The sequence below is a fragment of the Chenopodium quinoa genome, unplaced genomic scaffold, assembly GCF_001683475.1.
Source record: "Chenopodium quinoa cultivar QQ74 unplaced genomic scaffold, ASM168347v1, whole genome shotgun sequence".
NCBI classification, from domain to species: Eukaryota; Viridiplantae; Streptophyta; class Magnoliopsida; order Caryophyllales; family Amaranthaceae; genus Chenopodium; species Chenopodium quinoa.
The window spans coordinates 720421-792509 of record NW_018744572.1 but is presented as its reverse complement, the minus strand read 5'-3'; the positions used below and the strand labels follow the sequence as shown (position 1 = coordinate 792509).

At 39.3% G+C, this 72089-nt stretch overlaps 1 protein-coding gene and 1 long non-coding RNA gene across 2 annotated transcripts; one reads left to right on the top strand and one right to left on the bottom strand.

The window, feature by feature from the left end:
- The first annotated feature begins 23630 nt into the window (after nucleotides 1–23630).
- LOC110699131 lies at nucleotides 23631–25381 on the top strand. Its single transcript, XM_021876622.1, has 3 exons — nucleotides 23631–23765; nucleotides 23844–25194; nucleotides 25302–25381. The coding sequence occupies exons 1-3, from the start codon at nucleotides 23631–23633 to the stop codon at nucleotides 25379–25381; spliced, it is 1566 nt and encodes a 521-aa protein (XP_021732314.1).
- Nucleotides 25382–40306: 14925 nt separating this feature from the next.
- Nucleotides 40307–43261, bottom strand: LOC110699118. The gene is made up of 2 exons (XR_002506855.1): nucleotides 42750–43261; nucleotides 40307–40516 (listed from the first exon to the last, which is right to left on the bottom strand). It is a non-coding gene; the product is annotated as an uncharacterized LOC110699118 (long non-coding RNA).
- Between the last annotated feature and the right edge of the window lie 28828 nt (nucleotides 43262–72089).

Genomic DNA, 72089 nt, shown 5'->3' with positions numbered 1-72089 from the left:
TAACCTTCACGGGTCAATCGTTGTTGCCTTTGTTGTCCCTTTATTCGTGACCTGGAATTGCGCACCGTGTCACAGCATGTTCTCCCGCGCCACGGTGAACAGTGCTGTGACATGGGGCTCTCTACCGTCTGACGGTAGACTGCACCATGTCACGACAGTTTGCACCGTGACACGGTGACTAGGAAAAGTGTCATGTCAGTCCTTTTTTCGATTTTTGTGCGTACGTATATGGTTGTTGTGTCCAGTTTGGTGTCATGTTTAGCTGTACGGTCAAAACACGCGTCAATAACTTCACTTAATCACTCACATATCGTGTTCACACACTTTTTTTCTCTTTAAGTCATGCACTACTTTTAGACCGTATTTTAGGGAGGTCTTGTTTTTGTGTCGTTTTTTTTTCGGAGTAAGTCGTATGGTATCCTCCCATATTTTTTTTAAAAAAAAAATAAACAAGTTGAATTTCAAAATTATAGATTTTTAATAAAAAAAAAATTCTTTTTTTTTCTTTTTAATCCGGATGGGTTAAGGTTAAGTTTGGTCATTAAAGGTGTGTTTGTTTCGGTGTCACAGCACTTGGTCAAGAAGCAGGGGTAGATTGTTACGGTTCGAGTCAATACCTCAACAACCTCATATACCAAAGAAGCGTACAAGGAAACCACCTCAATCATCTCCACAAGATCCATCTCCAGTCTACTTTCAACCAATGGCCACTAAGGAAGACATCGAGAACCTCAACAAGACAATTAAAAAATTGTCTGACATGATGCAGACACTCACCACTAGAGTCAGCACAGTAGAACAAGACAATCAAAATAATTTCACTACCGCTGCAATGGACAAGATTAAGAAACAGATGAGCAAAATTTCTGAAGAATTCACTTATGTGGAACAGCCTGTCACCTCTTCGTCCATAAGAGACAAGCTTCCTGAGAAATTTTACACTGCTGACATTCCCAAATTCAAGCCTACTGATAATCCGCTTTTACATTTGAAGGCTTTTTCTGCAACCATGGCTCTTAAGGGAGTAGATGTCACACACTTCCCTACAGTGTTCCCTCTTTCCTTGGAGCATGCCTGTCAACAGTGGTTCTATTCTTTGGAATCCAAACATGTCGCGACCTAGGAGGATGTTGCTGAAAGCTTTATGAATCATTACAAATGTAACATTTAGGCCAAGACTTCTGAACGTGAACTCTCCATTCTTAAACAGAAAGAGAATGACGGCTTCACCACTTACTTAAGCAGGTGGAGGGAAACAGCTGCGCTCCTGGTGGATCCCCCCAAGGAGAAAGAAATGGTTCGCTTGTTCATTACCAATCTGACACATAAGTACAAGCAACACTTGAAGTTTCTGCCTCTGAGTACCTTTGAAGCTGTATACGATATTGGAATCAATATCGAGGACGAACTAATGAAGTCTGTTGGTAGCAACAATAATAACAGCACTTGGAAAAACAAGAAGAACGGCACTCCTTCTTCTTCGTCTTCTAAGCCCAATAATGCTACCAACAATATCAATATCAATGATGTGCTGGCCCTTAATGCTCCTCCTCAAAGATTCCAAAGGCAAAGGAGGGTTTACACGCCTTTGGGAATGACTTGTGATGCTGCTTATGACCGTTTTCATGGTCAAGGACTGATTATGCCAATTGGACCATTTCCAGAACCTCGACCAGAGAATAGGACCGCTAGCTATGACCCCAATGCTTATTGCAAGTTTCATCAAGGCAAGTATCATAACACTGAGAAGTGCTGGAGGTTGAAGGATGCAATCCAAGACCTAATTGATGCTAATCAACTTCCTGTCCCTCCAGGGGGCAAGAAGCCTAACATTCAAACAGGTCCTTTTTCTGATGCTTTGGCTATCACGGGAGATGAAGTCTCCTTTGATTCGTCGATACTCATTCAACCTGTGAATGAACCTCTGCCAGAAGTTGTATTTGTCTCGAGTTCTGAAGAAGTGAATGGAATTTGGGATAGTGACGATGAAGACGTCTATCTCAAGGATATAGCCTGCTCATCTCTTGGCACAAGTGAAGATGTTTGGGGGGACTTTGAGGTCAAGGTTCTCACCAGAAGTGGACGGTCCACCACAATCACCTCCACCACAATCATCCAATAGTTGATCCCATCGATCCTTTGAACAGCGATGTGGTCAAATAGTTGCAAAAGACCAAGGTGGAGATGAATGTATGGAATCTTTTGGCCAATTCCCACGAGCATCGAAAGGCTGTGATGAATGCTCTGGTGAAAATAGGAGTTGATGATGACATTACTCCTCAAGGACTGGTCAACTTTCTCACTACTGAGTTGCCAAGTACTAGCAATCTGATTTCGTTTTCTGACAACGATCTGCCCCTAGAAGGAGATCAACATACTAAGGCCTTACACCTCACTGTGGTGTGTAGGCAGATGAATGTTCCCATGAGCCTGGTTGATAATGGCTCTGCAATCAATGTGTGCCCACTCCGTACTGCAAAGAAGTTGGGCATAAAGAATCAAGAACTGACTCCCTCCACTCAAGGGATTCGCGCTTATGATAATACTCGTCATCAAGTCGTGGGTACTATCATACTGAACATAACTACTGGGGCCATTGAACGTCGCACTAAGTTTCAGGTGGTGGACATTAAGGCCTCTTTCAATATGTTGTTAGGACGCCTTTGGCTTCAGGAGCTAAAGGCAATTCCATCATCGCTGCACCAGAAAGTGAAAGCCATAGTTGGAGGGGTTCCAATTACTATTGATTCTTCTCCTATGCGCATTCAAGTTATCGACACTCCTATCGTCCATGTTGAACATGACGAAGAAGATAAAGATCTTTGGGGGTTTTCACTAGATGATGTTCTCGTGATTGAAGAGGAGCAAAAGTGTCATCTCGACTTTGATCCCTATTCAAACATCAATATCAATGCCATTCTGAAAAATCAAGGTCATTTCCCTGGAATGACCCTTGGACTCAAGAAGAAAATGGCTGAATCTTGGGGCCATCCTGGTGCACTCAAGAAGGATATTTTTGGCTTGGGATTCAAGCCAACAAAAGAAGATGTGAAACAAGCTTTATTGAAGATGAAGGCTCGCAATAATGCTCGAATCACGAAGACGGAAATGGCCATGGATCCATATCCATTCACCCTCAATGGCTAGTACATCAAAGAAGGGGAAGACTTCCCATGCTATGAATTCCCTAAGCCATTCGTCCACGATGGGATCCGTGAACCAGGATTCGAGATGTTCCTCGATTGTTAATTTGTTGATGAAGACGAAGAGCTCTTCACAACCGACAAGCCAGCTAGCCCGAGTTCTGATGATCTAGGAATCAACCTCCTTTTTGGAATGGAGAAGAATGAGTCTAAGCCAGTCTGCAATGATAACGCTGAGCTCGTCCAAGCTGACAATATTTCAAGGGGATGGCGCAAGACATTGAGGATCACTACGCCAAGGGGAGAGAAGTTGGAAATAACCGCTGGCGAAGGTCTTATGTTTGATGAGTCTGAGTCGTCTAGGTCCGAGTCCGAGTCTGAGTCTAAGTCTGTAGACGAGTCCGTAGAGTCTGAGGCCGACCCTCTTTCTGCTCTAGAGTTCAATCCTGAGTCTCTTGTTGAGTCCTCTCTTTCTAGTCCAAATAATTCCGGTGAGGTCGCAGCCGACCTTGCATCTCTTGATGTATTAGCCAATGAATTCAATAAAATGAGTACCTTTTCTTACGATGCGTGTCATTCCCTTAGCCCTGATCAATATTGCTTTGCTAATGATAAAAATGACAAAGAAATAATAAAAGCAATGGAAAAACACAAAAATAAAACAGCAGTTATCGAAGATAGAGAAATAGTTAACATTTCCAATGATACGACTGTTAAAGAAGTAAAAATTGGATTAACACTAAGTCAAGATGAACGCAAAGAGCTTATTAACTTGCTTAATGAATTTGTTGATGTATTTGCTTGGTCATACCAAGATATTCCAGGAATTGACAGGGATATAGCTCAGCATACTATACCACTCACCTGTCAAACAAAAGCTGCGCCATATGAAACCGGATGTGGCTCTCAAAATCAAGGAAGAAATCATGAAGCAGTTGGCCGCAGGTTTCATCAGAGTATCCAAATATCCAGAATGGATAGCAAATGTGGTTCCAGTTCCAAAGAAGGATGGAAGGGTCAGAATGTGTGTTAATTATAGGGATCTCAATAAAGCAAGCCCAAAAGATGGGTTCCCTCTAACTCACATTGACATTCTGGTCGATAACACAGCAAACCATGCACTCCTATCATTCATGCATGGTTACGCCGGATATAATCAGGTATTGATGGCCGAAGAAGACATGGAGTAAACCACATTCATCACGCAATGGGGTACATATTGCTATACGGTAATGTCATTCGGGTTGAAAAACGCGGGTGCCACCTACCAAAGAGCAGCTACAGCGTTGTTACATGACATGATGCACAAAGAGGTGGAGGTCTATGTCGATGATATGATTGTTAAGTCTATAGATCGCCCAGGCCATATTATTGCACTTCGCAAGTTCTTTGAAAGACTCCGCAAGTACAACATGAGATTAAATCCAGCAAAGTGTGCATTCGGAGTCACTTCAGGCAAATTACTTGGATACGTGATCAGTTCTCGAGGGATTGAAATAGATCCTACAAAATTAAAAGCGATCATGGCCATGCCACCGCCGAAAAATGAGAAGGAGATTCGATTTCATTGGAAGGTTGCAGTATATAAGTAGGTTCATATCAAAGCTCAAAGCAATATGTGAACCTATATTTAAGAAGCTCAAGAAAAATGTCCCAGTCACATGGGATGACGATTGCCAAAAAGCTTTCGACAAAATCAAAGAGTACTTAGCAAACCCACCCGTGCTAGCACCAGCAATACCTGACTTTCCTCTTCGACTCTACCTTACGGTCACAAGAGAAACGATGGGGGCAATGCTAGCACAAGAGATCGAAAGAAAGGAGAATGCAATCTACTACTTGAGTAAGAAGCTTCAAGGATATGAGACGTGATGCACACCACTTGAAAATTTGTGTCTCGCACTTGTGTAGGCCGCACAGAAACTAAGACATTACATGCTCACTCATACAGTGCATGTCGTCTCTAAGATGGATCCTCTCAAATACTTGTTCGAAAAAGAGACACTCAATGGCAGATTATCAAGGTGGATAGTCAATCTTGCTCAGTTTGACTTGAGATTTGTGCCACAAAAAGCCATCAAAGGTTCTGCGGTTTCTGACTTCTTAGCAGACTTTCCGCTAGAAGAAGTTGAAAAAGAAGACGATGAGTACGATTTACCTGACGAAGATTTACTCATGACCGAAGATGATAGCTGGACGCTCTATTTCGATGGAGCTTCAAACCAAAAAGGATGTGGTGTAGGAGTCTTGCTTGTATCACCCAATGAAGAGCACATCCCAATTTCCATGAAGCTCGACTTTGATGTCACCAACAATGCCGCAGCATATGAAGCATGCATTTTGGGGTTAGAAACAGCTGTCGCCTTGGGAATTAAGAAACCTAGAATCTACAGTGATTCTTCACTAATCATTAACCAAATCTCCAAAAGATGGAAAGTGAGAAGTGAATGTCTCGCTACGTATCAAGCTCATTTAGAAACTCTCACAGAGCAACTAGATGAAGTGGAATATACGTATTTGCCAAGAGAAGAAAAACAATTTGCTGACGCACTAGCTAAATTAGCATCAATGGTGCGAATTCCAACTGATAAAATCAGAATGCCACTGACCATAGAAAGAAGATATGAGCCGGCTTATGTTAACGCACTCGACGATGAATAAGAACCACAAGAAGAAGATGAAGAGCCATGGTATACAGATATCCTTAATTATGTGACAAGAGGAGAATACCCTCCTAATACTGATAAAAGGGCACGCCGTGCTTTGAGGCTCCTGGCCTCACAGTATGTGCTCATCAGGGGAGAACTCCACAAGAGAACTGCAATGGGAAGAAATATCTTATGCATAGCCAAGAAAGAAGCACATAAAACCATGGAAAACCTTCATGCCGGTATATGTGGAACACACATGAATGCAAAGATGTTAGTCCAAAAGATTCAACGACAGGGTTACTTTTGGACTATTATGGAGAGAGATTGTCACGAATACGTCAAGAAATGTATGAAGTGTCAAGTCTACGCAAATTTACAGCATGTTCCACCTTCGCTTCTCTACACATATACTTCTCCATGGCCTTTCTCCACTTGGGGCATCGACATCATTGGAAAAATAACACCAACAGGACAAGGGGGGCATGAATTCATTCTCGTAGCAATCGACTATTTCACCAAATGGGTTGAAGTTGCCTCATATGCTAAGCTGATGGCGAAACATGTAGCTCAATTCATTAAGAAAAATATCATATGCCGCTATGGGGTACCACATGAGATGATCATTGATAATGGAACACATTTCCAAGCCGAATGCGCGGAATTATTACAGAAATATCATATCAAGCATCACAGATCATCACCTTACAGACCACAAACAAATTGTGCAGTCGAATCAACCAACAAAAATGTGAAAACTATCATCGAAAAGATGACAGAAAATTACAAGGATTGGCCAAGTAAGCTACATTTCGCCCTTTGGGGATATCGAACCTCTGTTTGTACATCAACGGGGGCTACTCCTTTCTCTTTGGTCTATGGAGTTGAATCTGTACAACCAATAGAACTCGAAATCCCTTCTCTTCGAATCGCATTGTAAAGCCAATTAGATGAAGTCGACTGGATTAGAGCAAGATATGATGAACTAGTCTTACTTGATGAAAAACACTTGGTAGCTTTGCATCATGTCCAAATCTACCAACAGCGTATGGCGCGACATTTTAATAAAAAAGTCAAGACTAAGAACATCAAAGAGGGTGACCTGGTGCTTAAGGCACTTCGTAAAAATGTGTTAGATCCAAGAGGAAAATTCAGACCGAATTGGTTAGGCCCGTACATTGTTAAAGCCATCCTGTCTGGCGGAGCGGCACAATTGGTAGACATGGACGGTAACGGTTTCCACAATTTAACCAACTTGGATCAACTCAAGAAATTCTATGCCTAGTCGCATGGGTTCATGACCCAATAGAGCTACGTTTGGCCTGATTCCTTTTTAGGATACGTAGGCAACCCCTCAAGGGGGCCCGGCCACTTTAAAAAATAAAAATCCTCCCTCTATCGATCAAATATGCGCGTCGGTTCAGCATTGCGTCACGACAAAAAAAAATAAAAATTTAAAAAAAATTTAAAAAAAAAAATTTCCGCGACACGGGACATTCTACCGTGTCACGGTACAGTCCACCGTGGCGCGGTGGACCTGAGTGCAAAAAAAAAGAAAAAAGGAATTGCCGTGACGCGGGAATTTGTAACGTGTCACGGGATTTTTCACCGTGACACGGTGGAATTTCAGGTTTTCCGATTTTTTTTTTGTGACGCATTCGTTGCGAATTCATTGTTTATTCGAGGTTTTTTTTTATTTTCGTTCTTCCACTGCGTCCGACTTCTTGACTTGGATAAATAAATAATAAATAAAAGTCATTGTAATTTTTTTTATTTAAGGCTGAAATAAATATGCTATTATTATTGAAATAAATGTGACTACAATTATTTGCATCATATGCCTTATTTTAAATAAAAATTATAAATCATAAAAAGCAAAGCAATATCGATTTAATCTCTCTTCACTTTAGGAACATCCTTCTCTTGGTCAATTAGGTCGGCCTTCACCATTAATGTGTCTTTTGTAGCCCGAACCGTCACACCCCTAGTCGAACTTTCACCCCTTTCACCTTTCTTGAAATTCTTCGGTTGTTTTTCTCTATAGACCACCTTTTCCTTACCCTTCCCTTTCACATAATTCTTCTTTTTCGGCATTATAGGAGCCTTAATCTCAATCCCTTGTGTTCTCGGACCTAGACGATCTTTAGGAGGGGCTTTCTTATTTCCAAGACGACTCTTCACATCAGACTTGCGTGATCCGAATCGTTCCCTCCTACTTCTAGGGTTCAACCATGCCTTGTATGCACTACATAAAGGAGGAGGAGCTTGGTCACTTGCAGAAACGGTCCACAAAGGTCTTCCAATCCAGTAAATCTCGTACTTGTGAACGTTACTTTCATGCAACGATACTTCACGAGGACTATCGTTACAGCGTGGAACTACTTGTTCAAGTCCATACTGCCGCATCAGTCGAGAAGGACAATAAAAAGTCAGTTTTGAGATACTAGGAACACGGCAATATGGAGTATCATTCGTGCCAACCATCCTAGTAAGCCTCCACCAAGGCACCACCCAACGAATGGAAAATTCCCTCTTTGCAAAGAAATTTTTCCAATCTTCATACAACATGTTCGCAGAGTAATTCTTTTTCCGGCAGACTAGGTCGTTAGGACCATATTTTTCAACATCGTCGGGGGCTTCAAATAGTTCTAAACGCTCCATCAACCAAATCTGCAAAAAAAAAATTAAAAAAAAAAATCAGTCGTAAGAAAAATAATAAAAAATAAAAAAATAAAAATAAAAAAATAAAAAAAAAATTGCAGATTCCCGTGACACAACAGATTTCACCGTGTCACGCCAGACACCCACCGTGACACGGTGCCTGTTTTGTGTCACGAGGGCTACTCGGAGCGTATTCTTACCTGTAGCAGTACCAGAGAGCCCTTCCTAATGGCTTTCCGGTCAGCTTTTGCTTCGTCAAGACCACGAAATGTTTCTCCAAGGCACGTCGACATAGGAGATCTTCCAGATTCGACATGTTCAAGCACAGACGCTAGACAAGCATGTCCTACCCTACCGTTTGCAAATAAAAGCTTGCTAAACATGCAAAAAATATATGCCCTTCTACGATATACATGATAAGACTCAGAGATAGGGCGATTAAAATATAAATTTGCAAGTTTTTCTAAGTCTACCTCATTACCACATACAATTTTATTTAAATCTGGATCTGTTAGATTCAGATGGCGTTCAAAATCTTGGTAATAATATTCACGCAGGGTAGGCATGGCAATAAGATTTCTAGCAGGAAATCCAAAGATTGCACCGAATTCCTCCGGCAGAGGACAGATTTCATCATAATGAAATTTGAAACAGTGTGTTTCTTGTCTCCAATAATCTAATGTTGCCCTAAGAAAATCATGTTCAATAGCTACATGTCGCAGGGCTAGCAAACCCTTGACATGAAATAATTGTAACTCTCTTTTGTCAGCATTGGTCAAAGAATAAGACCAGTCGCGCAATGTATTATCAAAATTCTGAGACATGATTATTGAAATATAAAATTCTAAATTATTTTGTGTTTCGTAATTATGCATATCATGAATATACTGGTCCTATTTTATAGCAAAAGCACTCGAAACTGCTCAGAAATTATCTTTTCATACGCGTGAAACACAACGCTGCGGCGTACCGTGACACGGGAAATCCCACCGTGTCACGGGAACTTTTTCCGCGACACGGCAGTTTTTGCCGTGAACGGTGTACAATGCCGTGTCACGGCACCCCACACGTTTTCTTTTTTCATCTTTTCCCTTATCTATCCGGATTTTTTTTAGTATTTTATCTTTATCGTTTATTTTTCAGTTTTCTGAGAGTTTTATTTCTAATAAAATTCTTAACTTTTTTATTTTTATTATTTATTTTTTTATTATTATCTTTATTTTTTTTATTTATTTATTCATCACTTTGATATTTTATTTTTATTTTTTATTTTCTCTTTATCATTTTATTTACTTGTTTTATTTATTTTTAGTTGTCTTTTTATTTCTTTTTCTTTTGCGGAAGGTCGGTACCCTCCATTACTCCACTTACGTTTTTTGTCGCGTCATTAATAAATACACGATCACACACAATGAGTCTCAAGCACACACTAACACACAATAATAAACACATAAACTGTGAATAATGTACAAAAGAGTCATAATAAATAAACAGTGTCAAGTGTCATCATAGTATGTACAAATAAAATCCCTCGGTCAAAAGTCTCTACAACCAGAATCAGTATCATCTTCACCCTGTGAATATGGGTACGGTGAGCCAAAGAGTCCCTCCATCATCCGAGTACGGGGAGTAGTGTCCCTACTAGTCCATGTGACCCCAGTAGTAGTCAAACTCAAGGCAGGACCCATCAAACCGGTAAACGGTGTAAAATGATTCAAAGACGCGGGAATCGTCGGTGAAGGCATCGTCCCATACATTGGAACTGAGAACAAGCCCGACACTGGTGGAGGAATCCCAGACAATGGAGCTGAAAATAAACCAGAATCCACGGGAGTCAAAACAGACCCAAGCTTAGGTTGTGGAGGTTGTGAAAACGACTGCCGCTGCCCCTGACCCTGGCCCGGAAAGCGCTCGGAAGACTGAGGCTGCTGCCACTGAGCCTCCTGAAACGGCTGAGTAATTTGAGGCTCTCGCTGAGAATGAGAACGCCGGTGAATCTCAGGAGATCGTCTACCACGACCAAGCTCCTCCTCGTCCGAGCCTCTATGCCTCGAGCGCGAGCGAGACCTCCGTTGCTCCTGAAAGATACAAAATCAAAGGGTGTCAACAATGCAAAATAAAACAAATGGTAGAAGTGAAAAAAAAATTGATGAATGATACCTCAAGAACGTCGCTAGAACTGCTCCGACAACTCGCACCACGCCGAAGCTTGATGTTGCAGTACTTCAGGGCGTCAACCAACTTCATGAATCCCATCATCTCCGGGCGGTTAGGGTGAGGATAAAATGAAGAAAAGTCAGTAACAAGCGGTGTTAAAAGGATGAATAACGCATCAAAAAACTTACCGGCTCAAAGACCTCGGGCAGAGACTCCTGCGCCTGTCTGTAACCCTCTGGCGCGTCAGCAATATGGTCCTCAGTGATACCAATCAGCCCTGGATAGCGGACAGACTGAGGCGGAACCTCGATCCTCCCCACAGGGCGAATAGTCGTCTGAAAATATAATCGAATAATCAAGTTATTTGACTATTTAAAACAAAGACTAGTAACAAAGATCCTTAAAATAAATAATACCTCAGGAAGACGGGGTGGAGGAGCCAGAGAGGGAAGCAAATCCTGCGCATAATCACCCTCCATGTGCACAAGCTTCTGCCAAGGCAAAGTGTAGCACTCTCTCCTGTTTATCAACTCCCTAATCAAGCGCGAGTCCAGCATCGACTCTGGTGGAGATGAGGGCACCACAAAGCGACGCCTACAATTTGGCGACTCCACTGGGGATTATAGATTTTTCACTATAAGAATCGAGTAGAGGCCAATACGGGCGAATGTGACTCCATAACTCACTTCGTACCATCATCCCCGGTCCTCCTTTCGTGGTTCCGAACCATATGGAGTTAGTAATCTCATGGATTATGAATGGGGTGTAACCTTCACGGGTCAATCGTTGTTGCCTTCGTTGTCCCTTTATTCGTGGTTGCCTTTTATGATCCGTGAACGGTTTACAAGTTCCTTAAAAACTTGTTGGCGGCTCTCTACTTTCCTTGTCCCTAATCGTATTTTGTCAATTCCCACTTCCTATGAGGGCCTAGCATATTCACAACATGCTTTTTACGTAGGCGCACTTCGAGCGACGCCTACAGCTGGGAAGACTGAGGCTGCTGCCACTGAGCCTCCTGAAACGGCTGAGTAATCTAAGGCTCCCGTTGAGACTGAGAATGCCGATGAACCTCAGGAGATCGTCTACCACGACTAAGCTCCCCCTCGTCCGAGCCTCTATGCCTCGAGCGCGACCGGGACTCCGTTGCTCCTGAAAGATACAAAATCAAAAGGCGTCAACAATGCAAAATAAAAAAAATGGTAGAAGTGAAAAAAAAAATGAGCATACCTCAAGAACATCGCCAGAAATGCTCTGAAAACTCGCACCACGCCGAAGCTTAATGATGAAGTACTTCAGAGCGTCAACCAGCTTCATGAGTCCCATCATCTCCGGGCGGTTAAGCTGAGAACAAAATAAAGAAAAATCAGTAACAAGCGGTGTTAAAAGGATGAATAATGCATCAAAAACATACCGGCTCAAAAACCTCGGGCAGAGACTCCTGCGCCTGTCTGTAACCCTCTGGCGCGTCAGCAATATGGTCCTCGGTAATACCAATCGGCCCTGGGTAGCGGACAGATTGAGGCGGAATCTCAAGCCTTCCCACGGGGCAAACAGTCGTTTGAAAATACGATTAAATAATCAAGTTATTCGACTATTTAAACAAAGACTAGTGACAAAAATCCTTAAAAGAAATCATACCTCAGGAAGACGGGGTGGAGGAGCCAGGGAGGGAAGCAAGTCATGCGTGTAATCACCCTCCATGTGCACAAGCTCCTGCCAAGGAAAAGTGTAACGCTCTCCCCTGTTTATCAACTCCCTAAGCAAGCGCGAGTCCATCATCGACTCCGGTGGAGATAAGGGCACCACAAAGCGATCACCACTGTGCTGACGAACGACACGCTCCCCCAGATACCAGACAAAGCGTCCGGTACCAACCAAAACAGTGCGGTGCGCTGAAAGATGCAAGGCCTCGGGAAGATTAGTCATCCCAGCCCAAGGACGATACTGGACATCAATGGCAACCTGAAAACCATAAAACGTTGGCATGAAACACCGGAAATAACGTCAGAGAGAAATAACAGGCTACAAAACTAATTCTTACGCCAACAGAAGAGGTGCCTCGGCGTAGCAGCCCGCGCAGCGCAGAGACAGACTTCACCCGTGACTCTCCTCGATCACGCCAACTGGCCCCGACAGGGAAGTCATGAACCGCTCCACGACGCCGTCGAGGAGCCAATCCTGGGAAGTACTCGTAGAACCATAGCTGCAATGAAAAGTAATCTTTGAGCACATGAGTCGAACAAATTAAAATAAAACAAAAAGAGGAAAGGATCGTCACCTCTACGACTCTCTATAGACCGTAGACAGTGACGGGAGACTCGTCGTTCAGCTGCCTACAGCCATGACGAAACGACAAGAGAAGGTCGGCATATTTGAGGCTGGCCCAGCTAAAGGATCCTATCTCACTGATCCTGACTAAAGAAGGGAGGTAGCAAAGGAGTGTACGTGAACTCCTATCAGGAGAAAGAGTCATGGAAATAAGAATCAGAATGAAGATTCGCACTCGCTGCTCAGCTGATGTCTCCTCCATGTCAAAACCAGGAGCTAAAACCGAAGCTAGCTCCGATCGCCCGCTCCTAGGACCACCTCGAGACACCGGATGGGTCTTGATATGCTGAACGATCGGACCTAACAAATCGGCTGCCTCAGCCGCTCCCCAAGAAAGATCAGACATCTGTGCTACGGCCTGGTCAGTGAAGCGTAGGCCGCTAATCATGCTAAAGTCCAGAGGGGTCACTGTCATCTCCCCCCAAGCAAAGTGAAAGGTGTTGGTAGTATCCCAAAAATACTCCAATAATGCGCGAACGACTGTCGCACCGCAACCCCGGGGGCTGCGAAACCCTACGACCGCCGAATAAAAGTCCACTAAACCAGCTGATTCCCATAAGGCGTTCGTAGCAGGATCCCTCGTGATAATCTGGTGAAGTCGAGGAATCAAATCTCCGGCTCCTGAACCGTGGTGGCGAAGCATGCCGTCAACTATGCCGGCATGTGGACAATGAGAAACGTGGTTCTCACGACAGAAAACCAACTGGTCTGAAGTCCACAGAGGTGGAACCCACCTACCTCTACCCGTAGAGGCCCGAGGCTCAGACTCTAAGACATCGTCATCCATACCCTCGGGAATCGTGGGAGTGTCCTCCCGAAAAGCCTAACGCCGGCCATGGGTAGAAAGATCGCGATCCCGTCGCCTAGGCATGCTATTATAAAAATAAAAATCTAAATGCTTAGCATCATTTCCTAAGACATTTAGTTATTTATATCGAGTTGCATTTTAATAAAAAAATCTAAATGCTTAGCATCACTTCCTAAGTTATTTGGTTATTTATTGCATTATATGTTAAATTTTTACCTCAAGGCTAAAAATTGGCAAAATAATGGAATTATTTATAGTATTTAGTTTCTCCATGACGAACTAATACTATATTCTCCTAATTGCATGATACTATGTTCTCCATGACAATGTAGTACATACACAATACAAAACATGTCTCAAAATAGCACAAAAACAATAGATGGATGCATCATAGCATGTTTTGCAAGATCTACAACCAACATGTCATCATTTCAAGTGCAAAAAAAAACAACACGAACAACAAGGAACACCATTTACCCCAAGTAGTATCAAAAATGGTGATTTTGCTCAATTCTTCACCAAATCATGCAATTTTTGTCTCAAATTGCTCACAAACACACATATGCAAGTAAATTCATGGCAAGAATTTCAACATAAACCTCAAAATCAAAAAATCCCCAAATTGATTTTTAAGGGTTTTTCATGAAATTATTCACTTGAAGCAAGTTCGAGAAAAAAAATCAAAGGAAACTTACATAGATCCTTGTAGAGAATTGAAAATGAGGAAAGTAGCAAAAAATTAGAGCAGAATTGATGAAGATTTGAGCTCCAAAAGCTCGAAAAACCGTGAAGACCAGAGTAGCCGCTGCGACACGGTCACACTACGCCGCGACTTAGTGAACAAATGACGTGTCACGGGGTTAAAATCCCGTGTCACGGTGATTCCAAGGGTCGCCGGAGCTCCAATAAACAACAACAGCAGCACGGCAGTGAGCAGCGACGAATAGCAGCTAGCAGTAGCGAAAAATTAAAAAAAAAGAGGGGGAGGAAAGAACTGCAGAACTGCCGTGACACGGGATGTAACTCCGGCTGACGGAAGGAAAAACCGAACGCCGGTGAGCTGCCGTCGAGACACGGGAATCCGAGCAGTTAAAAAAAAATTGAGTGAAAACTGGAAAAGAAAGAGAAATGGTGAGTGAGCAAAATGGGAGAAATGGTTGATATTTAAAGCTAAAAGTAACCGTTGCATGACCCCGTTACCGTTCCACATTTTCTGTTATCAAGCAACGGTGTTCAGGCGCGTGGAACGAAGCGCGTGGAATTTTTTTGTGCCAAAAAATTCCCGGGACACGGGAATTTTTCCCGTCTGACGGCAAATCATCACCGTGTCGCGGGATGGGTCCACGTGGCACGGGGTTCAGGTTGTTGTCTTGCACATTTTTCGAAGCTGGCAGCGAATATTCCTGGTATTTTTTACCAAAGCTGCACGATTTTCCGCGCAAATTGGACAGTTAATTTTTTCGGTAAAATTACGCGGAAAATTCTAACTGACGGTTGGAGGTTACCAAAATTACTATTTTGCCCCTAGAAGCAATAAAGTCAATTTTTGTCGATATTATAAGCATCTAATATGGTCGGATAATCGACTTGAAGGTGTGGATCATTTGCGGCCCACGTTCGGGGATAATCGGACCATCATGCACTTGCAAATTTCAACGATCACAGTAGTCGTCGGCTTTCCTCAAGCATGGAAAGCGTTATCAGTGGATTTTTCTTCAAGTATAGAAAACCGCCAAGTCGGCTTTACTCAAGCATGGAAAGCGTTATCGGTGGATTTTTCTTCAAGTATAGAAAGCCGCCAAGTCGTCTTTCCTCAAGCATGGAAAGCGTTAACGGTGGATTTTTCTTCAAGCATAGAAAACCGCCAAATTCCTTTGTCGGCTTTCCTCAAGCATGGAAAGTATCATCGGTGGATTTCTTCAAGCATAGAATGACACCAAATTCATATTCGACTTTCCTCAGGCATGGAAAGTATCATCCGGTAGGTTTCTTAAGGCTTAGAAAACTACCAAACTCCTCAGTCGGCTTTCCTCAGGCATGCAAAGCGTTTCAACGAACGTTATTCGGTGGATTCCTTCAAGCATAAGAAGCTACCAAACTCATTTGTCACCGGTACACTGGTGCCAGATACGTATTCTATCCTTTTATTCTTTTATCTGTGGAATTAACATTTTTCTGCAGGTATCGGCGTATACAGAGTGATTTAGGATCGCAGAACGTCTCAAATCATTCTTCGTCCCTATCGACTACTTTGACTATCGTTTTCGAAACTAACGTTTCTACAAACTCAGTCAAAGTGGGGGCTTCTGTAGACACCTAAAAATGTCTCCCCAAAACCAAACCCGATGATGAACAACCTTTCACCGCCACTATTGGTCGGGTTCAGTATTTACTCCCGAGAGTGCTTACAAAATCGTATTTGATTATATTCGTATTTTTGAACAGTCCATGGATTAGTCTTGATGTTTAGTAAAAGCATAGTTTTAATTTCAGCCCAAATTTATTATTTAATTTCATCCCAAACCTTTTTTTTATTTTATTGTTTATTTTTGGCCCAAACCTTTTATTTATTTTATTTGCTTATTTTCTTATTTTAGCCCAAATAATAATAAATCAGAAAAAGGTCCGAAACTATCAATCGGAACTTAAAATGCTGAACGAAATTAGGGTTACAAACGTATTTAGACGGAAAAGCGGGCTGAAAATTCCCGCGCCACGGCAGGAATCCACCGTGTCACGGGAATCATTCCCGTCTGACGATGGGATTTCCCATGACACGGGAAACCTGCTGTGACACGGGAATTTCTATGTCCTTTCCGCGTAAACCCTTAACGCGTTTTCTTCCCCGTTTACTAAATATTTCCCGCGTCACACTAAAATTGCACCGTGTCACGAGAATGTTTCCTGACTGACGGTGGGACATCCCGTGTCACGGTACAGTTTGCTGTGTCGCGGGATACTTTTTTAGGGTTTTCGTCATTTTAGGGTTCCATGTGTTCCCTCAGCACATTTTCTCTATAAATACCCCCTCATTTCTGATGTACGGGGCATCAATTAATTCTCTAGTTTGTTCTCTCTTCTATGCTTTAGCCTAAACACTAGCCTACCCTTTATTCTTTCAAAATTCCTTCTTCAAGTACTCCAAGGAGTCCATACTTTACTCGTGGTTCTGTCCTTAAGCCAAAACGTGAAAGGTAGAAATGTTTGAGGGTTTGGCCCCAAATCAACTCTACTTTATTTAATTTAATTTAATTATTGTTTTATTATTATTTCCTTGAAGTTACTAACTCGTTTATTATTTTGTATTTGCAAACAAACATAATCAAAGTAAGAATTATGTTCCTTTTATTTCTATTATTTTTCTAACGATTTTATATTGTTGGAATTATTGTTAAATTGCTTCCAATATTAATGTTATTCTATTATTATTTATTGATCACAACATTGCATGTTTAAAGGGAATATATAATTGAAAATCACGCCTAATAAGATAATTTGGACGACCGGTTTAGGTTCCTTTTTAATCTTGTTATTAATCAAGTGATCACGATATTTTAGAATTATATGTTGCATTAATATTCAACCAATTTAGCGTAATAATAGTTTGGAGCGAATTAAATATTTTGTTTGCATGCCTTTGAGATCGCAGGAATTACTTTTCACTATAAGAATCGAGTAGAGGCCAATACGGGCAAATGTGACTCCTTGACTCACTTCGTACCATCATCCCCAATCCTCCTTTCGTGGTTTCGAGCTGCACGTGTCGCTAGACGCCAAGTCTGTCGCCAGTCGTGCCGTATGGTGCTGCAATCAGTTTTCCACGCGTTTTCATATTTTGATAAAATTTTAAGCGTGCGAGGGGGCAAAACTGTAATTTCCTTAAAACACTTCTTTTATTCTAACTAAAACTCTTAAAATTCAATTTATCAATGCTAATCAAATTAGGATTCAAAAGAACCTTCTAGAAGATTCTAGAAGACTATAATCAATCCTAATTGCATTATGAATGATAAATCAATAATAGGCCCTCCTCTAGGTCATTGGGTCGCATATAATGATCAAACCGGGCCCAGTTTAGTAATTTGGCCATAACTTCCTCATTATTCCTCGAAATTGGGCTTATAATATATCGTTGGAAAGCTCTTTTCAAACCCAACCCCACTACATCATTATTGGACCCTTGATATGGACCAAACTAAACTAGATTGGCTGTTTTCTTAAAATAGGTTTACAAAAACAGAGATAAAGAAAAGAAATAAAAACTAACTGCAACACTACACTTTCCACACTTTCACTTCATTCGATTATGATTCAACGTGAAAGGTACTCATCACTGGGTTTGGTTTTGGGGAGACACAAAGGGGTGTCTACAATCCCCAACCGACAATATTTCCAAATATGAATTGTCGCACATTCTTCTTAAACGACAATTTTTCCAAGATTGGATTGTCATCTCTGGCAAAGTTTCCAAGCGTGGATTGTCGTGCTCCTTCTCTATTTGGAAATTTTTCCAAGTTTGGATTGTCATCGCTGGCAAGTTTTTCGAGATTGGATTGTCATACACCCAATTCCCTATGGCAAAATTTCCCAAAGGATTGTCATAGGTCTCCACTCATCATAAATTTTTGCAAAGATTCCTCAACATGGATTGTCATTCATTTCAGTAAGTGGCAAATTTTCCCGAATTGGATTGTCGATCGACTCTTTTTTGGCAAATGTTCCAAGATGTGGATTGTCAATTGTGGCAATATTTTCCTAAAAGGATTGTCGCATAGCGTTGGCAAATTTCCAAGGTGGATTGCTTTCAAGAGTTATATTCCAAGATGTGGATAGTCGATCGTAGCAAAGTTCTTATGACAGATTGTTACGAAGCATTGGCAACTTTTCCCAAAATTGGATTTTGGCAAATTTTCTAAGATACGGATTGTCGCTTCATCGTGGCAACATTTCCAAGGATGGATTGTTACGAAGCATTGACAACTTTCCCTAAATCATATTGTCATACATCATACAAGAGTTGTGTTGGCAACTATTCTCAAAGAAGAGAGGATTGTCATCACCCAAAAATTGTCAGCAAAGTGCAAGCGAGCTTTAAGGATCGACAGGCGTTGATCTTCGGTAATTTTCTTCTGAATATTATCGCAACAATAGAAGATCTTTCAGGCGAAGCAATCTTCGATAGTTTTCTCTAGCTTGCAGAAGACTATCACAGCGGAAATTGGAGACAGTTACAGGCGTACCAGTTGTAATACCCCGTATTTTTATACGCATTTTATTTAAAGTATGTATTTTATAAAGTATTTAAATAGTTGTAATTATTTTAATTAAAGTATTTTAACTAATATTATTATTAAAGGAAAGTTTATTTAATTATTTTATTTAAAAGTTGGGGTTTTATTTTAGGAAAGTTTAATTTTCAACAAGTTTTATTAGGGAAGGAATTAGGAAAACCTGGAAGAGGGTTAGTAGAGAAGGGGTATAAATATCCCACTTATGAGGCAAATCAAACTTTGCCCAGAGTGGAGAAAACCCAAGGTAAACTTCTCACTCTCTCTTCCTTATTTTTTTTCCTTTTTCTTTTCCCCCTTTCCCCTTAAACTTTCGGTTTCCCTCCCTCACCACCGCTGCCAGCCACCGGCAGGCTGGTGGCCGCCGCTGCCAGCAGGCAGCCGCCGCCGCCAGCAGCCGGTAGCCGGTGGTGGCTGTCGCCCTTCTTCCCCTTTCCCCTTTTTTCGAACCTTATATAAAAAAAAAATTGAAGCTTTCTTGTTTATCTATTCTTGGATCTAAATATAAATTATGAGTTTGGGGGTTTAATTTTGATGTTTGATAATTGTAATTGTATGAATTAATTTTTAAATTTGGTTTTTAATTAAAAAGCCCCAATTTTTGAAACCCTAGGTCCTTGATTTATGAAAATTATGAAAGCATATGAGGAATTAATGTTTAGATCTTCAATTTAAGTGTTTTAAGACTAAATTACAGCAAGTTTTAATTAGAAATAAAGTGCTGGAATTTTATGTAGAGCACTTAATATTATGTTTTTGAAGGAAATTTAAATTACCCATTAAGTTGGACTTAATTAGAGTGTTTTAAATATAATTTCAGCTTATTCAAATTATTTTAAGAGGGGTTTTAGGATAGTATATATCGTTGGAAATTTGTTTAGAGTGGGTTTTAATGCTCTATTATAATTTTAATGTGTAGGAGACTTCGAAGTGAGCAATTTTTACTAGTCGTGACGATTTTAAGATCGTATTCATGGTACGTTCGCGTACTTAGCATATTTTGATGATGTAGAATCATGCTAGGTTTAATTTCAATCAATTACAAGTAGTATCATGCTAAGGTTTATGTATTGAATCGTGAATTATTGGTGTTGGTGATTGAATTGTGAAGCATGAATTACTTGTGATGGTTTATGGATTGGAAAATTATACTTTGGCATGATTATATAGACTACATATTTATTTATGGCATGATAGAGAGCATGTTTAATTAAACTAATTGTTTAATTATGTTTGGAATATTGAAAGGAAATTTTATTATGGTTCATATAATTTTTATTGACGCTTTAAGCATGAGAAAGGAGCTATATAAGTGTCTATGTACACAAGGAATAAATTGTATGTTGGTGCCTTTGTGCACTTAAGGTGTTTTAACACCGAGGTATAGGATTGTTGGCGCTTTATGCGTTTAAGGTGTCTTCGACACTGAGGTAGAATTAAAAAGGGTTCAACATTAAATATTATGTGGTCACTAATTATTCAAGAATTAAATTGGTATATTTGTTTGATTGAATAATTATTGTTGATTGACTTATTATGCCTTGAGAGTCATCACCAAGTCTAATAATATGTAAATAACGTAAAGTGAAAGAGATTACACACCAAAACTCTTGGAACGTATATACCTTGAGTATGAACATATGGGGGGAGTTATGTGACTTTACATTTGATCATAACTTCTAACGGAGTAGAGGACGTTGTATATTCCTTTTTTTTATGCGCTTGAATTCCGCCACCTATGTGTGGCACAGGTTTGTTGCTAGCACGGTTAGCTCCCGTGTCAGTTAACCCCAATTTATTGGGATATGATTAGTTGGAAACCCATTCTATGCGTAATCAACGCTAAATGAATTATTTAGTGTCTAGTTAAAGTGTCTTGTTGATTGTTATGTGTGCTTGTAAACAGGTGCAATGAGGTAAGTGTGTGTGATGATAGGAGAATGCATGTTAGTGTGTTTAATTACACTTATGTACTCAGCTTTGCTGATTGTGTGTGTTGTTGGTGTCTGGCCATGTCTTTATCTTGGCCCTACGATGATCCATTTTAATGGAGAGTAGTGGGGGCAAGTAGAGATACATTTTTCAGGTATTGAAGCATGTTCATGACGGGGCATGAGTGAAGAGAGAATCATGCTAGCTTCTATTAGAATATGATGTGTTTTATGCATTGAATATTTTATTATATTACTTTATGGACTAACACAAAAGATTGGTTGTTCGGTTTTGAATAAGGGCCTTAAATGGTTCCAAGTTGTAGTGGATTTTAATTGGCTTTGGTTTTGTTGATTTTCAACTTTATTTTCGTTGGGTTGGTATTTAAATCGTGTTATTTAAATAGTTTTGGTTTTCAAGTCTTCCGCTGTGTATCTTTGACAGTTGCCTTAGCCGTTTTCACGGTGGCGGTAATGTCTTAGATATTCCTAAAACGTATTTTAAAAGGAGTAAAGTGTACATTTAAAGGAAAGGAATTTCTAGGGTGTTACAAAGTGGTATCAGAGTCAGGTTGAGATTTTAAATTACCACTAACACGAAAACGTTTTTTTTTATTATGATTTAAACTTGGCCAAGTGCTAATTTAATTTTACAATGTCAATTTCATTCCGATTTTATTTTATTTTAAATTATTTCATTAAGAGGGCCGAATTTTTTTTTTTAAATTATTTCTTTTTTTTTTTAATTTAGTCCGAAATCTTTTTTTTAGGGACACTCGAAATTTTTTTTAGTGTCCGAAATTCATTTTTTTCTCAATTTTGTGAAGGCCGAAAGTTGGCCCTTCCTGATAATTTCAAAAAAAAAAAATTTAGCAAAATAAAATATTTTTAGTTTGTTAATTTTGCAGGGAGCAAAGGATTGAGGTAAGAATTATGTGTTAAAAGCTTTTATTAACATGTTGGTGAGCTTGGGTAGGAAAGGAAAGGGCATATAGGCTAGAATTTAATTTCTTCTCTGTGTGCATAGATTTATTTTAGGGTGTTCAAGAGTATAATATGACTAAATGTTTGTGATGAAAGCATGCAATATATGTATTATTTTATGTGATTCTTCAGATTGTATGATTGACCACTGAACTTTGTACCATTTATTTCATTTTATTTTATTTCTTTAGGGAAGGGAAATCTTTTCTAAACCTTTTCTCTACAGGATGCCAATCTTTCCTAGCAAGTTTACCCAAATGGGATCTCTCATAAAGAAAAATAATGAACACCGCTATGACTTTGTAGAAAAGATCAGATACTTTTGTTCCTACATGAGCAATGTCCTACGGGAGAAAGTTTATGACACCCCTGATCGTATTTCGGCAATGATTGTCCATTGTCTTCCAGAGGAGCCCCCTTACTTTGCTGTCAAACAAAGATTTTCTGATTTTTATCTCCCAGGAGACATCCCAAATTACCATAAGTACATAGACTATTATGGCCAGTGGTATCCAGACTATATTTTCTTAACCAAATATCTCGTAAGGGTGGAGAAAGTTTATTGTCAGCGCTTAAACCTTCCCTACCCTGACTACTACTTTGATAATCCAACAGAGAACAATCCTCCTCCAAATCAACAACCAGAAAATTCCGCTTCTTCTTCTTCTTCGTCGGGAGGGGGGGAATCCAGCAGAGAATGGAGACCAACAAGAGGGTAATAGTTCTCTTATGGACATTTCTGATCCAAACCCACCTCCAACTCCAATAATTATAGATATCTCATCGGACGAGGAAGAAGAAGGGGAGTTTATTCCTGTGGAACCTGAACCTGAATCACCTGAACCAATCGAAGAGTCAAATGATTCTAACTTCGATCCTTCAAGCTACAAGCAATCCACCGACAAAAGGGACAACGTTCGAAAGGATTAAATCTTATGACTTTCCTCACAAAGAGTTCATATTCTTTATTTTAAAATTTTTATTTGTTATTTCAGTTTTAGCAAATAAGTGGCATGACCACATCCGTTTTTGGAACACATTTTTTTTATTTTAATATCTTCAGTCTATTTTAATTAATAAACCATAATTATTTTTTGATAAATTTTTATTTATAAATTCTTTTGTTTTACAAATACTCCATTTCACACCGCTATTTGAACACGCAAATAATTAGATTTCCGTTCGTTAATATTAATCTCGTTTTAATCCCGATCAGGTTCTAAACTCCTCCGATTTTGATGAAAAGTAGTGTTTTTCAAGTAGAAATAACGTTTTAAGAAAGACTCACTACCATTGGTAGTGAGCACTACCCTCTCGTGGCCAAATTCAGCCTCTAAATACAATTTTTGAGCAGTTTTTTATTCCAGGCAATTATTGAAATGTTAATCACCATTCCAAGCAACTTATCTCAAAAAACCATTTATAAACCGCAAACGTCCATGGGGATTATTTTTATTTTATTTTATTGTGATGCCTTATTAATTGATGGTTGGTTAGCAATCAATATTAATTGATAGAACTACATTAAGGGAAATTTTAGCAATCGCTATCCCGAACTGTTAGCTTCACATTTTACTTTAGATGTTAAAAAGATTTGTTAATATATATGAGGGTGTTCATCTTGAGAGCTAAACCTAGCCATTTCTAATAGTCATCCTTGTCCTATATTCAGGAGAAACCAAATGGCAGGGGGACGAAGTTCAGGTAGTGGTGGAAATGATTTGAATGATGTAGTGAGACAATTGGCAGCGGTTTCCCAACAATTGGCAAGGAACTCAACTGGTAACGGGGATGCTCAAGGGGAGCTCTTCAAAAAGGTGGCGCAAAGCAAGCCACCAACCTATCAGGGCGAGCCTGATCCTGTGGTGTTCGAAAACTGGTTAAGGGAATTTTAGAAACTGTTTGGAGCTGTGGGGTGCCCTGAAAACTCCAAAGTAGGTTGTGCTACCTACTATCTGAGGGGTGAATCTGACCTTTGGTGGCAACAAAATGAGGCTACCATTAGAGCGTTACTTGGGTTCAACTGGATCAAATTCCAAGAAAAAGTGAGAGACAAGTTATATCCTAGCTTTTTGCAGAAGCAGAAGGCTGAGGAATTTTCAAACCTTAGAATGGATAAGATGACAGTTACGGAATATTACACCAAATTTATTGAGTTGTCCCGTTTTGCTGAAGGATCCGTCTCCACGGAGAAAGCAAAAGCTAGGAAGTTTGAGAGTGGGTTAACTACTGATCTGCAGTTGAAGCTGTGCGGGCAGGTATTTGAGACCCTGGATGAAGTATATGGAAGGGCCACACACCTTTATGCTCTGGAAGGAAAGAAGAAGAAGGAGCTAGCTGAGATAGAAGGGAGAGAGAAGAGGAAGGAAGTGGGACAAGTTTCTGGAAATCAACAGGGAAACCAGAATGGTTTTAAGAAGCAGAAGTACCACCATAACAATAACTTCCCCAATAATAATAATTTCCAGAATAATAACCGCCATTGGGGACGTAGAAACAATGGAGGGGCTAGAAACAATAACCAGGGGAATAATAAGAATGGAAGGTCTTACTTCTGCAAGAGGTGTAGGAATAATCACCCTGGGAAGGATTGTGAAGGCAATTTGGTTGCTTGTCGCGCTTGCAACAAACTGGGGCATAGGGAGTACGAGTGTTACTCCAAAAATGCTAATGGGAATAAACAGAACAACTATAACTCAGGAGGAAACCAGAAGAATTTCCAGGGGAACAACAACAATTTTTCTGGTAATAAGGGAGTGCAACAGAATGGGGCGAGAAACAGTAACACCAACAATGGTAACAGCCAAAAAAAGGGAGGAACTTTAGGGAAACTGAATGTTTTGAGTAGGCACAAGGCAGAGGCCACGAAAGATGTTATCACTGGTACTTTTTCTATTAACTCTATTCTTGTTAAAGTATCGTTTGATTCTGGTGCAACTTTCTCTTTTGTTTCTAAGGGTATTGTTTCAAAACTTAGGGATTGCTTAAAAATAGTAGAGGTAGTAGATTTACCTATAACCATCCCGACAGGTGGGGTAGTGAATTGTACCAAAACTTTTAGAAACGTGCCTTTAGAAATAGAGGGAAAGATATTTCCGTCTAACCTTATCGAGTTTGGGCTGAGCGACTTTGACCTTATCTTGGGGATGGACTGGCTAAGTAAGTATAATGCTGAGATTAGTTGTAGATCACAGAAAGTGAAGATGATCGCAAATGGAAATGAATCAGTGACTTACTGGATGGATGGTAAAACAAAGTGTCCGAGGATAATATCAGTGTTAAAATTAGCAAAGTACATGAAGAAGGGACATCCAATATACTTCTGCAGCGTTAGGGATATGAACCATGAACAGGTGGCAAATCTAGAAAACATAAAAGTGGTCAACGAATTTCTGGATGTGTTTCCGGAAGAGATCCCTGGGATGCCACCTAAAAGGGTGATCGATTTTACCATAGATTTGGTACCCGGAACAGCCCCATATCCAAGGCACCATATAGAATGGCACCTGCAGAAATGAGTGAACTAAAAGATCAGTTACAAGATTTGTTGGACAGAGGGTACATTAGACCAAGTGCCTCCCCTTGGGGAGCACCAGTTCTATTTGTGAAGAAAAAGGATGGAAGCATGAGACTGTGCATTGATTACAGGGAATTAAATAAGGTGACCATAAAGAATAAGTATCCCTTACCGAGGATAGATGATCTGTTTGACCAACTAAAGGGTGCCATAGTGTTTTCGAAAATTGACTTGAGGTCTGGATATCACCAATTGAGAATTGCCGATGAGGACATTCCTAAGACAGCATTTAGGACAAGATATGGACACTACGAATTTACAGTTATGCCTTTCGGATTGACGAATGCTCCAGCAATCTTTATGGATTTGATGAATAGAGTGTTTCATCAATTTATGGATAAGTTTGTAGTGGTGTTCATAGATGATCTTTTGGTATATTCAAAGGACAAAGAAGAGCATGCAGAACATCTAAGGACAATTCTGCAAACATTGAGAGAAAACCATCTTTATGCAAAATTTTCTAAGTGTGAGTTTTGGTTGGAGAAGGTAGCATTCTTAGGACACTTTGTGTCTAAGGACAGGGTAGAGGTAGACCCAGCCAAAATAGAAGCTGTTAAGAGCTGGCCGACACCCAAAACAGTATCTGATGTGAGAAGTTTCTTAGGTTTAGCAGGGTATTATAGGCGTTTTGTTAAGGATTTTTCCAAGATTGCTAAACCTATGACTACTCTAATGAAGAAGGACAAGAAGTTTGAATGGGATGAAAAGTTTAAAGAGGCGTTCCAACTCTTAAAACACAAATTAGTTACAGCACCATTGCTTACACTTCCAGATGATAGTGGACTGTATGATGTATATAGTGATGCATCAAAGAATGCCTTGGGGTGTGTACTTATGAAAAATGGAAAGGTGATTGCATACGCATCAAGGCAGCTAAAAACACACGAGGTAAACTATCCAACTCATGACTTGGAATTAGCCGCCATCATTTTTGCACTGAAAATTTGGCGCCATTATTTGTATGGAGTGAAATGTAGAATTTACACAGACCACAAGAGCTTAAAGTACATTTTCACCCAAAAGGATTTAAACTCTCGTCAAAGGAGGTGGCTAGAGTATACGACGGATTACGATCTAGACATACAATACCACGAAGGGAAGGCAAAATGTGGATGCGGATGCTCTAAGTCGTAAAACAAGTCATGGATTAAACTCGTTAGTAGTAGCTAATTAGTTATGCAGAGAAATGGAGAAATTGAATTTAGAAGTCGTGGAATGGGGAGTACCAGCAGGTATTCTTGCGAACTTGAGTATCCAACCAACAATATTCGACGTGATTCGACAGAACCAAGAAGGGGATGTAAAGTTGGATAGGATTCGTGAGAAAATTAAGCAAGGAAAAGCTATAGACTTCAAAATTCACAAAGATGGGAGCTTGAGGTACAAAGGTCAATGGTGTGTACCACAGAAATGTGAGGAAGTGAAGAAAAAGTTGATGGAAGAAGGACACAACACACCTTACTCAGTACACCCGGGAGGAGACAAGTTATATAAGGATTTGAAGAAGATGTTTTGGTGGCCTAGAATGAAAAAGGAGGTTGCTGAATTTGTAGCAAAGTGTTTAACATGTCAGAAGGTGAAAATAAAGCACAAGAGGCCTCAAGGGACTGTACAATCATTAGAAATCCCAGGATGGAAGTGGGATTGCATTTCAATGGATTCCGTGACTGGCTTACCTAAGTCAAGGTGTGGAAATGACACCATTTGGGTAGTGGTGGACAGACTTACGAAATCGGCAGTGTTTATTCCAATGAAAGAAACTTGGAAGATGGAGCAACTTGCTAAGGCTTACATCAAGCATGTAGTAAGGTTACATGGAGTCCCAAAAGATATTGTTTCTGACAGGGATTCCAGATTTCTCTCAAAATTCTGGAAGAGTGTTCAGGAAAATTTTGGTACCATACTTAAGATGAGTACAGCATTTCACCCTGCCACAGATGGGCAAACCGAAAGAACCATCCAAACCTTGGAGGAGATGTTGAGATCTTGTGTAATAGACTTCCAGGGAAGTTGGGAAGACAGTTTGGATTTAATTGAGTTTTCCTATAATAATAGTTACCATGCAAGCATAGGAATGGCACCATTCGAGGCTTTATATGGGAGAAAATGTAGAAGTCCGATTTATTGGAACGACATTAGTGAAACTATGATTCTTGGGCCTCAATTGATTGAGGACACAGTCAATCAAGTAAGGAAATCCAATCTAAAATCCAAGCAGCTCAAGATCGCCAAAAGAGTTATGCAGACTTAAAGCGAAGAGAAGAAGAATTTGAAATTGGCGATAAGGTGTTACTAAAAGTTTCACCGATGAAAGGAGTGATGAGATTTGGGAAGAAAAGAAAGCTCAGTCCAAAATACATCGGTCCATATGAAATACTACAAAGAGTAGGCAAAGTAGCTTATAGGTTAGCCTTACCTATGGAGCTTAGTAGAGTACATGACGTATTTCATGTGTCCCAATTGAGAAGGTACATCCCCGATAAATCTCATGTGCTACGACCCGAAACCATCGAGTTAGAGCAAAGTTTAACCTATGAAGAAAGACCTATCAAGATTCTTGACAGTAAAGTGCGTAGTACACGCAACAAGAGCGTTAAGATTGTAAAAGTACTTTGGTCTAACCAAGAATATGAGGAAGCCACTTGGGAGGCAGAGGATGAAATGAAAAAGAAATACCCAGAGTTGTTTTAGGTATGTAGAGTTACGGGGGCGTAACTCGTTTTCTTTAAGGGGGGTAGAATGCGGTAGAATTTCGCGCTTTTTCCCTATATTTCAGTTATTTTTGTGCTCTTTGCACGAATTTAAACAAGTATTTCGAGTATTTATGCTCTCAAAGAGACATAAAACAATAAAGGAGTGACAAAAGTACACAATACTATACATATTAAGGAAAAAGGTTTGAATTTCGTTCCCCAAGTTTCGGGACGAAACTTTTTTTTTAAGGGGGGTAGACTGTAATACCCCGTATTTTTATACGCATTTTCTTTAAAGTATGCATTTTATAAAGTATTTAAATAGTTGTAATTATTTTAATTAAAGTATTTTAATTAATATTATTATTAAAGGAAAGTTTATTTAATTATTTTATTTAAAAGTTGGGGTTTTATTTTAGGAAAGTTTAATTTTCAACAAGTTTTATTAAGGAAGGAATTAGGAAAACCTAGAAGAGGGTTAGTAGAGAAGGGGTATAAATATCCCACTTATGAGGCAAATCAAACTTTGCCCAGAGTGGAGAAAACCCAAGGTAATCTTCTCTCTCTCTCTTCCTTATTTTTTTTCCTTTTTCTTTTCCCCCCTTCCCCTTAAACTTTCGGCTGCCCTCCCTCACCACCGCTGCCAGCAGGCGCAAGCCGCCGGCAGCAGGCAGCCGCCGCCAGCAGCCGGCAGCCGGTGGTGGCTGCCGCCCTTCTTCCCCTTTCCCCTTTTTTTCGAACCTTATATAAAAAAAAAAAAAAAAATTGAAGCTTTCTTGTTTTAATTGAATCTATTCTTGGATCTAAATATAAATTATGAGTTTAGGGGTTTAATTTTGATGTTTGATAATTGTAATTGTATGAATTAATTTTCAGATTTGGTTTTTAATTAAAAAGCCCCAATTTTTGAAACCCTAGTTCCTTGATTTATGAAAATTATGAAAGCATATGAGGAATTAATGTTTAGATCTTCAATTTAATGTTTTAAGACTAAATTACAGCAAGTTTTAATTAGAAATAAAGTGCTGGAATTTTATGTAGAGCAATTAATATTATGTTTTTGAAGGAAATTTAAATTACCCATTAAGTTGGACTTAATTAGAGTGTTTTAAATATAATTTCAGCTTATTCAAATTATTTTAAGAGGGGTTTTAGGATAGTATATATTGCTGGAAATTTTTTTAGAGTGGGTTTTAATGCTCTGTTATAATTTTAATGTGTAGGAGACTTCGAAGTGAGCAATTTTTACTAGTCATGACGATTTTAAGATCGTATTCAAGGTACGTTCGCGTACTTAGCATATTTTGATGATGTAGAATCATGCTAGGTTTAATTTCAATCAATTACAAGTAGTATCATGCTAAGGTTTATGTATTGAATCGTGAATTATTGGTGTTGGTGATTGAATTGTGAAGCATGAATTACTTGTGATGGTTTATGGATTGGAAAATTATACTTTGGCATGATTATATAGACTACATATTTATTTATGGCATGATAGAGAGCATGTTTAATTAAACTAATTGTTTAATTATGTTTGGAATATTGAAAGGAAATTTTATTATGGTTCATATAATTTTTATTGACGCTTTAAGCATGAGAAAGGAGCTATATAAGTGTCTATGTACACAAGGAATAAATTGTATGTTGGTGCCTTTGTGCACTTAAGGTGTTTTAACACCGAGGTATAGGATTGTTGGCGCTTTATGCGTTTAAGGTGTCTTCGACACTGAGGTAGAATTAAAAAGGGTTCAACATTAAATATTATGTGGTCACTAATTATTCAAGAATTAAATTGGTATATTTGTTTGATTGAATAATTATTGTTGATTGACTTATTATGCCTTGAGAGTCATCACCAAGTCTAATAATATGTAAATAACGTAAAGTGAAAGAGATTACACACCAAAACTCTTGGAACGTATATACCTTGAGTATGAACATATGGGGGGAGTTATGTGACTTTACATTTGATCATAACTTCTAACGGAGTAGAGGACGTTGTATATTCCTTTTTTTTATGCGCTTGAATTCCGCCACCTATGTGTGGCACAGGTTTGTTGCTAGCACGGTTAGCTCCCGTGTCAGTTAACCCCAATTTATTGGGATATGATTAGTTGGAAACCCATTCTATGCGTAATCAACGCTAAATGAATTATTTAGTGTCTAGTTAAAGTGTCTTGTTGATTGTTATGTGTGCTTGTAAACAGGTGCAATGAGGTAAGTGTGTGTGATGATAGGAGAATGCATGTTAGTGTGTTTAATTACACTTATGTACTCAGCTTTGCTGATTGTGTGTGTTGTTGGTGTCTGGCCATGTCTTTATCTTGGCCCTACGATGATCCATTTTAATGGAGAGTAGTGGGGGCAAGTAGAGATACATTTTTCAGGTATTGAAGCATGTTCATGACGGGGCATGAGTGAAGAGAGAATCATGCTAGCTTCTATTAGAATATGATGTGTTTTATGCATTGAATATTTTACTATATTACTTTATGGACTAACACAAAAGATTGGTTGTTCGGTTTTGAATAAGGGCCTTAAATGGTTCCAAGTTGTAGTGGATTTTAATTGGCTTTGGTTTTGTTGATTTTCAACTTTATTTTCGTTGGGTTGGTTTTTAAATCGTGTTATTTAAATAGTTTTGGTTTTTAAGTTTTCCGCTGTGTATCTTTGATAGTTGCCTTAGCCGTTTTCACGGTGGCGGTAATGTCTTAGATATTCCTAAGACGTATTTTAAAAGGAGTAAAGTGTGCATTTAAAGGAAAGGAATTTCTAGGGTGTTACAGCAGTCTTCAGGCGTATCCCCTAGCTTGAGGAAGATCATAAAACAAAAAGAAGCTCTTTGCTCAGAGACGCGTGGACATATCATTCAAAGCTCTTTGTTCAGAGATGCATGGACATATCCAAAAGAAGTTCTTTTGTTCAGAGGCGAGTGAACATCAGCAACATCAAAACAACAAGATGGCATTCCCTAGCTTTTGGAAGGTTGTCACAACAGCAAATGCAACAAATCGGTAACTCCTAGAGACGTGTGCTCGACGGTGCAAGATACGCGTTTCTTAACTCTCTTATCTGTTTTAACTAACGCTAGTTTGTAGGTATCATCGTTATTTTGAATCATTCTCCATCCCTATCGATACTTTGACTTTTGTCTTTGAAACTTGTGTTTCTCCAAACTCAGTCAAAGTGGGGGCTTCTGTAGACACCCATTTGTGTCTCCCAAAAACCAAATCCAGTGATGAATGCCTTTCATGTCATTGATTATCGAACAAAGCAAAAGTATGAAAAGTCTAGTGATGAGGAAGTTTTTATTAAAATATCTCTTTTTCTGTTTTTGAAAATATTTCTTTTCTTACCCTATTTATGAAAAACGTGCATTCCATTTTAGTTTAGTCCATAATAAGGATCCAATAATGGTGTAGTTGTATGGGGCTTAAAAAGACCTTTCCAACGATGTATTATAAGCCCAATTCTGATGAATAATGAGGAAGTTATGGCCAAAATACTAAATTGGGCCCAAACCGGTTTTTACCTACGACCCAATGATCTAGGGGAGGGCCTATTATGATTTATCATTCCTAATGCAATTAGGATTGATTATGGTCTTCTAAAATCTTCTAGAAGGTTTTTTGAATCCTAATGTGATAAGCATTGATAAATGAGTTTTAAGAGTTTTATTTAGAATAAAAGAAGTGTTTTTAAGGAAATTATAGTTTTACCCTACGTATGCTAAAATTTTATCAAAATATGAAAACGCGTATAAAAATTGATTGCAGCGCCGCACTACAGGCTGTCGCCTGGAGACAGGGCTGGCGTCGCGGTGACACTTCTATCGCTTGGCGACAGGCTCTGTCGTTTGGCGATAGGGGCGTGTTTGGCGACAGCGTCATGTTTTAATCTTTTCGAAACTCTGATTCTTTTTTATCATAATCCGACTAATTTTCATTATAAATAGCCTCCTAAAACCTCCGTTTTCAATCACCAACTCTCATCAAGAAATTCTTGATATTCTCTCTCTCTCTTTTCTAAACTGGCCTTTTCTCAAATACAAAATTCCGCATTCACAAGATCTAGACACACCTAGCCAAGTTTGAAGTTACCTTTGCCCTAGACGTGAAAGGTTTGATTTCTGAGGGTTTGGTCCCAAATCTAGTCTAAACTTTCTTTAGATTCTTTCTTTCAATTATTTAATTTAATTATTTGATTATTATTTTCCTTGAAGTTACTAACGCGTGTATTTTTGTTATTAAAAAGAGATACGAGGCATCCAAGTAAGTGCTTTAATTGTTTTATTGATATTATGATATAGAAATCATGTCTAGGTTGTTATTTTGATTCCTAGTATCATGTTAGGATGCTTTTCTTAGTATGATGTTTAGGGTGACAACAATAAGTTCCTAGCATCATGTTTAGGGTAAAGAATATAATATCAATTATTATTTCTATGATGCTTCCTATTTTCTTCTCTAATGTCATGTTAGTATCATGTTAGGGTTAAAGCTTTGATATTTAATGTTTAGTGACATGCTAGGGTTTGTTATTAATCTTATTAGTATCATGCCTAGGATCTTGCTACTATTATGCTTTATCATAATTATGATTATTTTTATAATTATTATTAATATTGTTATTATTATGTTGCTTGATATTATTTATTGTTATTGCTTGATCACACCTTTAATGCAGGTTTAAAGGGGATTTGTACTTGTAATCACGCTTAATAAGATAATTAATAATCTTGTTTAGGATTAATTTGATTATAATTCAAGTGATCGCCAATAATAGTTTTAATTTGTTTGTGCATTAATATTCAACCAACATAGATAAATAGGTTTAGCGCTAACCTATTGATTGCATGTTAGTTAGAAACCGCACATGAATGCGAGAAGAATAAAGTAGAGGTCTATTATTAGGGAAGGTTCTTTCTCTTTTGGATTTATACCCGACAGGCTAAAGTCGTATCACCTAATCAAAAATAAATTCCTAAAATCACTAACTAATAATAGATAGAGAAGTAGGGTCGAATCCACAAGGAAACTGGTCTTTCTATTCCTAATTAATTGAAGTAATCTAAATTATCAGGTAACTAATATATTATAATTAACGGAAACTAAACTACGAAGATTAAGAATAAGGAGAAAACAATGAATAAAAGGCCTAGGGCATAGGTTCACCAATAAATAATATTCCAGGGTAAAACATAATAATCAATCATCAATGCATAAATTAATCAGATCATAAAGGGTTTTCCCTACGTATTACAATCACACAATTAATTTACCGGCATAAAATCTCATCTCTCGAATCTCGACTTAACCATTTATAAATTAACCTGCCTATTGAAACTAGACCTAAACATCAATTCTTATCTCTCGAATCTCAAATCAATATTATCAAACTCATGCATAAAAGATCAGGCCTAATCTAGTAACAGAGCATTAAATCAATCAATAGGAAATTAATCAAGCGTTGATAATCAACAACAATAAATTACCACTTCATATTATTTATGGATCCCCACAAACCCTAGAAATAGAACTACTCACACATAGTTAAATCTAAACTAATCAAAGTAATAAAACAAAACATGATCAAAGGAACAAAATAAATAACTAAAATTAAGAGAAAAGAAATCATTACCCAAGAAATCTGGAATTAAGAATAGAGTTAAGAACAAAGTATATGAGAGAGAGAAAATAATCTAAAAGCTAAGTAGAGAGAGAAAATCTATGAAAGAATTAAGAAAGAGTAAAAGAAGATACTAAACTTGCTTAACGGAGAAGTATTTATATTAAGCAAGAATCCTACACTAAAACAAACTTTAAACGACGCTAATTGTCTCCTAACAATAACACGCGCCCGATCGGGCGAGGCACTGCCCGATCGGGCGCGCCTTTTCTCATCAGGTTCGTTCCTCACGCCCGGCGGGACGCGATTCGGGCGCCAACCTTTCTTCCCCCGCTCGGTAGGGCGCGCCTCCGGGCGGTAGCTTCATTGGCCGGGCGGCACTCTTGGACCACTATTTGGACTTTGATTGGGCTCCAATTCTTGAGGTCAATCTGGATTTCCTCTTCGAGTCTTGAATACTCGGTCCAAATGCCCTGGTATCACATATATCGAGCCCTTAATCACTGGTTCGATGGCTCTAACCAGCCCTGGGCTATAGAAACTGGTCGTGCTTCTCCAACGCTCGTAATTGCTCCATAATATCTCGGGAAAATGCTCCAAAAGTGCAAATCCCTGCAAAAGTCAACCAAATCTACGAAAAACTAGAAAACACCTATTAGTAATAAAATTGGATCTAAAGAGCCAAAAACACTACTAATTATGACCAAGGGACGGGGGTAAAATACTATATAAAATAGACATATCAAACTCCCCCAAGACAAACCTTTGCTTGTCCCTAAGAAAAGATCTCATCAATGAATAAATAAATATGCTTCACCCCAAAAAGTAAAAATCAAGCACAAACAATTCAAGGTTAATCTAATAAACATGCTTCAAAGTCAACCAATCAAATCCATCCAATTACCCTTCCTCCCTAACAATTGTCAAATAGAGCAAACCACAAGAGCATATAGAATTTAAGACTAGTGCTCACACACTCAACTCTCATTTATGTGGCGAGTCACTACAAGAAAATAACCTTTTCGTAGCGATTATTTTAACCTTTAGTATCGATTGTAATTGCAACAAAAAGCTTTCCCAATGAATGGTCATTCGATACAATATCCCCCGTTGTCTTAGCCTTTAATAGTGGTTTTTAATATCGCTGGGGTTGGCCTTAATAATCGATATGAAAAACTACATTCAATCGTGGTGATTGTTGTAGCGATTACAATCGCTATGAATGTTTTAACTCATTTTCTTCAAAAAAAAACATGCGTAGGATCTTTACAAGATTCGAACATACAATCTCAAACTCTTATATTAAATGTTTCATTAATAAGCTATGACATATTTTATGTATTCTTTGTCAAACAATATTTATATATCTAGTGTTGAAAAGGCCTTTCGTATCGATTTTTAGGATTTAGTGGCGATTGTAAATGTTACGATTTCTCAAAATTATATAAATGTGTAAAAATAGGGTTGATATGTATTATTATGTTTTCTGTATCGATTTTATATGGGAAAACTATTGCGATTGTAAAAATGATACGACATCCGATCCTTAATTATTTCACAAACATACTTGCATATTGTAACGAATGTACTATCTCTACGAAATAACCGCTACGAAAAGAGATTTTTCTTGTAGTGAGTAAAGGATGTACTCGATCGCTCTCCAACCAACCCATTAAATGTGACCAATGCCCTCCCAACTCACACTCTCGTGTGTTTAAAAATATGTACGCTCAACCTGCTAGTCGACTCGAAATATGTCAAATCATTCTTTGCATTGATAAAAAACTAATTCCACATTCACACAACTCTATGTACACGGTCGGAAGGTCTTTTAAGCTTGTTATGTAAGGCTAGGGTAAAGGGTAGGAAATATTTGGGAAAATGTGAGAGTAAAGCTATGCTTAAGGGAGGAAATCCTAGTAAAACCCATGATCAAAATAACTAATGATCAACATCTCCTACATAACCGACTCTAACAAAAATCCACCAAATATACTCCAATCATAAACAACAATTCCAACACTTACAAATTTCACTCATAAGATATAATAATGAAAAACTGGAGTGAATAAACAAACTTTATTTTCCAAACTTGAAAATTTTCATTGAAACTCAACATCTAAAATTTTTTCTTTCTTTTAATCAACCTCCAACTAGAACATTTGAACATTAAACAATTTTTTTTCTTTTGCTCTTTTTTTTCTATTGAAGTTCACTTATTTTTTCACTTTTTTCCATTTTTTTCCTTGAACTTCTTCTCTTTTTTTTTCATAACATCATACTTTATTTTTTTCTCTAGAAGATATAACTTTCAAACTCATCAAAAATAAACATGATCAAGAACAAAATAACTTCTCAAAACCCACCCAAATTGTGCAAATAATAAGCACACTACAAACTCCCTCACCTCACTTACTAATAGCTCCCCAAGCCAAGCTTGGGACTAGTAACCAATGGGGAAAAATAGGCTTTTAATGTGGCTAATACACAACAAAAAGTCAAGGCAACAACATGGGTAGCAAGAAGGGAACAAATGTATCTACAATCATCTGAAAGCCACCTAAAAGAACAAATGTCTTCGTCCTCCACAATGTGCATAATATTGGGTCATATAAACATTACTTATAGTTGCAAACCAATTCTCAAATTCATTGACATACCAGGAACTAACACACACTCCTAACCAAATCAACTAGTCAAGCACTATATTCACAAGCAGTTGGGCAAAATTGACGCATGTTAGGAAATCTAAGCAATCAAACTTCAAATCATGATCAACTAATCCACAATGCTTATCATAATATACGAAGAATCAAAACAATATTTTCCAAGTATGGGGCATAGGGAAGCATGATTTATAATTCATTGGAACGTATTTTTGGATTTTTTATTTTTTCAATTTTTTCTGTATTTTTCAAAAAAGAAAGTAATAAAACTAACCTAGAAAGCAATAAATCTAAACTAAGAAAACATACCAAAAACAAAAGAAAAGAGAAAAAGAAAGATACCAAATCCAAAATCTCCCCCAAGCCAAAATTAGACAATGTCCTCATTGGCTCGGGAGCTAGCCTAGCATAGCTAGTCCTCATCATCCTCATCCATGGAGCTGAAACCTCCACCTCCACTGCCACCTACACCACCTTCACCAGAAGAGCTACCACCAATATAATCATCATGAAAACTCCCCCCTGCCGGTCCCCCAAAAGGAATGTCCTGGCCATACCCATGGAAGGCAGAATAGTCAATATAAATACCATGGGCAGTGGGATCCCTATCGTATCCCTGGGGTTGAGGCTGAAACCAGTCAGGGTAAATAGCATCGTCGAGAATGTCGCCCCAACGAGCATAATCATCATACATAGGGTAGAGAGCTCTACCCTGGTTCCTCTCAAGGTACCCTAACCTATGGTCAATGGAGCCTACCATCCTCCTAAGGTCAGTGTGAGAATGCTCGATACGGCCTAACACCTGACCTATACTCTGAAGGTCCCAAACTTGGTCAGAGTCAACATGGGGGACGGAGTGAGACATGCGAGGTGGAGAAAACGCTACCTCAGGCTCAGGCTAGGGTGGTGGAATTGGTGGTGGTACAGGTGGTGCTTTCCCCCTTGCGTTGGCAACTAAAAGGTCGTACGTGTAGGATGTTTTCCCGAGGGGAAAGGCGGTCAAGTCAGGACTAGGTAGGGAAAAGATGGGGAATGGCTGCTCGGTCCCAGTCCTAATACACCAGTGGGGTCTACTCACTATCCAATCGTACCCAATCAAACTCCTCAAAATACCTAGCAGTCATATAGGTATCCGGTCCACAGTTGGTCATATGGTGGGTTCCACTCTCAACAAAACCGGCCTTTTTAACCGCTATTCTAGTGATAAGGCCTCTTATACGAATAGGGGTACGAGACTGGGTACTGTTTATGGCATGTCTGCTCAGATGGTGGATGATGTATCTACCTAGTTCAGTTTACCAAACCCATACACATAGTGTCCTATAACAGCTAGTTCGTTGGTTTGGGCGTTATGAGGCTCGTTCCTACCAAGAAAACACAAACCCGCAAATCTTTGCCAGATTTTTGGGATAGGGTGATGGATAGGTTTTGTACTAGCATATTGGGGGTCGGGGGTAGGTAAACCAGTTAGAGCATGATAAATATCACCCATTTTGTAATCAGCATGCCATTGGAATGGTAATTCAGAATTCAATTCAAATAATTTACAGAATTCAACAGATGTCAAACTAATATTCCTATTGTTTAACCTAAAAAATAAATTCGGTCCATTTCTACTATTTACAACTTTCAAAGAAGACAAAAATTCATATGTTAATTCACGGTATGTAGGATAATGCATGTCAACGAATTTTCTCATTCCTATATCATTTAAAAATTGTTTAACAAAATCATACAAACCATACGATTCAAGAGTAGGGCGGTGTAACCACCGTGAAGGAATTACCTCGCACCCGGCAAGGTGTTCTAGTCGTACCTTTTGCTTCTGGCTAGCAACTCGGATCGTTGGCCAGTAGGAGAGTTGCAAATCTGGATCGTACTCCTCCCTCGAACTAGAACTCCTACCGAAAATTGATCGAGCCTTCTTTGAAGCCATAGTATAAAAATGGGTATATATGAAAAATATTTGAATGAAATTTGAAAATTTTTATATAGGATTGTAGAGGATAAAGAGAGGATTAACAATATGTAAAAATTATTGGATTTAGGTAAGAAATGAAGAGAAGATCTTAGAGAGAAGGTAGAGGTTTTAAGGTTTTAGAGAGAGAAAGTTATGGAGGAAAAGAGAAATGAAGTAAGAAAGAAGAAGGAAAAAGAAGAAAAGGGTGTTTGGTGTCTCGCGCCCGGTCGAGCGGCCTATCGCCCGATGGGGCGATCTGGGTTTTTTTTTATTTGCTGCTCTCGCGCCCGGTCGGGCGATTGCCCAAATTTCCTTCTCCTCTCGCTCCCGGTCGGGCGATCTCTCACGCCCGGTCGGGCGCCCTTCGCCCGATCGGGCTATCGAAAACGTCTGTATACGTCAAATTTCGCGCCCGATCGGGAGAAAACACCCGATTTTCTAACCTCGCTCTCGCGCCCGGTCGGGCCTGAGGCTAATTGGACGATTTTTTGTTTCTTTCTTCTCTTCAATTTTTGGCTAACTCTTTTCCTTCAAACCTGTACAAAAACTCATAAAACTCATCAAAATTCCCTCCTCTCTCCTTGCATAAGAAAAAGAAAGAAAAACTAGTCTAAAAAGCGTTAAAATACGGGTTGCCTCTCGCAAAGCGCTGGTTTATCTAGATCCCGCACGACCTTCTTACTAAGTACAAGAACTAGGACCCATGACCTAACGCTTGGTCGGGTGGTTTCTCACCTGGTCGAGCGGTGTTTAGGCCACGACGCGGCTTCCTAACATACCCTGTGGGACGCCAATTCACTTTATCTGGTGGATCCTCCTTGACTTGGATTGGGGGCTCTTTAATGCTACGCATTAACGATCCCTCTTCGATTGAGGGTTGCTTCAAATTATCATTACATTTAGCACTTGCAACTCGATCTGGCGGAACACTTATTGTAGGCTCAGTTTCCACAACTTGCTTGTTTGATTCAACCTTTTCATCCTCAAAGCCAAGACCGACAGTGTAGAGGGCTTTTTCTATTGCATCAACTTCCTTCTACCATTTTTCTATCTCATCTGTAAAGGATGCAACACAAGATACCGCCTCCAAGGGATCTTTTACAAGAGCTTGGGGTTTGTTAGAACAATTTTGAACCACATCAACACTAAAAAAGTTCTCCTCTGTGATGAGTGACATTTATGTCACTCTTAGGAAGTAATTTTAGAGTCATTTTCGTGTTTATTTTCTCTTATTTTCCCTTTTATTCTCTTGTTTTCTCTTTAATAAGGTTTCTAGTTTATTTCTTAGTTTTGTCATGTTTTAGTTCTTTTCGTAGTTTTTATTAGAATTAGTTTATTTTCGTATTTTATTTGCTTTTGATTTGTTATATTTTGTTCTTTATTTTTACTTGAAAGTATTCTAATTTACTTTTATTTATTTTAATTAGTTTTGAGTCTATTTTATTTTACTTTATATGCTTGTATAGTTTTTGTTTAATTTTTGTTAGTTTTTTCTCTATTTTCTATTTTACTTTATTTATTCCTAATTTATTTATTTCATTTTTTATTTGCCTTGATTTCTCCTCGGTTTTGTGTTTAGGGTCCCGGGTTTCATGTCAAGTAAGTTCGGAGTTCGGGGACGAGTAAAAGTGGGTGCCTTTACTTTGCTGGCTGCTGCCCACCTCTTATGTAACACCCCGTCCTTTTGGAACTGGAAGCGTTAGCGGAATTACGCTTGAACGGGAGGCTACTTAACTTCGATTAGAAAAGTCAACCTTAACCTAGGTTTAAAAGTCAAATTTAACTTATTCACACATCCAAATTAAGTTGTTTAAGCTAAGCGCAAACTATGTGAACAAAAGAAAATAGCAAATAAACTTTAACATGGACAAATCAATTACATTCAAAAGCCAAGGGCAGAACAACCCTTATCGGCCAAACTAGACTAAATTCAAAATAATTAAACAGTCAACTAACAACAAAGGCATACAAGCCTAAAAGTTAGGTTCTAAACTCTCAATCCCCAACCCAGCGTCACAGATATCAAATAAACAAATGAAACCTGCAAATTATAACAACGTTCCACAATCAGTGGGGAGCAACTAGCAGTTCTCCCTCAAATCAGAAATAGAAGATCTTAGACTTAAATTAACAGAAAGAAACATAACCAAAATCAACTTGAAAACTCAAATGAAATCACTTAAAACCATCAAACCATACAAACAATGAAATATTTCAAAATAAACTTAAAACAGAAATATCAATATTAAATCACTCAATTTCAATTATAATAATATATAGACTTCAAATAAGTAATAATTTATTAGTTTAAACATTTCAAAACCAAAACCTTCAAAACAGTAGAACTGGCATGGAGGGAACGCTAGTGGCCTCGCAATCCACTTCCTAAGATTTGTCAGGACGAACCCCCGGTCATCTCGCAGAGACCGTGTCTAAGATTGGCCAACTCCCGGTTATGGGTAGATGCCTATAAGGTCTTACACACCCCCGGACGACAACAATTAACCCAGGTTGAGCTACCTAAGACTCGCAATCCAGGTAGTTAGCATGTTCATTAACCATCGGGAAGCAACTCGGCCTCACACTCGACTATGGCCCCACACACAATTCAAAAATCACTTAAAATAGATAATACAATATATTTCACTCAGAAATCTGCAGAGAAGCCAAAAATGGTCTTACTCTCAATTCAAACTGCATAAGAAAATCATATTTCTTAAATTCAATTGAAACTCCCTTTCAAAACACACTTCAACTTAATAAAACACAAAAGGTATCGTCTGAGTTTGGGAATATAATTAATTATCGAAATTCAACAATTAAGTGCATTCACAACTCTTGGCAAAGTGATGCTAAAGATAGTGTTATCCTTCTCTAAAGCATTACGACGTCGACAATACAATTACAACCCACACATATTCAAACACACATAGAAATATTTCACTTTAGGGGTTTATAATACCCAAAAATTCACACATCACTTATTAACATATAAATTCAACTAACATATAATAGTTATAATAAAAATCCCATAAATTCATTTTATTAAACAACAAATCCAAACTAGAATTTCATAAAACAACCAAAACAGGACAGCAACAAGTAACTCCGAAAATCATCATAAAAACCCAACCAAACATGCTTAAAATGCAAAATAAAAATTAAGGCATATACATACACTCATTAGGCATCATATAAAACCATTCCAGACTTAAAATTAAAAAGAGAACATGACAAATTAAAGTCATATTTACAGCAGCCCCTACACTAATGTAGGGCAGTACCAATTATACCAAATCACCCAAAAACCCACCTTAAACATGAAACTAAGCTTAGCCCATTTTAGTACACTCTAAAAACACAACAGGCAATATTAAATATGCATTTGCGCTTAGAAATCAAGGAATACACAATTGAAAATCACCATCCTTCACACGCCTAGCAGATTAGGGGCAGCAGCTATGTTGCACTAATTTAGGCACTTTAAACTATCTTAAATTATATAAAATCATGCTATATCAATTTAGGTAATATCCTAACATGATGCTAATTCAAATTAGGCAATAAAATCAATCAAGATAATTAATTTAAGACCTAAGAAGATATACTAAACATGCTGTCAGCAATCCAAGAGTTTAGAATATACATGCTCATAAAAAGATAGAATTTTGCATATAAACATGGAATTTCGCTATGGTATAAACTCCAAAATAATCCTAACATGACAACCTGGAAGATATATTCAATTGGTCACAAATATAAGATATATACATGCTCATAAACTCAATCTAACATCACGTTCTTAATTCACGTTGGCAGCACAACTTGTCTCACAAAATCAGTCATTTTGAGGCCTTAAACACCTCCGAATTTTACCCATAATATATCAAATCGGTCGTAAAACAATCCTCTACAATAATATGAAATATAGTCATTGAAATTAAGGCTTAACCATGACCAGAAAGAACTACAGAAACAGCAGTCTCACACACACACATCAGTCACGTACATCATACTTGTAAGCCCCAAAATCATGTTATAACTTGATTAAAACACATCAAAAACATCATAAAACAATTAGGGATTGATAGTAAATCAAACTAGGCATGAAATTCATGTGTTAAACACATAAAATAGGGCCAAATCCATTCCGAAACCAGACATACTCACTACATACGAAAATTGAAACCATTCCTAACCCTAACATGATTTCTACCCATCAATTCAACCCTAAAACCTAGCATTTCTAATCTAAGGGAAGAAAGGCTAGTTACCTTGATATATAGGCCACCAAAACCCAAAGAAAAGGAGAGCAACACCGCACACAAACAGTAGCAATCACACGCACAACACCCACCCAAACAGTCTTGTTCCCTTGCCTCGTTTTTGCTTGTTCTAGAGGAGAGATAGAGCACGATTTTGGCAACGATTATGGCAGCAAGTTAAGCTTTGATTTCCCCTTGATTCCCACCTTGAATTCCACGAAAAAGATGGGGAGAAGAGGAGTGATTTGCTGCATCTTTTGGGTGGAGAAAACTGACTTCTTTGTACGTGAAATGAGAAGAGGAAGTGAAAGGGTTTGGGGCAGTAAATTGTTGGGTTTAATTAGGCTTAATGAGGGTAAATATGGGGGTTACTTTGAATTGAATTTGAGCAGTAATCAAGCCTTGTGGCTGCCGTGAAAAGGGAGAGAAATTGGGCTTCAAATGAGCTTCAAATAACCCTAACTTAAGCTACACTTATGGGCTTGATTGAAGGATTAATGTAGGCTTAAGAATGGAATTAGGAAAGCTAATAAACAAGCTTATCCTAATATATTTAGTCATGGAAGTTTTGAGCAAAAACCCGACCAATATATAAATGCTAGTTGACCCAAAATTAGACCAGGAAAGGAAAGTAACGGACGGCATTTTAAAATGCGTTAAAAAACAACAATATAGATTGTATTATTGATATCTCAATAATAATAATGAAAATAACAATTTAAATCACAATACAAAAAAATATTTATATATAGGTCATATGTACCAAAGAGCAACATAAAAGACGAAATGCAAAACCAATAATATTATTCATTTATAATGACCTAAATAATTAAAGGACATTGTAATGAGTTTTATAAATATAAAATAAAGAATCATTTATAAACAATATCAATTCGATAAACGAGTTGACGGAATCACCCAATACCACTTTACTTATCGATATTGATACAATTGAACGTAAAACGTCTTAAAAACCCTAAAATCATTTTATACATATAGAATTGACACTTTAGTCAAGGAATCAGCATGATGACCTGTATCAATTTTAATAGGTTAAATATCTAAATTGACACTTAAACTTAAGGAATCACCCTTTAAAGCTAATATCAATTCAGATAAGTCAAATACAGTTTGAAATGATTAAAACTCAAATATAGAACCCTTTTAAATAATAACTTTCAAACGTTTTGTCAAAATATTATAATTAGGGTTTCAAAAGCTTGGGATTACCCTTATATTAAAATAACGAAATCAACATTTCAATTTCGAAATTGATATTTAAATTAGAAATTAGGTTTACTAGGTTTAAATGCACATAAAATAATGGTTCAAAAATACGGGGTGTTACATCTTATCCATCACCCCACCTTCTTAACCTCCACCACACCAATTCCCCTGCTCCCTCACGCACCTAGCAGCAACCCACCACCAATCCGCAACAACACCACCTACAACCAATTCCCCTGCTCCATCTCCACCCAATCCACGTACCTGCTCTCACCACCTCTCACGACCACAACCAGATCCCCACCTACCCAACAACCATCGCCACCGCACTCACCTCCAATCTACCACCAAAATCACCACAGTGCCACCACCATTTCACACCAACCCATTAGCCCCCGAATTCACCAGCACCAGCCACCTCAATACACCTCTCCGGGCAACCACCAATTACCAACCAACCACACCATTGCTGCCTCCTTCCACCACAATCAGCCATAAACCAACAGCTAACAAACGGCCACCTGCTCAAACCCTGCACTACCGTCCAACAAAACCCACAACAATCAACCAATTCCCCTGTTCCAATTCGAACAGCAGCACCTAGCAGCCGCACCATCATTCTCAATCACCAACAGTCACAGCCACTTCACCACTAGCCCAACATCAATTAAAGCAGCAGCCGCGCCAATTCCGACAACCACCCTACCAATTCGCGCAAGAAATAGAGCAAAATCAGAGGAAATTACGAATTATCATGGTTCGGGCAAATTGTTGAGGAGTTCAATCGAAATGCAAAAAGAGTCAAAAACATTAGAAGTTTTCTAAATTGAGGAGGTGTGTTCGAACACACCCATGGTTCGACCGAACCAACCCCGTAGTTCAGCCACACCAACTCATGGTTCGACCGAACCATTTCACGAGCTTCGCGCGTGATAATTAATGAAGATCGAACGGTTTTTATTTGATGCTTGATGATAAACAAGGAGGATGAGCGGTGACGATTTGATGATGATGGTTAATGAACGGTGGTGATGGTGAGGCGCTTCAATGGAGTTCAAAGCAGCCGAAAAATCGAAGAAGAAGAGTTGGGGTCTGATTTCTTATTTCTTTCTTTTATTTTTATAATAATTAGTTTCTTATTTTATTTTTCCTTTTTACTTTATTTTCTTTTCTTTTATTTACTGAGTATTTTCTTAGCTTAGTATAAATACCTATTTTTGGGATAATTAAGGAAGGAAGAATTACCAATTATTCTATTCTCTAATTAGTTTTTAGGAGAGATTCTCTCTCTAGGTTTAGGTTAGGATTAGAGTTGTTTAGAGAGAGAAAGTAAGGGATTCACCATTGTTGAGCTTGGATATTGAAGAAGAAGATTGATCATCTTGTTTGTAGATTTTCACATTCAATCAATGAGAATCTCTAACTCTCTCTCCTCTATTTTTAGTGCTTTCTTTTGATTATTATTTTAGTTGTTGGTATTGCTTATTAATCATGTTTATTCTTGATTATTTGTTGATTAATCTTGTTATTAGCATGATTAGTGAGTAATTTCCCCATTAAGGGGATGATTGTGGTGTAGTTGGATCATGAGCATGTTCTAGGTTTTAGAATTGATTTATTTGTGATTAAAGTATTTATATGCTTGATATTCTTTAATCTTCATGCAAGTTCACATTGTTAGTTGATTAAAGGTGAATCTTTGCTAACAAGGAACGGAAGTTGACTTAGTTAAGGTCACTACTATAGATTGTTCTTTGATTGCACCTCCTAGTATATGGTTCTAATGTGGAAGCATAGAGGCTATGTTGGGAGAAGCCAATTGACCCCGGAAGGCGGCTAGATTGGATCCTTTACTTCGATATTCGAGCATGTTTAGTTCATAATTAATTCAATTTCTATGCCTTTGTTTATGTTCAAGTGAATGCTATACCTAAACCTTTTCTCTTAATGTTTTATTTCTTGTTTTAGCATCTTTAGACTTTAGTTTATTTATCTCTTATTCCGGACTAGCTTAATTATCGATAACATTTGGTGGTGTTTATTCGTTCCCTGTGGTTCGACCCCTATGCTTGCCTTATACTCATATTAGGTTTGTTTAGGTTGTATAAATTGTATTTCATCTAGGGATAGTCGTTTAACGACGCGAGTAATACCTTGTCACTCTGTCATGGGGATTTTAGGGGTATTATTAAGATTAAAAATGATTTTATTGTCCCCCACTTATAGTGTCAATTTGCCACATCTCACATCAATAATTGCACCTGCAGTGTTAAGAAATGGTCTACCCAAAATAATTGGGGTTTGCATATCCTCAGCCATATCAAGAACAACAAAATCAACAGGTATATAAAATTTACCTACTCTAACAGGAACATCCTCTAAAACACCAAGGGGGTATTTAAAAGAACGGTAAGCCATTTGTAGAGTAATATTAGTAGCTTTTAATTTACCCATATTTAGCTTGGAACACACAGATAATGGCATAACACTAACGCTTGCGCCCAAATCACGTAATGCATTATCAATTATTAGATTGCAAATATGACAAGGGATAGAAAAACTACCTGAATCTTTTAATTTAGGTGGAGATTTATTTTGAAGTACGGCACTAGACTCTGCAGTGAAAGCTATTGTCTCTACCTCACTAATAGACCTTTTTCGTGTCAATATTTCCTTCATAAATTTTGCATATTCAGGAATTCGTGTAATTAATTCAGTGAAGGGAGCTGTTTTTTACAAATCTTTAACCATCTCCAGAAACTTACCAAACTGCTTATCCAAATTTGTTTTCAAGTGACGATTGGGGAATGGAAGTTTGATAACTGGCTTTGGAGCATTACTGCTTTTATCTGGAGTTGCCACCTTCCCTGGAGTCGTACCCTGCAATGTAAAATCAGATATATTAGTATCATTCTTTAGCCCTGCAGGGCTATTAGCTACATTGTTAGGTTTAACGGAATCAAGATTAGCATTATTTATTAGAACAGGTTCATCATCTCTGGGCATAAGGGGCCCTTCATAGTTTGAACCACTCCTTAGAATAATTGCATAGGCTTGATCCGTAGGCCTGGTCGGCTGTGCTGGCAGGGCTCCCTGTTGACGGGCTTGTAGAGTAGCGGAAAGTTGCGCAATTTGATTATCTACAATTTTATTGCGTGCTAGGATTGAATCAATTTGGGCATCTCTACTCTCCATGTGCTTCTGCATATTAGCCAGCATCGCTCTAATTTCTACCAAAGCAGGGTCGGAAGATGAGGAGGGTTGTTGTGGTTGGTTCTTCTGGCCAGCATTGGGGTGGTAATATTTCTGCTATTGTTGTTGTGGCGCCTGTGGTTCTTGTGGTGGTGGTGGATTTTGAACATTGGTACTCCAGTAGGAAAGGTACGGATGATTCTGGTACCTAGGATTGTAGATATTGGAGTATGGGTTATCCTGCCTATAAGCTTGAAAGGCATTGACTTGCTCCACGGAACTCCTGCAATCTAGTTCCCAATGACCTAAAATTACACAATTTTCACAAAAAGCCTCATTAGTATTATTATTAATTGCAAAAAAAACATTAGCTACATTTGTAGTTTTAAGATTATCTAATTTCTGGCAGATAGAGGTTAATTGAGCTTGCAAAAAGGATACAGAGTCAACACTATGCTTCCCCTTGTTAGCAAAGCCTCTTTGATTCTCATATTGGGAATTATGTATCGTCATATCTTCAATAACTTGACCTGCATCATCAACATTAAGGTTCATAAACCTCCCACTAGCTGCAGAATCCAATATTATTCTAGATGAATTTCCAATGCCATTGTAAAAGGCTTGGATTAACTGCCATTATGCCAGATTATGGTGGGGGCATTCTCTTTGTAGGTCCTTGAACCTCTCCCAAGCCTCATATAAAGTTTCATCGGCTTCTTGGGCAAAGTTCTGAATTGCACTCCGTAGTACAGCCGTTCTCTCTGCAGGATAATATTTGTTATAAAAATTCAAAACAAGAGTTTCCCAGTCAGTTATACCTAGTGCAGTTCTATTTAAACCATTAAACCATAATTTGGCTTTTCCAGTTAAAGAAAAAGGAAAGAGAATGTCCCTGATTTGGTCTTGTGTGACCCTAGCTTGCCTGATGGTATTACAGTACTGACAGTAGTCTGCAATATGAAGATTTGGGTCTTCACCCTTAGCTCCACTAAATTGCTTCCTTTCTATCATTGTTATAAATTGGGGTTTAATCTCAAACTGTACCCCATCAAGAGCTAGAGTTGGAGTAAGATGTGGAAAATCTGTAAGCGTTGGTTGTGAATAATCAGTAAGCTTCTTTGGAGCCGTCATCTCTGATTCTGGATCTGAAGATACCTCTGAATTGCTAGAATTAGTTGAAGGATCTCGGTGATTATTATTATCACCAGAATTTGCTTGTAAAGATTCTTTTGTCTATAGAAGGATCGTTCGATCTCAGGATCGAATGGGATGTAACCTGACCTGGAACACCTGGGCATAAACAAAAAAACTAAAAGCAAATATGAGACTTGCCTCAAAGAACTAATGTTTTATGAGACAAAAAGAAATAACCTAGACTACAAAAATAATCAAAAATAAAAATAAAACCGTCTCCCCGGCAACGGCGCCAAATTTTGACAGGCTAAAGTCGTATCACCTAATCAAAAGTAAATTCCTAAAATCACTAACTAATAATAGATAGGGAAGTAGGGTCGAATCCACAGGGAAACTGGTCTTTCTATTACTGATTAATTGAAGTAATCTAAATTATCAGGTAACCAATATATTATAATTAGCAGAAACTAAACTACGAAGAATAAGAATAAGGAGAAAACAATGAATAAAAGGCCTAGGGAATAGGTTCACCAATAAATAATATTCCAGGCTCATAATAATCAATCATCAATGCATAAATTAATCAGATCATAAAGGGCTTTCGCTACGTATTACAATCACACAATTAATTTACCGGTATAAAATCTCATCTCTCGAATCTCGACTTAACCATTTATAAATTAACCTGCCTATTGAAACTAGACCTAAACATCAATTCTCATCTCTCGAATTTCAAATCAATATTATCAAACTCATGCATAAAAGATCAGGCCTAATCTAGTAACAGAGCATTAAATCAATCAATAGGAAATTAATCAAGCGTTGATAATCAACAACAATAAATTACCACTTCATATTATTTATGGATCCCCACAAACCCTAGAAATAGAACTACTCACACATAGTTAAATCTAAACTAATCAAAGTAATAAAACAAGACATGATCAAAGGAACAAAATAAATAACTAAAATTAAGAGAAAAGAAATCGTTACCCAAGAAATCTGGAACTAAGAATAGAGTTAAGAACAAAGTATATGAGAGAGAGAAAATAATCTAAAAGCTAAGTAGAGAGAGAAAATCTATGAAAGAATTAAGAAAGAGTAAAAGAAGATACTAAACTTGCTTAACGGAGAAGTATTTATATTAAGCAAGAATCCTAAACTAAAACAAACTTTAAACGACGCTAATTGTCTCCTAACAATAACACGCGCCCGATCGGGCGAGGCACTGCCTGATCGGGCGCGCCTTTTCTCATCAGGTTCGTTCCTCGCGCCCGGCGGGGCGCGAGTTCGGGCGCCAACCTTGCTTCCCCCGCTCGGAAGGGCGCGCCTCCGGGCGGTAGCTTCATTGGCCGGGCGGCACTCTTGGACCACTATTTGTACTTTGATTGGGCTCTAATTCTTGAGGCCAATCCGGATTTCCTCTTCGAGTCTTGAATACTCGGTCCAAATGCCCCGGTATCACATATACCGAGCCCTTAATCACCAGTTCTATGGCTCTAACCAGCCCTGGGCTACAGAAACTGGTCGTGCTTCTCCAATGCTCGTAATTGCTCCATAATATCTCGGGAAAATGCTCCAAAAGGTGCAAATCCCTACGAAAGTCAACCAAATCTACGAAAACACTAGAAAACACCAATTAGTAATAAAAGTGGCTCTAAAGAGCCAAAAACACTACTAATTATGACCAAGGGACGGGCGTAAAATACTATAAAAAATAGACATATCAGTACCTTCATCCCCGAACTTCCTGTCTTGGTTCCAGACCTATTGGAGTTAACGATCTCCTGGATCGTTAAGGGGTGTAAACTTCACCCTGTGAACGATTTACAAGTTCCTAAAACGTGTTGGCGACTCTTTCGCTCTAGCTTCTTTCCCTTTGGACGCCACCATGCTTAAGTGTATGATCACAGTGGGGTTCAAGTTTGGGGTAATGCTGGAAATATTTCTTGCACCTCTCCAACATCATTATTATCCATTACTCTTTTTCCTAGTTTATTTTCAATCTTTTGTCGAACAACTTTTATTGGTAGAAAGTATAAATCATTTAACTTCATTAATCCCATTTGTTGATATAAATCTTCCTCTAAAGTAACGTAATTACTTTCCACTATTTCATTATCAGAAGCAATCCCTTTTTCAGAAATCAAGTTCATGATTTCGTTAAGCTTATTAGGGTCTTCTTCTTTATCGAATAGGTCTTGTAATTCCTTAAGTGTTTTCTCCTGAAGATGAGGATTCATCTTTAGTGTCTTTATTCTTTGCTTGGTTACTAGTAGGTCTTTTAGGAAGTGATACAGCAAAATTTTTATTTTTATCTAGATTTTGAAAAGGATACTTATATTTATACAAGACAATTTTCTCTTTATTTGGTGATACTTCTTATCCGAATTGATGCCTAACTTCGTTTGTTAAAGCAAGTTGAAGTTGTTTAACCTGTTCTTTTAAGTCGCTTACTTTTTTTTATTAATATCGGTTGTGGTTATTGATAGGTTAAAGTCGTATCACCTAATCAAAAGTATTACCTAAATCCTCTAACTAATGTAGATAGGGAAGTAGGGTCGAATCCACAGGGAAACAAGTGTTTCTATTCCTAATTAATTAATATAATCTAGATTATCAAGCAACCAAAATTGTTGTTATTAAAAAGGAAATAAACTAAGCAGATTAAGAGTAGGGATAAATCAATAATAAAAGGCCTAAGCTCACAGGTTCACCAATAATTAATATTCCGGGATAAAACATAACAACCAATAATTGACATTGCATAAATAACATGATTAACAGGCTCTCACAATTTATTAATCAACATAGATCTAACAGGCTCTCGCAATTTACTAGATCTAAATTCCTATTGAAAATAGCCTTTAATATCTGTAGGCGTCGCTCAAAGTGCGCCTATGTTACAGCATGTTGTGAATATGCTTGGCACTCATAGGAAGTGGGAATTGACATATACGATTAGGGGCAAGGAAAGTAAGGAGCCGCCAACAAGTTTTTAAGGAACTTGTAAACCGTTTACGGATCATAAAAGACAACCACGAATAAAGGGACAACGATAGGCAACAACGATTGACCCGTGAAGGTTACACCCCATTCATAATCCATGAGATTACTAACTCCATATGCTTCGGAACCACGAAAGAAGGATCGGGGGATGATGGTACGAAGTGAGTCATGGAGTCACATTCGCCCGTATTGGCCTCTACTCGATTCTTATAGTGAAAAGTGATTCATGTGATCTCAAAGGCATGCAAACAAAGATTCAATTTTCTCCAAAATATTATTATGCTAAATTGGTTTAATATTAATGCATAATTCTAAAATATTAGTGATCACTTGATTAAACAACAAGATTAAAAAGGAACCTAAACCGGTCGTCCAAATTATCTTATCAGGCGTGATTTTCAATTACATATTCCCTTTAACATGCAATATGGTGATCAATAAAAAAATATAATGAATAAACATTAATATTGGAAGCAATTTAAAAATAATAATGTTAGTCAAATCAAATAATAATAAACCTAATAATGATACTAGCAACAAGATTAAAAATAAGAGTAATTAAGTGATTAATTACTCACTTTCCGCGTTTCCTTGTATTGCTACATCATGAATAAACTATTAGTAACTTCAATAAATATATAAATCAAACTAAAACAATTATGTTAAATAAAAATTAGAGTTGATTTGGTCCAAACCCTCGATTAATTATACCTTTCACGCCTTGGTTTAAGATAGCACTTTGGGTATTGTATGGACTTTCTTGGAATGCTTAGGGGAAGTATTTTGAGAGAATAGGGTGGCTAGTATTTTGGTTAAATAGGTAGAAGAGGATGATTTTGTGATCAACCTAGGTGATGATTGAAAAAGGGGAGATATGACTTACGGGAAGTGAAAACGAGTGAAGGGTTTATGCGGAAAAGACACGAGAAAATTCCATGACACGACACACGTACCATGACACAGAAGTGTCCAACGTGGCACGGGACAGTGCACCATGTCACGGTATGGGAAAACGCGGAAATTACACGGAAAAAGCACCGTGACATGATGAGAAATATTGTGTCACGGCAGCAAGTACCGTGTCACGGCAACAGGTACCGTGCCACGGTGGAATTTGACGTGAAAAAGTTTCGAAAATAGCACCATGACACAATGTACAGTACCGTGTCACGGTACCAGGCACCATGACACAATGTACAGTACCGTGTCACGGTACCAGGCACCATGCCACGTTATCAGGCGCCGTGACACGGTGCTTTTGCACTGTGCGCGGTAATTCTAGTTTTTTACACATTTAAAAAATTGCAATAACTTTTGATCCGTAACTCAAAATAAGGCATATAATATATTAATGGAAATCTTATCAAGTATACTTTCCAACCCAATTAGAATCAGGTCAAAATGATTTATATATTTTACAATATGTCCGTTTTAGTGGAAGGGTGTTGGTTTTGGGCCGAAATTAGTGTTTTTCTCATATCTTTTTCGTTATAGATCAGAATTGTGCTTATGATATATGGTTGAAAAGCTTATTTCAAGGCCTATCCAACCAAATAATAATTGGATCAAAATTATATAGCCATAAAATCAGTTCATCTCGGTTTTGTGATGTGGATATGTGGAAAATATGTTATGGTTTAGGGAAATGGGCTAGAAATTGGATTGGTTTATGAAATATATTGGATAGAACATGGATTTAATCACTGCAAAGATTAAATACTCAACCCAACCAATAATGGCGTTGAAAGGTGTTCATTATCGGGTTTGGTTTTAGGGAGACATTTTTAGGTGTCTATAGAAACCCTCACTTTGACTAAGTTTGTAGAAACGTTAGTTTTGAAAACGATAGTAAAAATAGTCGATAGGGACGGAGAATGATTTAAGACGTTCTGCGACCCTAAATCACTCTGTATACGTCAATACCTGTAGAAAAATGTTAGTTCCGTAGATAAAAGAGTAAAGGGATAGAATGCTTATCTGGAACCAGTGTATCGGTGACACATGTGTTAGGTAGCTTCCTATGCTTGAAGGAATCCACCGGATGACGTTTTTTTGAAATACTTTCCATGCATGAGGAATGTCGAATGATGAGTTTGGTAGTTTTCTGAGCTTGAAGAAACCTACCGGATGATACTTTCCATGCTTGAGGAAAGTCGACATATGAATTTGGTGTTTTTCTATGCTTGAAGAAACCCACCTATAATACTTTCCATGCTTGAGGAAAGTCAACAGATGATTTTGGCAGCTTTCTATGCTTGAAGAAATCCACCGGATAATACTTTCCATGCTTGAGGAAAGTCGACAGATGATGAGATTGCAAGTCTCTGTGTATCGAGAACCTTGCGTCGTGAAATGATAGTGGTTCGATTGTCCCCGAACGTAGGCTGTAGATGGTTTGCTTATCCCCGAACGTGGGTTGTAGTTGGTTCGCTTGTCCCCGAACGTGGGTTGTAGATGGTTCGCTTGTCCTCGAACGTGGGTTGTAGATGGTTCGCATGATGCATGTTCTTAGGCCCGGAGGCTAAGGACAATTACATCATGTGACACGATAGATGAGTGAACTTAGGTCATGGAGCTAAGCATCATATATGGTGTAAAGAAGCGATCTTTAACTTCACTTAGGTCTTGAAGCTAAGCACGATATGCTTTGTATGATTTAAAATCGTTGATAAATAAATGTTGCTCAGCACATTATGCGATGCGTGAAATAATGAACATTGCTCATGTTAGGAAGCTAAGCAAGTATACAATGTTTCTTTTAATGAATGTTGTCTTGAAAGATGAAAAGGCATGCGCAGTGTTAAAACAAGATTTCATGAAAAAGGGTTCTTAAAGGGAAGGATGATATGGATATGGATGTGTGAGTTAAGTGTGTGAATGTGATACTAAGGCTAGCTACAAGGGTTATGGTGATGAAAATATATGTGAAAAGAGTCAAAGATGATCTCTTTAGGCTGGGTAAGCTAATGTGATGTGGGTTTAAGCCCCCAAGTCTAGCTATAAATGGGTAGGGGTAAGCGTTGGATATTCTTTTACTCGACCATGCATGGATATGAATATGAATGTGAATATGAATGTGGTCGCACCTCGATGTGAGGTTGCCTACGTATCCGTTAGGAATCAGGCCGAACGTAGCTCTAGCCGAACTTTGCACAAGTGTATGTACACCTCAAAGAGGTCTTTCAAGGGTTCTAATATGGTTAAGTTGGCGGTTCAAAGAAGAAAAGGGTACAAGGCTCAAGACCCGATAGAATCCCCAAGATGTGTAATTGTGAATTTGAATTTTTTGAATTTTGCAAGTTTATTTTCAACATTTTTTTTTGCTTTGATTTTTTTTTCATTCTTTTGAATCAATGTGGGCAATCTCAAATCATGCGGTCCATCACTCACTTAGCATTCATGTTTCTCAAGCACGGTACCAAGCACTCGATGAGAGACGCAATTTGAGACGTGTTCATATCAAAGACATTGGAACACTTGCCCTTAGACATTGTTTTATTGTTGCTTTGCTGCCTTTTTTATTTTTTATTTTTTTACTTGCTTTTTGAATGTTACACAGGTTTCACATCTTCCAATCCCAGGGCTAGGTGATTGTGGGTTGAATAAATAAGGCCAATCGTGAGATGGGGCTCAAAGTGGTTGATGAAGAAATGGATATATGATTGAGTGGTTAATAGGGAATGAATGGGTTGCAAAGATACCTCAAATCATTGGTATACCTTGTGTTCAGTTCGGTAATTGATTTTTATTTTTGTTTTGTTTTTTTAATGAGTTAATGAAAAATGCTATGATCGAGATGTAAAGGAAATATGCTCATTTTATCAATGGAAAAGGTGAACGAAACACATGAAACATATAGAAATTCGAAATGGAAAACCTATGCTAGACATGAATGGGGGAATGGAGAAAAATGATAAAAAAAATCATGAAATCTTGCATGAAGGATCTACTATGCGCCTTGTGTTCATTACTTCTTGCCGCCTGGAGGGACAGGAAGTTTTTTTGCATCCACCAAGTCTTGAATGACGTCCTTCAAATTCCAACATTGTTCGGTAGTGTGGCCCCTTCCTTGATGGTACTTTCAATGGGTATTGGGATTCCATTTGGCGCTCCTTTCTTCAAGTTTTGGCTCTAAAAATTGCCTAATAGATGTGATCAAGCCTTGACCGTAGAGGCGATCAAAGGCCACATCATAAGTTATTCCTAAAGGAGTGTAAGTTCTCCTTTTCTTGGGCAATGGAGCATCAAGAGCTAACACTTCATTGAGATCAACTTGGCTTATATTGTTGGTAGTATTTTCATGCTTAGAAGACGAAGAAGAAGGAAGGTCGTTTTCCTTGTTTTTCCAAGTGTTATTATTGTTACTTCCAGCAGTCTTTATTAGCTCATCCTCTATATTAATGCCGATGTCGTATACAGCTTCAAAAGTGTTCAGTGGAAGAAATTTGAGATTTTCCCTATACTTGTGAGTCAGATTTTTGATGAAGAGGCGAACCATCTCTCTTTCTTTGGAAGGATCTACCCAGAGTGAAGTCGTTTCTCTCCACCTGTTCAGATAAGCGGTGAAGCCTTCATTCTCTTTCTTTTAAGAATGGAGAGTTCACATTCAGAAGTTTTAGTTTGAATGTTACACTTGTAACGATTCATGAAACTGTCGATGACATCTTGCCAAGTCGCAATACACTTGGCATCTAGGGAATAAAACGATTGTTGACAAGCATGCTCTAAGGAGAGAGGGAACACCGTATGGAAGAGTGTTACGTCCAATCCCTTAAGAGCCATAGTTGCAGAGAACGCCTTCAATGGAATATAGGATTATCAGTAGGCTTAAACTTTGGAATATCAGCAGTGGAGAACTTTTCAGGGAGCTTGTCTTTCACATCCAAAGGAATGGGAGGTTGTTCCACAAAAGTGAAATCCTTAGAAATCTTACTCATCTGTTCCTTCAATTTGTCAAGGGTAGAAAGAGTGACCTTGTTTTGTTCCATGGTAGTGACGCTAGTGGTAAGGGTTTTCATCATGGCAGACAGTGCCTCGATGAATTTGTTGATGTTCTCAATATCTTCCTTAGTGGGCATTGGAACGAACTGAAATTAGTTTAAAGGTGATAAGTAATGTGGAGATGGCAAAGTTCTCTTTGAACGCTTCTTGGATTTAAGAGATTGTTGTGTTAATGACTCGAACCGTATTAATCTATCCCTGCTTCTTGACCAAGTACTGTGAAATAAAATAATTCACTTAATTGTTTGACTCATTGCTCAAGATAGGAAATGAAGGGGAAAAAATAGACATTTGAAAACAGGTGAGAAAAACTCCACTCATTTTTACTATGATAGAAAATGATACATGCATGGTCCTATTATACGATCATAAACAATATAGTGCATGACTCGGAGACAAAGTGCGTGCAATGACTCAACATGTGTGATTAGGTGAGTTTATTAAGACTCGTGGTATGATCGCATGGCTAGACATGAGGACGTTGTGAAAAAGAAAGGACCCAATGACCAAATAGCACGGAAGACTAAAAGAGAAACTAACTTGATTAATTTTGTCCAATTTTAATGTTTATGATATTTACTAGGTGAAAACAGTCCATTGGGAATTGTTAGTCATAAATAAGATCAACCGCAATCAAATACAAAGAACACATGTTAAAGTTAGCACAAAAAATTAGAAGAAACTAGGAAGAGGACTAGAATTCTAGAAGAGTTAGGACTCATGGATAAAATAAATAAATAAAATAAATATAAATATCTATAATCCTATATTATACAAGTTGACACGGATTAAAGGACTTGGCTAAGACTATCTTAACATGAAAAGATATAAAAAAAAAATTTAAAAAGAAGAAAGTTGACGCTAATTAAAAAGACACCTAACTGGACAGGCTGTAATATATTGGTTATAACTTTTGATCTGTGACTTTGATTGGAAAGAAACCAACTCCAAATGAAAGATAAGACTCGGGGCTACAGATCCATAGGTTGCACAACACGTAACCCTTTCTAAAACTCTGGCTACGACCAAAACAAGTTGACTCTTGTGCAGTATACGAGAATAAAAATCCGAGTTGGCTCAAATTTAAAAAAAATCTATGAAAAAAATAAAAAGGGTTTGATAAGAGAAAAAAATTAATTAAATCAATAAAAAAGGCACATATAAGCACATCGTCAAGCATAATGCAATGAAGTTTGCAACCTAAAGTCAAGATCTATGTTCCACTATGGTCAAGCTTTTGGGTGTCAAAGGGTACCATGGTTAAGAGTTTGGACGCGTTAGCAAGGAAACCTCACTTGAGGGTGTATGCCAACGGGCAGCTCCGCGAGTTCGTGATAAAATCGAACTCGACTCCATGGTTTGGGTGGATTTAAAAACTCGGATGAACCCTTATTGCCATACGTAGAACACGTAGAACACGTACTATTGTGGCAAAATAGGTATGCTAAAATGCATATGTGAAAATGCCAATTAATTCGCAGGAATACAATTCAAGAATCTTTCAAGTCTCATCCACTCATCTCAATTAAATACCGATCACTCAAATCAATAAATAACTAAGAATCCTCCTCAGTGAAGTCGCCAAATTGTAGGCGTCACTCGAAGTGCGCCTATGTTAAAGCATGTTGTGAATATGCTTGGCACTCATAAGAAGTGGGAATAGACATATACAATTAGGGACAAGGAAAGTAGGGAGCCGCTAACAAGTTTTTAAGGAACTTGTAAACTGTTCACGGATCATAAAAGGTAACCACGAATAAAGGGACAACAATAGGCAACAACGATTGACCCGTGAAGGTTACACCCCATTCATAATCCATGATATTACTAACTCCATATGGTTTGGAACCACGAAAGGATGATCGGGGATGATGGTACGAAGTGAGTCATGGAGTCATATTCGCCCGTATTGGCCTCTACTCGATTCTTATAGTGAAAAGTGATTCCTGCGATCTCAAAGGCATGCAAACAAAGATTCAATTTTCTCCAAACTATTATTATGCTAAATTGGTTTAATATTAATGCAACACATAATTCTAAAATATTAGTGATCACTTGATTAAACAACAAGATTAAAAAGGAACCTAACCGGTCGTCCAAATTATCTTATTAGGCGTGATTTTCAATTACATATTCCTTTAATATGCAATATGGTGATCAATAAAAAATATAATAGAATAAACATTAATATTGGAAGCAATTTAACAATAATAACGTTAGTCAAATCAAATAATAATAAACCTAATCATGATACTAGCAACAAGAATAAAAATAAGAGTAATTAAGTGATTAATTACTCACTTTTCGCGTTTCCTTGAATTGCTACATCATGAAAAAATTGTTAATAACTTCAATAAATATTTAAATCAAATTAAAACAATTAAATTAAATAAAAAGTAGAGTTGATTTGGTCCAAACCCTTAGTTAATTATACCTTTCACTCCTTGATTTAAGTATAGCACTTTGGGTATTGTATGGACTTCTTGGAGTGCTTAGGGGAAGTATTTGAGGGAATCGGGTGGCTAGTATTTTGGCTAAAGAGGGAGAAGAGAATGATTTTGTGATCAACCTAGTTGATGATTGAAAAAGGGGAGATATGACCTCCGGGAAGTGAAAACGCGTGAAGGGTTACGCGAAAAAGACACGAGAAAATTTTGTGACACGGCACACGTACCGTGACACGACAGTGTCCACCGTGGCACAGGACATTACACCGTGTCACGGTATGGGAAAACGTGGAAATTATACGGAAAAAGCACCGTGACACGGTGAGAAATACCGTGTCACGACAACATGTACCGTGCCACGACGGAATTTGACGAGAAAAAGCTTCGAAAATAGCACCGTGACATGATGTAAAGTACCGTGTCACGGCACCAGGCACTATGCCACGTCATCAGGGGCCATAACATGGTGCTTTTGCACTGTGCGCGGTAATTCTAGTTTTTACACGTTTTTAAAATTGCGATAACTTTTGATCCGTAACTTGGAATAAGGCATATAATATATCATCGAAAAGCTTATCAAGTATACTTTCCAACCTAATTATAATCAGGTCAAAATAATTAGTAGATATTAAGATATGGCCGTTTTAGTGGAAGGGTGTCGGTTTTGGGGAGAGTTTAGTATTTTGCTCACATCTTTTTCGTTATAGCTCGAAATTGGGCTTATGATATATGGTTGGAAAGCTTATTTCAAGGCCTATCCAACCAAATAATAATTGGGTTAAAATTATATAGCCATAAAATCAGTTCACCTCGATTTTTGATGTGGATACGAAAAGTGGAAATTATGATATGGTTTAGGGAAATGAGCTAGAAATTGGATTGGTTTATGAAATATATTGGATAGTGTAGGGAATATTTCAAGCACTACCCCTAGCTTGAACCCCACTGTGATCATACACTAAAGTGTGGTGGCGTCCAAAGGGAAAGAAGATAGAGCAAAAGAGTCACCAACAAGTTTTAGGAACTTGTAAACCGTTCACGAGGTGAAGGTTACACCCCTTAACAATTCAGGAGATCGTCAACTCCAATAGATCTGGAACCATGACTGGTAGTTCGGGTATGAAGGTACAAATCCAACCTAAAAGAGATTGAACCTGCCCTAATAATAGGCCTCTACTTTATTCTGATCGTATTCAAGTGCACTTTCTGACTAACATGCAATCAATAGGTTTAACCCTAAACCTATTTAATCTATGTTGGTTGAACATTAATGCACAAATAAAACTATTATTGGCGATCACTTGAATTATAATCAAATTAACCCTAAATAAGATTATTAATTATCTTATTAAGCGTGATTACAAGTATAAATTCCCTTTAAACATGCATAAAAGGTGTGATCAAGCAATAACAATAATATAAATCAAGCAACATAATAATAATAATAATAATAATAATAATAATAATAATGATAATAATAATAATAATAATAATAATGTTATAGCATAATTTTAGCAAGATACTAGGCATGATACTAACAAGATTAATAACAAACCCTGGCATGTCACTAAACAATAAAAATCAAAGCTTTAACCCTAACATAATACTAACATGCTATATTAGGAAAGAATATAGGAAGCATCGCAGGAATCATAATAAGCATATTTGATATTATAACATTTTCCCTAAACATAATACTAGGAATCATTGTTGTCATTCAAAACATCAAGCATCCTAACATGAAACTAGATATCATAATAACAACCTAGACATGATTTCTATATCATAATATCAATAAATCAATTAAAGCACTTACTTGGATGCCTCGTATCTCTTTCGAATAACAAAATACACGCGTTAGTAACTTCAAGGAAAATAATAAACAAAACAATTAAATTAAATAATTGAAAGAGAGATTTGGGACCAAACCCTCAGAAATATCAAACCTTTCACGTCTAGGGCGAAGGCAACTTCGAATTAGGCTACGTGTGTCTAGTGCTAATGTATGAGGAATTGTAATTGTAAAGGGTTAGGCTAGAAAGAGGGAGAGAGAATCAAGAAATTCTTGATGAGAGTTGATGATTGAAAAAGGGGAGATATGACCTCTATTTATAGAGAAAAAAGAGGGTCGAAGACTAAGAAAAGAATCCGAATTCGAATCGAAATAAAACTCGATGGACAACAGTTTTTGCGGATTTTGTTTTTATCATATCTTTTGACCTAGAAGTTCAAATAAGGCATATAATATGTCGTTGGAAAGCTTTTGAAGTCTAATTTCCAACCCAATTAAAATCAGATTAAAACCTTTTGTAGATAAAAATATATGGCCGAAATAGTGGGACGGTATCAGTTTTGGATAGAATTTCATATCTTATTCATATCTTTTTCGTTATAGCTCGGATTTAATATTATAATATATCATTGGAAAGATAATTTCAAGATCTATCCAACCATATAAGGTTTGGATAAAGATTATGAGGCACAAAAATAAAATCTGACTGTCTTTGAACATCTTTAAATTCGAATAGAATTAGGATTTAAGAAAATTGAAAAGTTTTTAAAAAAGGAAAGTTTTTATTTAACTCAAATTCTTTGATCTTATCTTTTCAAAAAAGATAATTAAGATCTTTTAGAAGCTTATAGAAGCTTCTAATTAATCCTAATTAGTTTAGGAATAGGATTAGACCTTTGGACCCTCCACATGATCATTGGGTCGTAGGTAAAATCCGGTTTGGGCCCAGTTTAGTATTTTGGCCATAACTTCCTCATTATTCATCGGAATTGGGCTTATAATATATCGTTGGAAAAGTCTTTTCAAGCCCCATAACAACTACACCATTATTGGACCCATATCATGGACCAAACTAAACAGGAATGCACGTTTTTCAAAAATAGGGTAAGAAAAGAAATATTTTCAAAAACAGAAAGTAAAGATATTTTAATAAAAACATCCTCATCACTAGACTTTTCACACTTTCGCTTTGTTCGATAATAAAATGACATGAAAGGTATTCATCACTGGGTTTGGTTTTGGGGAGACACATTTGGGTGTCTATAGATAGAACATGGATTTCAGCACTCCAAAAATTAAATACTCTACCCAACCAATAATGGCAGTGAAAGGTTTTCATCATCGGGTTTGGTTTTGGGGAGACATTTTTAGGTGTCTACAATATCAAATTAACATCTGCTCGATTCATCAATTCAATATTGCTATACTTTTACAAGAAAATCACATTTGCTCGATTCATAATCTGGTTGTAAAGCGTTAAAACAATTCAATAAGAAATTATCATGCAATATCAATAATCAACGATAATAAATTATCCTTTCATATTAATTATGGATCCCCATAAACCCTAGAAAGAAAATTACTCAGACATAATTAAATATAAACTAAACAAAGCAATTAAAGGAGACATGATGAAAGAAATAAAGTAAATAACTGAGATTAAAGTGGAAGAAATCGTTACCAAAGTAATCAGAATTAAGGAGTTAAATTAAGAATAAAATAGAGAATAAAGTTGTAGAGAGAGAAACTAATCTAAAACTAAGTAGAGAGAGAAAGTCTAAGAGAAGAATTACTAATCAAAAACATTAAAATCGTATTTATACAAAAATAATTACTCCTAATTAAAACTAAGATAAATCGCCAAAATCAGCTCCTAAAAACCTCGCGCCCGATCAGCCAAAGGGCCGTCCGATCGGGCCCACCTTTCTTCCAATATGAGGGTCTCTCGCGCCCGGCCGGGCGCGAACTACTTTTCCTCGCCCGGACAGGCGCGCCTTCGGATGGGAGCTTACTTGGCCGTGCCTGAACACTTGGGCAAGTTTGGACTTCTCGATTGGGCTCCGATTCTTCGGCCCAATCCGGATTTCCTCTTCGGGTCTTGAATACTCGGTCCAAATGCATCGGAACCTCAAATGTTAAGCCCTTAATCACCGGTTCGATGACTCTAACCGACCATGGGCTATAAAAACTGGTCCTGCTCCTCCAATGCTCGTAGTCACTCCATAAAAATACCGAGAAAATTCTCCAAAGGTGCAAATCCCTACAAAAGTCAACCAAGACTACGAAAACACTAGAAAACACCAATTAGTAATGAAAGTTACCCTAAAAATGCATCGGAATCTCAAATTAGTAATGAAAGTGGCTCTAAAGAGCCAAAAACACTACTAATTATGACCAAGGGACGGGGTAAAATAATATATAAAATGGACATATCAGTTATTGATATCTTATTCTTGATATTTATATAACGAGCATGTATGTTATCAACTTCCGATATTAATTCACCAATTTGATCTACTATATAATTAAGGACTGGGCCAAAATTACTAGTATTTTCAGGAATATGATAATAATGCTTAATGTTTCGGGGTTTTCTGATGTCCTGCGGGAGAGTTACAATTCCGAGACTGGAACCGGACGCCTGTACCTGCAAAATAACGGAAACTCCTTAGAGCTCCGCCTCCAACGGTCAAGTTAGTACCTGATTAAGGAGTAATTAATACGGAAATTAAAGTAATAAGATCTCTCTAGGTGAGAGTGTTTAATGTTGGTAATCTGCGTCGTTAGCGAGATTAGCCGGTTATTAGTGTTCCGTAATGTTTCTGTTCTTCTCTTGATTTCTTGATTTTTGGATTTCTTAATTAATGAGGATTAATTAAGTATTTATAGCCTTGAGAAGCGTGCCACTCTCTAGGTTTAGGGTAAACCTAGGGCTGACCGGGCCTCTAGACAGGATTGGGCCTTGATGGCCGGTTTTCCCATTTGGCATGGGTGGACACGTGGCGTGCCTCAATTGGTCCGTAGAGGACGTATCTGTGATTGACACGTGGCAGACTCCTATTGGCCTTCGTGAAGGACACGTGGCGGAACCTGGTTGGTCCACTTGTCAGACGGTGATTGGTGGATTAAAATCCCCTAATCATTTGCCCCTCACAGGTGGCACGTGACTGGTCACGTGTCGCCTGTGACAGGTGTCGCACGGTGACAGGCGACGGCCTGCTACAGGTGTCACCTTGCAAACGGCCGAGAGATTTTCCCGCCCAACTTTTGAATTTGGAAGCGACCTTTCGCCTTCTCACCTTGCCTATATAAGGAAGTGCTGACTTTGGTCATTTTCACATTTGAGAACTTTGCGAGAACATTCGGACCCCTGAACTTGCTCTGACATTTCGGACCTTTTCTGCCTACCGCCTGTTCTGACAAGCCGACTGCACCGGACTTCCAGAACTTCATCAACCGTCACTCGTTCAGGTAACTCAGTTCTCTTACTCTTAATTTTCTTTTTATTTTTTGAAATGGCACCACGGAAGCACACGACACGACCTAAGTTAGTGATCAGCCGGTCACCGGGGACGGCTGAATCTAGGACTAGGAGTGTCGCCTGCCCTTTTCTGGACCCATCTTTGCCCTTTATACAAAGTCCGACTGTATCTGTGTCTATGCAGAACGTGATGGCCAGAACAAAAAAGACTGCTATGATATCAAACTCAGACGGCTCCTCCCAAAGGGTGCTCCTTAGTGAAACATCTGACCAGGCGCCAGATGTAGAATTGAAACGAGGCGACTGCCAAGCCGACAGTTCTGAGAGAGGGGCCAAGGTGGTACCTTCCCATCTTACCGTTGACATGTCTAATTTTCCTCCTGCTCCTTCTAAGGGAGAGGAGGCGGGCCCCTCTGGGAGAGGGGAGGAGTCGTCCTCTTCGGACTCGTCAGAGGACGAGTCTAGAGGACGAGTCCGAGTCCAGCTCTTCTGGCCACAGTTCTCCAGGCTCAGAAGAAAGACATAGCCGCCTTCAAGAGGCGAGACTTTCTCATGCAGTTGAGAAGGGGGACAATTGGGCGGAGCCGTCCGCCTCTTACAGAGAGGAAAACGCCCCCTACTACTGCATGGTACCCCGGGGCCGGATCGCAACCATGCAAGACAACGTGGCGAGCTTTATTGCTAACCACAGAATGGGCCCGGAATTTTTACTGTTCGTGCCGGATCCAGAAGACACTGTCGTCTGGCCGGCTGGTACCAGCTATGATGACGGCTGCTTTGGCTGCTATGTGGCGGCCATCAAAGCTGGACTGCGCTTCCCATTACATCCGGCTGTTCAGCGGATTCTAGATGGGTATGATTTGGGGTTATGGCAGTTAGCCCCCAACTCTTGGGTAAACGTACTCGGCTATGTGGCCGGGTGCGAAATGTACGGGGTGGAGCCAAGCTTTGAGGCTTTCGCCCACATGAACTATCTCAGCCGGACCCCTAAGTCGGGAGGTACCGGCTGGTATCAATTAACAAGCCATAGGGGTTACCTCATGACGAGAGGTAAAGCGAACAAATGGAAGGATTGGCGGAACACCTTCCTTATCATTGAGGGTTCAGACACGGAGCTGAACCAACGTTTTAACAAGTGGAATAGGGATCCGCCTCTTCTCGCAGGCGGCCGCAGCATGCCGCCTGTTCCCCCAAAGGCTAAAAGAGAGATCCTAGACAAAGGACTCTTCAAAGTAGAGACTAGGGTGAACCCTACTTCAGGGGTACGAGAGCAAGTACCCCTAAACTGCGTCCCGAGCTTCAAGTGGCTCTATGACGAGTACTTTTTGGCCGCCTGTGGCCTCAGCAGTCGGTGCTCTAGAGGTAGCCGGCCTGACAAATACTCTGTTTTTTCACGCCTTGTTTACTTTGGATTTTTACTAACTTTGCTGTTTATTTCTTGCAGCTGACGCCATGAGTAAAATAACAGCATCCAAGACTGCGGCGGCCATGTTGCGGGCCTCTCTCATGCAACAGTCTTATGCCGACTCCCCCAACAAGGGGGCACCCTTGGTAGGCTTCGAAAACTCTTCCTCTTTTAGTTGTCTTATGCATATACTAACTCTTTTTGTTTTCAGTCTGGCACTCCAAGGGCTTCTTCCTCGCAACAGCCGGACCCCAAGGCCCGGAGGACGACTGTTGCAAGCTCTCCTGGGTCTTCCAGGAAAACAGTGGCGGCTGAGAAGCAGCCGGCCACTTCTTCTAAAACCCCGGCGGGGCCGCCTAGAAGTATGGACAATTACTTGTAAAAACTCATTTGCTTCCTTCTTGACTAGGTCTAACTTGCTTTTTTCTTACGCTTGATGCAGCCGGCCCTCAGGGGCTTGACTTGGTTGAGGTAGCCAAGTCCATGGTCAAAGTAGTTCCTCCATCTGAAAGGGAGGCGGTCAGGGGTGCCGGCACCCTTGACCTTGATGGGATTTCAGGGGTCCTTGCTGAGGTATACTTAGCATATTTTTGAGTATTTGAGTTCCAGGACGCCTGTTATCTTTTTTTGTTTGGAAACTGACGCCTGTTTTTTTTTATCCTTAGGCCCTGCTCCGAGTCAACAGCCTTCGCAAGCCGATTGATCGGAAAAACAAAGAGGTAAAGGCCGCAAAAGCTATGGCCGCCTCCAACTGTGATAAGGCAATGTTTCAAATTGCCCAAAATGAAGTACTGACCATTGATCTTCTTTATTATCAGGCGCAGGCTACCGCCGCTGTTCGGGCTCAGTTAGAGGCGGCCCAAAAGAAGGTTGACGAGCTGGAGGCGACCGTCACAAATCTTAAGGCCGAGCTGAAACCTCTTCGCCAAAAAATGCACTCTTACGAAGCCATGGGGAAATCTTTGGCCAACGTAAAAGAACGCCTGGTGAGCCAAGAGAAGAGTCTTACCCAAGAGCTCTCGGAAAAGGCCGAGCAAGAGAAGAAAGAGCTCGTCCGGGAGATGGTGGAAGACTCCGCTCAAATCCAGCGCATGACCTGGGGCCGACTGTTCCCCAGTGCCGACTTTGCCTCATGGGAAAGAACGTACCGCCAGTGTTCGGAAACATATAATCAACAGATCCTGGCGGCTGCTGAAGAAGAGGCATTGGAAGGTACGTTGGAGGAGGAGGAAGAGCCGGTTGTGGCGCTTGTGCCACTTGGGGGTAAGGCATCAAAAGAGGGTGCAGCTAAAGCCGAGTCCAGCAAGAAGAGTGCTGACCAGGCGGCAGCTGCTAATACTGAACTGCCCCCTTCTTAAGCTTTAAGTATTTTTTCCACAGCCTGCGTGCCGTTTGCTTTGTAATTACCCGGCCAGGGGGCCGGGGTTTTGAATATTCTGCTGGTCTTTAATGACCGGCTTATTTTTAATCAACTTTTTGTTTTGATTCAAATTTGTCTAAGTATTCCATATCTAATATCCCTTTGTTCACTAGACCGACTGTTGTGTATGGCCGAACGTTAAGACAGGTACAAATAGTAAGTACGCCGCCTATGCCCCTGGACGACTGGTTGTCTGTTTCCAGGATAGACGATCAGTCGGCCATTTATTCAATCGGTATTCGAACTATTTATTCAATTGGTTTGACCAAGTAAATAGTATTACCTAGTCGCCAAGGAATTAAGTAGGATAACAAGCGGCGGGTGCCGGTTGTTTCCCTTGATTGCCAATGTTGGCTTTTAACTCGTAATTTGTTAACCTAGCAAGAGTAGTGGTTGAGAGCCCCTGTTTATTAAAAACAGGTGGACGACTCATACCTTTTAGGCTCCATACTAAGTTTGAGTGACTATTAAGTTAACATAGGAGTTACTTAGTCTTCGTCACAATCTAGATTGAGTAGTAGAGGTACCAGGCGGCGTAGGCCGGCTAGACCCCTTGATTCGCCAACGTTTGTTGGCTATTAACTGAATAGGTTACCTAGTAGGAATAGGGGTTTGAGTGCCCTTGTTTGTTTAAAACAGGCGGACGACTCAAACTTTTTAGATTCCATACCAAATTTGAAAGAGTGACTATGAGTTAACGTTGGAGTTACTCAGTCGCCGTCACTTTTGTTTGAGAAGTAGAGGTACCAGGCGGCGTAGGCCGGCTAGACCCCTTGATTCGCCAATGTTTGTTGGCTATTAACTCAATAGGTACCCCCTGCATTTATCCCAAGTAATACAGGCGGTCATCTGACTCAGATGTCAACTGCTACCACTGGTTTGGTTAGTGATAGAGTTATCCTTGTCTCAAAAACGGCTACGTGGTTGCCCTTGGGGACAGTCGTATAGGTGCCGTGTAATTAGTTTATAGAACAATGTTCCACCCAAAAGGGAGCTGCTCTCTGCGACGAATTTCATCCGGAGGGATGCCGTCGGACGCCTGCTATGATGTTGGGACAGGTCGTATTAGTTTTGTAGATTTGATCAGGTGGCTTGGCGCCTGGTCTGATCATTCGGCCGGTGGCCTTGGTAAGTTCTTGGTGAACGTAGGTGCTAAGTAAAAGAAGGGTAGCCGCCTGTTAGGCACAGGGTCGGCCAGGCCCTAATCTTTTTAGCTAAGTATTGTGAGTAAAATACTCAATGGAGAGTAGCCGACTGTAAAGGAACAGACGGCATGCCCCTCTGAAGATTGAGTGAAAAACTCAATGGAGAGTAGCTGACTGTAAAAGTACAGACGGCATGCCCCTCGTAATACAAAAATTGAATAGTAAGTGCAAACTTTATTAAGTAGCTCTTTACTTTACATCTTTCAGAAGAAATATTTTTTAAGGTTATCTACATTCCAAGTTCGAGGCAACGATTGTCCGTCTGGTGTTTCCAGACGGTAGGTACCGTCCCTGACTTCCTCATAGATTCGGTAGGGTCCTTCCCAGTTGGGAGTTAGTTTGCCAGACTCATTAGCCCTACCAACTGCTTCCATTTTTCTAAGTACAAAGTCCCCTACTTTGAGTGGACGCCTGTGTACTTTTTTGTTGTATGATCTAGTCATTCTCAGGCGATAGATCTCATGGCGCAAAACAGCATTGCCCCTCTTTTCAGGAAGTGAGTCTAATGCCAGGCGCATGGCTTCCCAGTTTGCCTCTTCGTCATACAGCATTACTCGAAGAGTCGGCTCGTAGTGTTCTATTGGAAGAACAGCTTCTGCACCATAAGTTAGGAGGAATGGAGTTTCTCCAGTCGCCCCTTTTTCAGTCGTCCTAATGGCCCAGAGAACATGTGGTAGTTCATCCGCCCATAGGCCGCCTGCGCGTTCAATCTTTTTCTTGAGACCGTCTGAGATGATTTTATTAAAGGCTTCTACCTGGCCGTTTGCTTGTGGACGGCCGACAGATGCAAAGTAGTGTGCAATTCCTTGGTCTCCCAACCAGCTTTTGAGAACAGGCGTCTCAAATTGGGGACCATTATCAAAAACCATAGACATGGGAACCCCGAACCGAGTGATGACGTTTTTCCAAATGAATGAAATTACATCTTTCGTCTTGATTCCCTTTACAGCCTCCGCCTCTACCCATTTCGTGAAGTAGTCAACGGCAACAAGTATATACCTTCTGCCGCCTGTAGCAGGCGTATATGGACCCAGAATGTCCATGCCCCACTTAGCAAACGGTAGTGGGCTGTGAATGGTAGTGAGGTCAGTAGCCGGACGGTGAATTAATTTGCCAAACCTTTGGCACTTGTCACATTTTTTCACCATCTCCATTGCATCTGCTTCCAAAGTAGGCCAAAAGTAGCCCTGCCGTCTTGCCCTTTGAGCAAGCATCCTACCACCTATATGGGAAGCACAGAAACCAGAGTGAAGATCATCTAGTATCTCTCGTCCCTTTTCAGGAGTAACACACTTTAAGAAGGGTTGAAGGTACCCCCTCTTGTGAAGTTCTCCCTGTATCATTTCAAAACAGGAGGCTCGTTTTTTCAGTGCTGCCGCCTGTTGAGGATCATCCGGCAGTGTACCGTTTGTCAGATATGCCCTGATTGAATCCATCCAGGTTGAGCTTCTGTCTAGGATTCTAATAGGGTTTTCCTCGATGCTTCTCTTCTCCATTACTTCCCAAAAAAAGTTCGAGGAGTATCGGAGGAGGCGGATGATGCTAATTTTGACAGTGCATCTGCCTGGTTGTTTTCTGATCTCGGCACTTGGATTAGATGGAAATCCTCAAGAGAGCCGACTGCTTGTCGGACCGCCTGTAAATACTTGATCATGGCCGGATGGGTTGCTTCGTATTCGCCATTGTACTGACTCACTATCAATTGTGAATCAGAACAGGCGTCTATTTTTCTTGCCCCTGCCGCCTTGCACATGCGGATCCCGGCTAGTAAAGCTTCATATTCTGCCTCATTGTTTGAAGCCTGAAAACTGAAGCGTAGAGCATACTCGAACCTGTCGCCCTCTGGAGATTGACATACGACGCCTGCTCCACAACCATTTGAAGTAGAGCTTCCGTCCACATATACCTTCCAGACTTGGTCTGGAACTTGAGAGTCAGGAGGACGAGTCATCTCTACAATAAAGTCAGCAAAGGCTTGCCCCTTCACTGCTTTTCTAGGCTCGAAAGTAATTTTGAGGCTCTGTATTTCTATGGCCCATTTGATCATTCGTCCTGACGACTCCATGATGGTAAGGGGCCGCTTGATTGGTTGGTCGGTATACACGACGACTGCATGTGCCAAAAAGTAGGGCTTCAATTTTTTAACAGCCATGAAGAGTGTAAGACCAAATTTCTCCACTAGGGGATACCTCAACTCGGCATTTTTCAGTACGTGACTGACAAAGTAGACCGGGAGCTGACAGCCGTCCCTTTCAGCAAGGAGCACAGCGCTTAACGCATGATCAGAGACGGCCAGGTACATGTAGAGATCCTCTTTGGGCAAAGGTCTGACCAGCCTCGGCAAGGAATGCAAGTGAACTTTTAACTTCTGGAAGGCGGCCTCAGCATCCGGCCCCCATTCAAACCTTGCCTTTTTCTTAATTGCCTGGAAAAAGTATAGGCATTTGTCGCCTGATCGGCTTAGGAATCTCCCCAAGGCCGCCAGACAACCTGTTAACTTCTGAACCTCTCGGATGGTACGAGGCGACTGCATGTCAATGACCGCCTGTACCTTCTCAGGGTTCGCCTCTATTCCTCTCTGATTGATAAGGAATCCGAGAAATTTCCCAGACTCAACTCCAAATACACATTTCTTGGGATTGAGCATGACATGGTGCCGCCTGAGTGTGGCGAAAGTTTCTCGGAGGTCCGTCAGATGATCTTTCTGAAGTTTAGTCTTGACAATCATATCATCAATATATGCCTCGACGTTTCTCCCAATCTGATCAAAGAACACTGTGTTTATCATTCGTTGGAAGGTAGCCGGGGCATTCTTAAGACCAAACGGCATGACCGTGTAACAGTATAACCCCTGATCAGTGACGAAGGCCGTCTTCTCCTGATCTTTCTTCCATAAAGGAATTTGATGGAAACCAGAATAGGCGTCCATAAAACTCATCAAGGCATGACCCGCTGTTGAGTCGACCAGGTTATCAATTTTAGGCAGAGGGTAACTGTCTTTGGGGCACGCCTTGTTCAAGTCTGTGTAGTCTACACACATTCGCCAGGTGCCATTCGGCTTTTTAACAAGCACCACATTTGCAACCCAGTCTGGGAAGTAACATTGCCGAATGAACCCTGCATCAAGTAATTTTTTGACTTCGGCGGCTGCCGCCTGACCTCTTTCTTCACCATGGTTCCGCTTCTTTTGCCGTACCGGCTTTTTTTTCGGATCCACAGCGAGTTTATGTACTGCCAGATCAGGACTAATGCCTGGCATTTCATGGACTTCAAATGCAAAGATGTCCTTGTATTCTTTCAACAGGTTGTGAAAGTCGTCACCAAGGTTTCTCAGAGCAGTCGTCCCAACTTTGACTGTTCGGTCAGGACGTGAGTCGTCTAATATCAGGTCCGCATGCTCACCAGCCGGCTGAGGTCGGAACTCATCCGGCCGCTCCTCTGCCAATGATTGCTATTTTCTTGCTTTTCTTGCGGACTCTGTCTGGGACGCCTTTCTCTTTTTGTCGCCTGTTTCTTGAACAGGCGCACTCTTCTTGACATTGTCAAGGTCTGTTTTTTCTCCACTTGACCCAGTGGCCATAACAGTGGGCTTGACATCCGAGAGATAGCACTCTCGGGCCATCCTCTGATCTCCCCTTAGGGAGCCGACTGTTCCATTATCCCTCTCATACTTAAGCAGCATAAGAGACGGGATTATAACAGCCTTGGAATTATTCAGGGTTGGTCGACCCAGAATCATGTTGTAGGCCGAGAGTTCCTCTACTACTAGGAACCGGACTACCATGTGTCGTCCTTCCCCTTTTTCGCCCAGGCGAATGGGTAAATCTACTCGTCCCAGTGGGTGGACGACTCCTCCTCCAAACCCTATTAAAGGGTGGGAGGCCGGATGTATGCAGTCCGTCTGATATTTCAGTTTTGACAGACATTTGCTGCTGATGAGATCTGAGGAGCTCCCGGTATCTATGAGGATTCGGCCAACTCTCTGGTTGGCCACTTTACATTCAATAACGAGAGGGTCGTCATGCGGCCCCCTTAC

What these genes read in the sequence shown, in the direction of transcription:
- LOC110699131 (XM_021876622.1), top strand. Translation starts at nt 23,631, where the DNA reads ATGGCAGGGGGACGAAGTTCAGGTAGTGGTGGAAATGATTTGAATGAT. An exon ending in AAGGGGAGCTCTTCAAAAAG is followed by an intron (nt 23,766 to 23,843) that starts GTGGCGCAAAGC and finishes AGGGAATTTTAG; the next exon opens with AAACTGTTTGGAGCTGTGGG. An exon ending in AGTGACTTACTGGATGGATG is followed by an intron (nt 25,195 to 25,301) that starts GTAAAACAAAGT and finishes AACCATGAACAG; the next exon opens with GTGGCAAATCTAGAAAACAT.